Raw genomic sequence first — 72,089 nt, 5'->3', positions numbered from 1 at the left:
TTCATCTTCTCAGTGTCCTAGAAAGCCTGTTTCCCTGTGATCTGTCCACAGTCTTCAGTAGAATACTCCTTTTGCTTCAGTGGTTCTGATCCTACATTTGGTAAAAAGATCATATAGCATTATATTTTAAAACAGTCCCCCAAATGTTGGACATCAGCGTTGATGGAATATGGCAATGTTGATGTCCAAAGTCTTGCTATAGAAGCCAGTTATGACGCTTGTGGCCATTAATATTATTTTTGACATCACACTTTCAAAAAACTTTTTAAATATTTATTTTGGGGAGAGAGAGAGATGGAGTGTAAGTGGGGGACGGGCAGAGAGAGAGGGAGACAGAATCCAAAGCAGGCTCCAGGCTCTGAGCTGTCAGCACCGAGCCCTACGTGGGGCTCGAACCCACAAACTGAGATTTCATGACGTGAGCCGAGGTGGGACGCTTAACCGACTGAGCCATCCAGGCGCCCCGTGACATCGTACTTTTTTAGTTCTAAATAGTTACTGACATACGTGTGTGATCCTCAACCTTGTAATTTTAAAGAAGAATTTTAATTTTACCTTACTTTGCATATGGTCTTTCTCCCAGTAAGACATTTTGGTGTTTTGTAATGGAGCGGAGTAGGACTCTGTTTAGTAGGGATCGGTTTAGTTGCAGAAGCTTCAAAGAGTGTTATAAGGTGCTCAAAACCTTCATACAGCCTTACGGTAGATGCTACAAGGACCATAATGTTCGGTGCAAGTTTATTTGCAGAGAACACTTTTCTTTTTTTTTTCAACGTTTATTTATTTTTGGGACAGAGAGAGACAGAGCATGAACGGGGGAGGGGCAGAGAGAGAGGGAGACACAGAATCGGAAACAGGCTCCAGGCTCTGAGCCATCAGCCCAGAGTCCGACGCGGGGCTCGAACTCACGGACGCGAGATCGTGACCTGGCTGAAGTCGGACGCTTAACCGACTGCACCACCCAGGCGCCCCCAGAGAACACTTTTCTAGATAATAGCAAACATAAGTGAGTTCAAAAAGGGCAGTAATTGGAAACAGAGTGAGCGTATGTCACCAAGGTATAAATAGCAAAATAACTCATTGTCATTCATAAGAGAAAAGAACATAATATCCTCCATTTTAAAAAAAAATTGCCACTCCAAATTGCTGTTTAAACAAAGACTTTTGCGGGTACAGAGACGATAAGCCTGGAAATTTTTACCCCAGCGGAACTCGGCGAGCTGTAGACATTATGAAAGCAGCCATTGAAAGGGATGTCACCCATAAGCCAAAGAAGGCTGGGCTCACGGGGCGCCTGGGTGGCTCCGTCGGTTAAGCATCCAACCTTGACCCAGGTCATGATCTCACAGTTCGTGAGTTCGAGCCCCGCGCTGGGCTCTGTGCTGACAGCTTGGAGCCCGGACCCCACTTCAGATTCTGTGTCTTCCTCTCTCTGCCCCTCCCCTGCTCACTCTCTGTCTCTCAAAAATAAACATCGAGAAAAAATTTTTTTTTTTTTTTTTTTTTTCAAAAAAGAAGGCTTGAGCTCACATGTCCCAAATTTTGTTCCTGGGTTTTTCTCGTTTGATTTCACCTCAGCTGCCAGGGGTTCTGTCTAAATCTGAGCTTTCACATCGAGGAATAAGTAAAGTTGATTTCCACTTTGTTCTTTCCTCCAGGATGGCTATTTTGAGCTGAGTACAATTCTTCAGCCACCAGAGTCCTAATGTCTTAGAACTCTGAATCAGAAACGTAAGAAAAGACCCTCAAATCCACCGTTTTCAGGCATATTAAAGAGGGCACAGACTCAAATTTCAAGATGATGTTTTTGAAAAAGCTGTAACAAAGGGCATTTTCTGCTGCTTTGCAGCGTAGGAGGGTTTGGGGGGGTAACCTCTTCTGTCAGTTAGGTGGCTTCCATGGCCTCTGGTAAAAGTCATCATTCCAGCTTACATCTGATCTCTTTGTGGAAATGTCTTTCTCTCCCTTTGCAGCGACTGGAATCTACACACGTGGTTCATCGGTATTCACATTTCAGTGAGTCCCGAGACTGAACACAGAATTGAAGGAAGTTTTTGACCTGTAATATACATCTCCCAGTTGACGATGTACATTTCCAAAGTTGTACATCACATTAAGGGAAACGTTTGAACGAAAGGGCGAATATGGAGTAAACTTCATAGCTGGGAGGAAATTAAAAAATTAGAAAATCAACTCTAGAGCATAAGTTCCTTTTTAACAATATTAGCTTTTCAAACTCTTTTAGATCAAAGGATGTCAGCAATAGATAGAGATCATCACCCTCACTTTACCAGATGAGGGTACTGAGACCCAGCTAGAAAGCCAAGATATGTCTCTGCTTTGGGCAAAATAACTTTAAAGAATCTTCATCATCAGCGTATATGTATCAAACTGATATATATATTTCCAATTCGGAATATTTTGTTAGCACATAATAAATGCGATGACAAGAAAAAAATATTATGTTTATATTTACAATATCTATTTATATACATTTCAGACATATATCACAAGAGGCTAATTTGACTGAATTTTGAACATTCCTAGCCTGCATTCTTCTTTTTTTTTAAACATTTATTTATTCTTGAGAGAGACAGAGACCGAGTGCGAGCTGGGGAGGGGCAGAGAGAGAGGGAGCCACAGAATCCAAAACAGGCTCCAGGCTCTGAGCCGTCAGCACAGAGCCTATGTGGGGCTCGAACCCACGAACTGTGAGATCATGACCCGAGCCAAAGTGGGACCCTTAACCGACTGAGCCACCCAGGCGCCCCATCTTAATCTGCATTCTTACGAACGACACCAAAAAATGGATACGAGGCTTGAACACTATGCAAATTTTGTAAAGAACTGGCTTTGAGAATTCAATTCTGCAGACATTTATTTTATTTTTCTTTAATTGAGGATAGTTTATTTTTACTTTTATTTATTTTTTTAATTTATTGTCAATCTAGCTAACATACAGTGTAGTCTTGGCCTCAGGAGTAGATTCCCGTGATTCACCAATTACATATAACACCCAATGCTCATCCCAACACGTGCCCTCCTCGATACCCATCACCCATTTTCCCCACCCCCTAACTTCCCACCCCCATCAGCCTTCAGTTTGTTCTCTGTATTTAAAAGTCTGTTGGGGTGCCTGGGTGGCTCAGTCGTGAGTTCGAGCCCCGCGTCGGGCTCTGTGCTGACGGCTCGGGGCCTGGAGCCTGCTTCGGATTCTGTGTCTCCCTCTCTCTCTGCCCCTCTTCCACTTTCCCTCTGTCTCTGTCTCTGTCTCTGTCTGCCAAAAATACATAAACATTGACTTTTTTTTTGTTTTTAAAAAAAGAGTCTCTTATGGTTTGCCTCCCTCTCAGTAACTTATTTTTCCTTCCCTTCCCCCACGGTCTTCTGTTAAGTTTCTCAAATTCCACATAGGCGTGAAATCATATGACATCTGTCTTTCTCTGGCTGACTTATTTCACTTAGCGGAAGACCCTCCGGTTCTGGATCTCAGACATTTATTGATGCCTTCGTTGTGCAAAGCACCTGTGCCAGATTCTAAGAAGGTATTGAATTTCTTTTAACAAACAATCCTCCAATGTCAGCAACTGAACACTTGAGTCAAAGACTAATGGAGCCAGAAAGTGGCCTCAGGATGGTAGGGTGCCCCAGGCTTTATGCAGTCTGTGGCTCCATGTGACAGACTGACTGGATTCTTACCAAACCCAGCCTGCATTCAAGACGGCAGAGGACGCGAGTCAGGGTAGTTTGTGCACAGCCGTGTTCGGGACTTAGCTCGTGCAAGCTCACAGGAACCAATGGTTAGCATCTCGTCCCCATTCTGCATTCAGCGACGTCACTTTGGTGGCTTGACATCAGCCATGGGGGGGGAATTTGACACCATGGAAATCAGCAAATTACAAATCGGGGTTTGGTTTTGTTTCATCTGGAGATCCAGTCGCTAAGCGTTGACCGGCACGCAACTGGTTATATGAACTACTGTTCAAGACCATCTCAGTATCTCAGTTGACTTGATGTAATGGATTTTTCTTACTCACATCCCGTGTAATACCAGCTGACGGGGGGCTCTGCTCCACGTAATAATTCAAGACTTCAACTCCTTTCACTGTGGGGCTCCGCTATCTATATACGGCTTCATAGTTATCCTGGGACATTTGCTTACAGGCAGAGGGTGGGTAGTGAGAACACAGAGAAGGTCCCCCGCCTCTTAATGCCTCAACCCGAAAGTGACGCCTCACTTGCGTGCACTTCCAGTAATGAGAACTAGTCACAAAGGCCACACCTAGATGCAAGGGAGACGGCAAATTCTTGACAGTCGAGGGTAGCAAAGGAAGTGACACCTTAAAACATTTGGAGTCTGAGCTAATTACTTTTTTTTTGGAGGGGCGGGGGGAGGTGGGAGATTCAGGAAGACCTGAAGTACTCGTCATCTTAAACAAGTCCTGCTCATGTGATGTAAATTTGAGAGAAGTGTCAGCTCTTAAAAGGAAAGGGGACCAAGTCACATCGCAAAGGGGTGTGGACACATGTAGGCGCGGTTTTTAACAACTTGCCACAACACCCTGCCAGCAGGATCCCAGCCTGCTCTCTGTTCCAGAAGCCATTTTGTGACTTTGGCTCTCTGCGATGGTGGCCTTAGGGCTCACTTTAAACTAATTTGCCTGGTGCCTGTATAACACGGGGAGAACCCCCAGTCCTTCCCCAGCTTAAATCTGCCAACCCAGCCTTAGGTCTCTACTTTAACTCTGTTTTGTGTTCCAGCCATTTGCCTACTGGTCATTTCGTCTTTAATAGGCTACTTACTGACCTCCTGAAAGCAGGGCCTGGGGCTTACCCTCTGGGATATCTCCGATGGCACCAAGCACAACTTTGTACCCACCAGACTTCAGTAAGTGTTGATTCAAATCGCCCATCCCAATTTTGGTCAACCTTTTCTGCATGATCTGCCCTGATAATTATTTCTGATGGTCATTCTGATCATGTTTCCAGAAAAGAAAGCAAATGAAGCAATTCTGAGGTCTCAGGGAGAATTTCTGAAACTTTGGTTTCCCGCCACCCTGTTTCTCACAGGCAAATGCCATCCTTCTTCTGCTATCTGTGCCTGTGATCGGGCTTCCAGGAGCATCCCACGGGAGGCCAAATACTAGGACCACAGAGAAAATGAGAATCAAAATTTGCCACAACTGGTCTTCGAAAAAGACACAACGAATGGAACCTCCATATTGTAAAGGGCTGTGAGGCCTGTGTGGGAAAGCGCCATACGAAACAACGAAAGGAAAAATAAGTTGCCTAGCATTGCCCAACCCCACACATACCTCTGTCCCCCTACTCCAGCCCGAAGTGATCGGAGATTATGGGGAAGCCACTGGGAAAATTATAGTAATTCCAATTACACTCTGCTTGATTCCAGTGTTCCTTCACGCCCCTGCCGGCCTAAAAATGGGAGTGAATAGATTCGCTGTTAATTCTGCCGCCATCTTGGTCCTTGAAACGTGTTCATAGATCCTCCCTCCATTCTGGTGAGCACCTGTAAAAAACACAGATTTTTTTTTTTTCCAGTGATTACCCAGCTTGAGTCAGATTTTGGGCTTGCCCGTTCCCGCCAGCTGAGTGATGAGATGTTCCTGGAGGGGCTGCTCCCTCTACCCCAAGGTTCTCTCTGGGACAGAAGTGGCTCACTTTCCATCCTCCTCCCAGCGTATATTGTCTCGCTGACCTATGTTTTACTTTGTTATGTAATTTTTGTTTTTCTTTTTTTAAAAATATTTTTAAGTTTATTAATTTATTTATTTTTAAATTTTTAAAAATGTTTTTATTCATTTTTGAGAGAGAGAGAGAGAGAGACAGAGTCCGAAGCAGGCTCCAGGCTCTAAGCTATCAGCACAGAGCCCAATGCAGGGCTTGCTTGAACCCACGAACCGTGAGATCATGACCTGAGCCGAACGCAGACGACTGACTGACTGAGTCCTCCACGTGCCCCAGATTGCTGTATTTTTAATAGCTCTATTCTATTGAGTTATAATTCATATTAAATACGCTGCACGTATTTAAAGTACACATTTTGATAAGTTTTCGCGTATGTATAAACGTGTGAAGCCATCTTCACAGTCAAGATAACCAACATGTCCATCACCTCCAAAAATTTCCTCATGACCTTTTATAATCTCTCCCTCCCGTTCCTTATAGCTCTGCCTCCCCACACCCACTCCCAGACTGGGGAGACCAGGCACTATTCACTATTCCTGGCTCTGTAGGGACACTGGACACTGTTCTTTTCTGTATCTCTTGGGTGATTCTTTCCCCAGCTTCGTCTAGGTTCCTCATATGCTCATGTGGATTAGTAGTACTCTGTTCAGTACTCAAGGGGGACCTTCTGCCGCTCTACTGAGTTTTTTCTCTGTACGCTCTCTTCTCTATACACTGTCACCTCTAGTTGCCTTGATCTCCCCAGATTCTCAACTCTTTTACTTCAGCTCAAAGGGTCTTCTGCTCTCCTCTTTGGACTCCCCCTTCTTGCACTGTGACCGAGACACCTTCTCCAGGCAGTAAGCAGAAGCAATCACGGGACTCACCTCTCTCATTTCTTATCTTTTAGGGGTCACTGTCTTTGCTATCCAACGCCTAGATAACCGTTTTGTAGATTTTGTCCAATTCCTTCTTTGTCCAATTCCAATTCCTTGTCCAACTGTTTTGTAGATTTTGTCCAATTCCTTCTTTGTTTAAGAGGAGAGGATACATCTTCTACCTGTTATTCCATCTTGACCAGAGGAGGAAGTTGCTCAGAGTGCTGTCAGCACAGAGCCCGAGGTGGGGCTCGAACTCGCGAGGTCATGACCTGAGCCGAAGTCAGAGCTTAACTGACGGAGCCACCCAGGGGCCCCTGTAGAAAAATGGTTTTCATGGATTTAGTAAGCAGAGTTAGAAACCACACTTAATCTCCCAGCTTCTTAGATTGTATTTAAGGGCAGGGGACATTAAGAAGATCAATATTCATTTTAACTGTGTTTGAAGGACAAAGATGAGTTGGCTAAAAGATTAGAAGTGAATGAATGAATGAGGAGGCGTGATTTCTGGTTTCCTTTCCTTTTTCTCCATTTTCTTACTGTACCTTCCCTCCAATGTCAGCCCAGGCTCCTACTACTCAACCCATCCATCTACCCACTAACTCATTTATCAGATGCTATTGAGTAGTACCAAGGATAAAATGAATTACAAGACAAGGACCCTTTTGCAAAGCAGTAAGTGAATTGCAAGCACCTCCCTTCTACAGGCACCCTTTTACAAAGCACTCACGTAGAGCGGGTGAGAATTTCATTATTGCAGAGTGAACAAAATCCTGAGGCAACGTGAAGAGTAGAGTCATGACCTTCGGGTGGATCTGGGGAACCGGTCAAGGACGGCCCTCTCCTGGGAGGACACATTTGAAATGGGTATTGAAGAATGAGTAGCATTTGGCTAGGCCAAGATGGGACGGGGGGGGGGGGGGCATTCGAGAGAGAGAGGGGGGTGACCGAACCAGAGAAAGCGTGGAAAACGGGTTCGTTTTATTTTTAGGGCGGTGAAAAGCTGGCTACAGTCTGTGAGTACCGAGCCGAGGAGCCTGAGTTTTGATCTTCCAACAGCCTGAAGTTTCAGTTTCAGAGCAAGGAAGGTAGCATCCAAAAAAGGATAGGAGTCCCCGAACGCAGGCCGAGGGGATGCAGACTAGTCCGGGAGACATTCCTGCAAGAGACTCTGTAGTATATTGCACGCTAAGCATGAATAAGAGGGAGACATCGGGAACAAATAAATACACGCCTCTCCAATTTAGGAGAATTGACCATTATCGTGTCACTAGCTAAGACGGAGACAGAAGGCAGGCGAGGCTTGAATTCTCGTTCAGCCTCGCGGAGTGCGGGGTGGCTAAGAACCATTCCGTGTGAAAAGTTACAGCAGCCAGTTGGACCTTAGGAGAGGTCTGAGGGGCAATGGCATTATATCATAGTCAGAATGATCAAAATGGCTTTGACCATCATACATCAACGGACAAGAAAATAATCTGGCATTCTGGTTATCTGAAGAGTTTTGTACTTCAGATATCTATCAATCAAAAACATACATGCAGGTCCATTTCGGAGGGTCTCGGTGCAGGGGATAAAATTCAGCGCAACCACCGGAACCAAAATTAACATACAGAAACCAGTTGCATCTCTATATGCTAATAACAAGCTTTCAGAAGGAGGAATTAAGAAAACGATCCCATTTACAATTACACCGGAAAGAAAAAAATGCCTGGCGGTACTTACTTTAATCGAGGAAGTGAAGGGCCTGTAGTCTGAAAATGATAAGACCTTGATAAAATAAACTGGAGGCAATGCCAGATGGGACCATGAGCTCCTGGATTGGAAGAATTAATAGTTTTAAAGTCTTCGTAGTGGCCAAAGCGATCTACAGATTCACTGCAATCCCCATCAAAATACCAACAGCACTGTCCGCAGAACTAGAACAAAGAATCCTAAAATCTGTATGGAACCACAAAAGACCCTGAGTAGCCAACGCAGTCCTGAAACAGAAGAACGGGGCTGGCTTCAAACTCTACTACAAAGCTATAGTAATCAAAACAATATGCACAGATCAAGAGAACAGGATAGCGAGCCCAGAAATAACCTCACACATATATGGCCGATTGATCAATGACACAGGAGGCAATGGAGAACAGACAATCTCTTCAATAAATGGTTAGGAAAACTGGACAGCTATGTGCAAAAGAATGAAACCGGACCTCTATCTTATACCCCATGCAAAACTTAATTCAAAATGGGCTGAAGACTTGAATGTAAGACACAAAGCTATGATAGTCCTAGGGGAAAACAAAACAAAACAAAAACACAGGCAGTAAGCTCTTTGACATTGGTCCTAGAAAAAAAAATTTGGACCAGTCTCCTCAGGCAAGGATAACAAAAGCTAAAATAAATAAATGGGATTACATCGGACTAAAAATCTTTGGCACGGTAAAGGAAACCATTAACCAAATGAAAAGGCAACCTACTGAATGATCACACGTCTGAAAAAGGGTTAATATCCAAAATATATAAAGAGCTTACACAACTTACTATAAAAAAAACCCCAAACAACCTGATTCAAAACCGGGCAGAGGACTTGAGCATACATTTTTCCAAAGAAGAAACAGAGTTGGCTAATAGGTACATGAAAAGATGCTCACCATCACTAATCATCTGGGAAGTGCAAATCAAAGCCACAGTGAAATACCATCTCTCTCTCTCTCTCTCTCTCTCTCTCTCTCTCTTTCTCTCCTCTCTCCTCTCTCCTTCTGACCCTCTCCCCCACTTGCATGTGTACCCTTTCTTTCTCAAGAAACAAAGACAGGTGTTGGCGAGGGTGTGGAGAAAAGGGAATCCTTGTACACTGTTGGAAGGAACATAAATTGGTGCAGCCGCTACCGAAAACAGTATGGAGGTCCCTCAAAAAACTAAAAATAGAGCTACCCTAGGATCCGGCACTTCTGGGTATCTATCTGAAGAAAACATCAGCACCAATTCAAAGAGATATATGCCACCACTGTGCTCGTTGCAGCATTATTTACAATAGTCAAGGCATGGAAACAACCAGGGCGCCTGGGTGGCTCAGTCCATTGAGCGTCTGACTCTTGGTTTCAGCTCCGGTCATGATCACAGGGTTTGTGAACTCGAGCCCCACGTGAGGCTGACGGTGCGGAGCCTGCTTGGGGGTCTCGTTCTCCCTCTCTCTGCCCCTTCCCTGCTTGTGCTGTCTCTCTCAAAATAAATAAACACACATTAAAAAAAAAAAAGACATGGAAACAACCTAAGTGTCCATCAATAGATGAATGGATAAAGGAGATGTGGCATATATATACACAATGGAATATTTCTGAGCCATAAGAGAATGAAATCTTGCCATTTGCAACAACATGGATGGACCTAGAGGGTATTATGCTAAGTGGAATAAATCAGAGAAAGAAAAGTACTTATATGTGGAATATATAAAAATTCACTTCTACGTGGAACCTGAAAAAGAAAACAAATGAACAAACAGAAGAGAAACAGACTCGTAGATACAGGAAAGAAACTGTTCATTACCAGAGGAGGGAGGAGTTGGGGATGAGCAAAGCAGGTGAAGGGAATTAAGAGGTACAAACCTCCGCTAATAAACTAAATAAGTCACAGGGATGTAATGTACAGCATAAGGAATATATCGCAATCTTGCAATAACTTTTATGGTGGCAGATGATAACTAGACTTATTGAGGAGATAATTTTGTAATTTATGAGACTATCAAATCACCATGATGTACACCTGAAACTTATAGGACATTGTATATCAATTATCCCTCAATAAAGTAGTTTCTTTCTTTCCTTTTTTTAAAAAAGTAAGCTCTACACCCAACATGGGGCTTGAATTCACTACCTCAAGGTCAAGAGTCATGTGCTCTACTGACTGAGCCAGCCAGGTGCCCCTGAATAAAATAATTTTTAATATTTTATTATTTTTATTTTTTTAATGTTTATGTTTGAGACAGACAGAGTGTGAGTTGGGGAGGGGCAGAGAGGGAGAGGGAGGCACAGAACCTGAAGCAGGCTCCAGGCTCTGAGCTGTCAGCACAGAGCCCGACGTGGGGCTCGAACCCACGAACGGTGAGATGATGACCTGAGCCGAAGTTGGACGCTCAACCGAGCCACCCAGGCGCCCCCTGAATAAAATAATTTTTAAAAACTGAATCCCTTCAACCAAGAAAAAAAAAATCTTCCATTAACATTCTCTCAGTGAGCAAAAGGACTTAAGGTATTCTCATTAGCCCTCATGAATTTTAGCATTTGATGTAGCATTATAATGTTCATCAACGAAAATGAAAAGATCAGCCACAAGGGATATATCATCACGGACTTTCTAAGCAGCGATCGTGGGAATAGAAAAGTCAGAAGGGAGGCTACAGGAGGCCCTCAGGAGTCAGCACTGAGCCCTTTTTCAAAAAAGTTGCTATTTTAAGGTCAGCTCGGATTTAGATATTTCTGCTACTGAATAAACAGGGGAACTCGGGTAGGCCTGAGCCAGCTTCACACCCTCCACTGACTTCATCCACCGAGACACGTTCTAACCCGGCCATTTTATGAGACTGTGAAAGTGAGATCTATTTGAGGAAGAAGTGATTTGGTGTGACCTTCAAGCAGTGGAAAAGAAAACACTTGTCGCTTCAGGAGGACTTCCTCAGAGGAGGCTCTGCCTCAGACAGCAGAAAGCCACTGGAATTTCCCAGCCTCCTGAAATGTCAGAAATATTGGCTGTAAGGTTCGCATTCAGTTAGTCTGAAGCCTTACCAAGCTCTTTCTGCCCTTAACTCTCACGGTCCAAAACGAGCATGTCGTGAGGAGGTTCCTGGACACTCCCGTCTCCAAAGCTCCAAGAGGTGGGCAAAGAGAATGAAGAACCCAGGTTTCCTCAAGCTTAGGCTAGTCCCCCGGATGTGGCATGGCCCTATTACCCTATTCCAAAATCAGATATCCCACAGCAAAGTCACTCAGTCTTCAAACTGAGGCAAGATTTGGTGGTTTTGTGTCTTTCGGGGAAGTAGAACATCAAGAAACTTCTTGCTAGTCTAGTTCCACCTGGTATGAGTGATTCTTAGCCACGTCATAGATTCAAAATGGGCAAGATTCGGAAACAGGTACTTTTAAATACGTTCTCTTCTTCCTGTTACTGAAAGTAGCGTCAGCAGATATCAAATATGCGACAGTAAAGGCTCTTTGGGAACCTCTAGACTTGCGCACACGATCCCGAAAAGAGATCGTGCTGTCACCCATTCCAGAATAAGTGGAAGGTGTTTGATAAGGTAGAAGTTGATCTGCTAAGAGCTTAAAAACCTTTGGTAAGTGGAACCTGGCCTCGAATCCATGGCTTTCTGGCTTCAGGGAAAAGAATGCTTTAAAAAGATGGCGGGTGGGTAGCGATAGGACGTGAAAGATGCGCGGCTTATCGCTACCCATCCGCCATCTTTTACAATGACCTCTGACTGAAATGCACACAGTGCTCAATGGAGTAAAAGCCTTGAGTCATTTGTATCCAAATACACGCTGAGTGATGACGACTCACCTCAAGGGTATGGTGCAAAAGGTTAGGGACCAAGAGTTTACACTCAAAAGTTCATCACCCTTGTCCCCAGCTGCTACTGATCCTTAATCTTCTACCACCAGTCACTCCCCAGCTTCCCTCCTCTTGGGGTCTATGGAAGAAAAACAAGTGCCTGCCACCAGGAAGTGAATTAATTAACGGAACCGGTTCCCTAGTTAATGTCAGGACCGTTGGTCTCCTCTATGGCAAGTAAGCAAAACCTCTATGGTTTTGCCTACTTCTTATGTGGCTATCTTTGGGGGATCCCTGATGAGCGATTGCCTTAGAAGTGGGTGTACCCCGTAATACACTACTTTTCGTGGGCACTTGCTTAGGCGTCGACTATGTGCCAGGTTTTGTGCTAAGCATTTAACGAACGTTATTCTTATAAAAAATCTCGAGAAGTAGGTACGCCTATTTTACAGATAAGAAAACAGAGTCCCTGAGGTTAAGCGACGAAACCAAGGTCCCCGAGACTCAAACCTAGGCCTGTGTGACTCCTCTGCCCTGTTCTTCCTGGACTTTGTTACATCTCCAAGCAGCCCTAATGATGTTTTTCTCCATATTTAAAGGGTAAAACTATGACCCCTCCTCAAATAGCGTTTAAATGGTTTTCCACTCCTCCATTATCAGTGCTTGACTCAGTTTCTGTCGAGGCCAACTCGTGCCCTTGTTCACCCGGACCTGCCTTTTGCTCAAGCCAAGTTAAAACATTTCATATCCTCACATACCCCCCCCCCCCCCCACGCTTTCCAGTGTGTATTCTTTTGTAAGCGCAGAAAGAAGGGGATGGTGGGTATAAGGAGCTGCACGGTGTCCATCGTCTGCTCGGGGTCGGGACAGGTAGAAGCTGAAGGTTTCGAGGATCCTGTGTCAGCCATGAGGCATGTCTGTGTATGACCCTAGAATTAATACATCTTCAATGCCAAGAGTCAGAAGTGACTGTGATGCCTTCGCGGCACATACCCCATGCTCACAGAGGGGGCGGTGGCCCTCCACAGTGGGCACGACTGGGGGGCTTCCCCTTTTAGAGCACTGGCTAAAGGACAGAATGGAAGAATAAGAGAGGACAGTGCACGAGCACATGTAAAACACCCCTTAAGGTCCGAGAGGTGACCGAAAGGACTAAGAGGGGAGACGGTTCTGGGGCTGAGGCCCAACGTCGTCTAGAGTCCTAAAAAATACATATAGGTGACCACCATTTTGTGATCTCGCCCCGATTTGTACCGTCCAGGTGGCGGGGCTTGGACAAGGCTGAGGTATCGTTCACTCATTTGGGAAACACGTATCAAATGCCTAATACGTGCCAGACATTGTGCAAAGGTCTGAGGGTCCAAAACAAAGAAGACCAGGTCCCCGCTCTCTGAGGACTTACGTCACGATGGCAAGTCTACTCCACAAGAGGTTTTGTGCTGCGTTTCTCTTAGACTTTTGCCCTAGGGTTGCCACCATGGCCACGCAGATTGTGTTCTGCAGAGAGAATGTGACAGGAATTGTAACCCCTTGAATTGTGTATCACACGACCTCACGTGGCAGCCCGGTTGGCCCACGTAATCCCCAGCTAACATTTCTTCCCCTGCAACTTTGCCCTCCCACTCCTTCCAGACGCATCTCGGATCTGAATTCTCCTCTCCATCCTTGAATCCTCTCTTGACCACGACCCCCAAGGTGCTCCCCTCTCCTCAGGCCCCTTTTGGCGTGTTCTTTCTGTGATGGAACCTGAAAAGGAAACAGGGCGTCCATGGGCACTTTCTCAGCCGTAAGGGTAGAAAATTTATCATATCCTTCTTCGTCCCTCCCTACAGGACTTGCACAGAATTGGAATTCGGTAGGACAAAAGAAGAAAGTGTTATGTAAAACGAGAGACCTTTTAAAGAGTGAAAGATGCCCGCTGAAATAGAGTGTCTGTGACAAAAATCTTCGGTCAATACGTTTTTCAAATTCCTTCAGTTGTTGACTCTGAAATATTTATGCTAATGACAACCAGGAAAAGCACAGATTTTGGAAATGGACCCAACCCAGGGCTAATTCTAGCCAACTAATTCCTCTCACCAAACTTTCTGCAAGAACATCTAACAAGAAGAGGCTCAGACAGCACGGACCCCCTGCAAGTGTCCCCTGGGGGAGTCAAGTTTGATTTTTCTCAGGTTCGGACCATTAGTGGGAGGTCCAAAGTACGGTGATCTGAGGGTACAGGAGAAAGAGAGGAAGAAAAAAAAAACCCACAAAGGACCTGAAAATTAAAACATATACTTGATTGTGGATGCAGAGCTTGGATTTAGAAATTTAGAAAAGATCAGTTAGAAGAGACCTTTCGAAAAGATCATTTAGAAATAAGGTTATTTCCCATTCATTACTCAAGTAATTTTATTCTTATAAAGAACAGCTGCTTTATCTACAGAAGACAGGAAGAAAGGAAGGGAGGGAGGGAAAAGAGAGAGAGAAAGAGAGGGAGAACGGAAGCAAGGGAGCAAGAGAACGAGAGAGAGAGAGAGAGAGAGAGAGAGAGAGAGCAAAGCAGTAGGGAAAAAGGAGGACTGAATCTCCAAACAGACCATGTTTGCCTTTTGGTATTTTATTCGAGCTCTGTGTGCTTTACTTGACATAAGAATCTGGAAGGTGCTGAAACTCTGACTAAGGGGATGGCCTTCCTGGGTCATTTAAACTTCCTTTCTCATTCATAACCTCAACCACAAGGTTCAACTGGCACCCTGTTCCTTTTTAATTTCATGACTAAAAAATGCACCGAAAACCATTACTCTAGCCAAGATGAGTGATATTTCCTCCAGATCGACTTTCTGACGAATAGCACATCCTAGACCAGGTAGCTGACTAAGTCCTTAGTCACAGAAACAGAAGTTTTTCATCTGAAGTCAGTATTTTTGTTCTCTGAGTTGGCCAGTCTGCCCCACCTGCTCTGGGATGCTGGAACCCCGTGAGTAAATTAGAAACCTAACTTGAGGGGAGTGGGATACTCAGAGAAAAACCCCAGCATCCTGTACACTCTGAACGTAGCCCCACACAAGGACATTTAAGAAAGAAAATGCAAATAGGTTTGACGTAAACTAAGAATCAGTAGCCTCTGTGGTCTGACGCTAGGGAGCCTGGGAAGACCCTAATGTCACCTCCCCCCCCCCCCCACAGGGCTGTGGCCTTCTGAGGTTAAGGCTCTATCTGATCCCTCCTCAAAGGTCAAGTGATAAAGGCCCCTACAATGTTGTTAGTCACATCTGCGTGTGAATGTATAGCCTCAAAGAAGGTTTGGAGAGAAAGAGAAGGAGAGAACGAGAAGAAGAGTGTTGGTCAGTGGGTACACGGAAGGTTCTAGAGCAGAATCTTGGAGGGCTGGGTGCCTTTGGCAAAGTTATTTTACTTCTTCTCTGAGCACCGTATGTATGCACACGGCAGCGATCCGATTCAGTGATTTTAACCCCCCTCTGCCCTTCCTTCCTTCCTTCCTTCCTTCCTTCCTTCCTTCCTTTCTTCCGTTCTCCCTTTCCTTCCCTTCTCTTCTGCAAGTATCCGTTGAGCCCCCACTATGGCTTTGTTGTAGGCATCGGGAATAAAACTGTCAACAAAATAGGCTAAGTCACCATTCCTGTGTTGCTCACATTCTAGCGGGGGGAAACAGAACCAGCAAATGGTCCTCCCTTTGCCTCGTTCTAACATGCATGAGTTTCAGTCACCGTGGTTTGGTTAATAACACTCCGCCAACAACCCAATTCAAATTTCGGTCACCGCCATGTATTAATTATGAGTTATTGCACAAGGTACAAATTTCACGGCCAGCTCTCCAGTCCACAAATTGCGACGATCCACAAACGACAGGTGCGTGTTATGGTCGGTGACCGGTCACGTCTCTCCTCTTCAGAAGCAACCGGTGACCGGTCACCGCTCATCTATTGTTCGGGTCACACAAAGGCAGTAAAGCGTGTAGCTCTAATGCCTTCTCATCTCCCAGTGGTGGAAAGGTACTACAGGCAAAAGAACTTAACTTTTATTCTTTTTTTTTTTTTTTGAGATAGAGAACACGAGTGGGGGGGAGGGGCAGAAGGGGAGACAGAGAAAATCCCAAGCAGGCTCCATGCTGAGTGTGGAGCCCAACATGGGGCTTGATCCCACAACCCTGGGATCAGGACTCGAGCCGAAATCAAGACTCGGATGCTCAACTGACAGATCCGCCCAGGCGCCCCCCCCCCCCCCACCAAGAATTTAACTTTTAAAGGACTTCTGCTGTTGGATAATGCTTTAGGTCACCCTGATTCTCTTGAATGAAAGTGTGAAAATTTGCCTTTTCTCACCCAACACAACTTCATCAGCCCATTCAACGGACCATGGAGTTATTTCAACTCTTAAACCCTATTGGATGGTCTTTCAGACAGGTTATCGATACTACAGCTTGGTGGCAACAGGCGGGGCAGGGGGGGAGGAAGAGAGAGGACAGGGAGGGAAGGAGGGCGAATTTCACGCAATTCCTTTAGCTGAGTTTTGAAAGAAATATGACATAAGGAATGCAATTGAAAGTATTCAAGAATACGGCAAGGAGCACGCACGCAGCATGTCAGGAGCCTTTACTGTGTTGTGTAAGTATATTTACAGGTTTCTAGTCAGAGGTAAATGGAGTTATAGACTTGCAGCCAGAGGAACTTAGCAAAGGCAAATACATGGGCACGCATGAAGAAAGGGCTGTGACGTGCGATGAGAACGATGACGATGTCCCGGAGGAAGGCACACCAGTGAAAAAATTCACATTTAGCAAATGCTTGGTGATTTTTCATGACATTGAAACTGCAAAGGGCAAACGGTTGGAAGCGGATCCAAACTTAGAAGGCACACCAAGGGATATAATTAATGTTGTCTCCATGTTAGGACAAAAACTTAGGAGTTTTACCATGAGAAGAAGGAGGCAAGCCCTGCTCAAACTACTCTTTATAAGTTTTTAAAGTGTAAAATGCGCATACCATAAAATTTATCATTGTAATTATAAAAAAATTTTTTTAAAGTGTATTTATTTATTTTGAGAGAGAGAGAGAGACTGAGAGCGTGAGCGGGGGAAAGGGCAGAGAGAGAAGGAGAGAGAGAATCCCAAGCAGGCTCCAAGCTGTCAAGGCAGAGCCTGACAATGGGGCTCGAACCCACGGACCGTGAGATCATGACCTGAGCCAAAACCAAGAGTCGGACGCTTAACTGACTGAGCCACCCAGGCGCCCCTTCTTTTTAAAGGCTGAATAATATTCCACTGTATGTGCAGACCACAGTTTGTTTATCCACCTTGGGTCATTTCCACCTTTTGGTTATTATGAATAATGCTACTATGAATATTGCTGTGGAAATATCTGCTTCTAATTCTCCTTGGTGTGCACCCTGGATGTGGAAGTGGAATTGGGCTGTAGGAAAATTCTATGCTTACTTTTTTGAGGAACTGCTATGCTGTCTCCCTCGTGGCTCTCCCATTTTACACTCCTACCAACAATGCGCAAAAGTTCCGATTTCTCCACGTCCTCTCCAACACTTGTTATTTTCTATTTGTTTGGGTTTTTTTTTTTTTTTTTGACAATAGCCCTCCTGACGGATTTGACACGGTATCTCATTGTGTGTTGATTTGTATTTCCACAATGGTTAGTGAAGTTGGGCATCTTTTCGTGCACCTTTTGGCAATCTGTACATCTTCTTATGAGAAATACCCATTCAGCTGATAAGTTTTCTACCAAATAATAGAACATTTTATTTTTAACATCTTTTTATTTATTTATTTATTTTATTAAAAAAATTTTTTTCAACGTTTATTCATTTTTGAGAGACAGAGAGACAGAGCGCAAGCGGGGGAGGGGCAGAGAGAGAGAGGGAGACACAAGAGCCGAAGCAGGCTCCAGGCTCTGAGCTGTCAACACAGAGCCCGACATGGGCTTCGAACTCACGAACCGTGAGATCATGACTTGAGCCGAAGTTGGTGCTCAACCGACTGAGCCAGCCAGGCGCCCCTTAACATCTTTTTAAAATAAGCTCTACGCCGAACCTGGGGCTTGAACTCACGACCCCGAGGTCCAATCCCATGCTCTACCAACTGAGCCAGCCAGGTGCCCCAAGAATAAAACTCTGTTGTGCAAAGGGAAAAATTCTCAATATTATTAATGTGCAAAATGCTCAATATTATTCATGTGCAAAGGGTTTTAATTCTCAATATTATTGTTTTCAATCAACGTTCGTTTTGCAAGTTTTTTTTTTTTATTTTTAATTTTCCTATATGCGGATAACCAACAAGAGAAGAGCTTCTAATGGTTTGACCAAACCTTTTTAATGGCCATTCGTGGAGCAGTCATAATTTTCCTCATTTATTATTAAGGATGCTTTGCATGGTTTCAGCTCGCATGGCGGCTTTTATGGTCCCCCGCTATCATGCAAAATGCGGATTTCCTCTGGAGTGTTAGATTAGTGATAAGAAATAGGAGAATGAAGCAGGGTGAGGGGCCAGAGAGAGGTGGCGTGTGATGGGAGAGTGGGCTATTTGTGCCAGTTGCCAGGAAATGCCGCTCCGGGAAAGTGAAATCTGAGCAAAAACAGACAGCGTTTTGATGAAGGATTAACGTACATTTTCTTCGAGTTGACCTTTCCAAAAAGATCTACGGAAATTTTTGTGAGACTTAGAAATTGTACACGCGCAGAGCTTTCTTGCACGCCTAGGAAAGCTCCGCATTGACACCAGTGTTTTAGTTTCACTTTCCTCTTTCTCATTTGTTTCAAAGAAAAGAGAAGTTTAAATGAGATTTGGTCATTCGAGGTTACGGTAGGAGAGAAGGGAACACGGTACCAGCCGTTCGGTGTTGTCCTTTTAAGAGATTTTTGTGTAACTGATAAAGGCAATTGAGTCCATCGTTTCACTTGAAAACACAAAGTTTCGTATCTTAAAAAGAAACCCCCATGATTGTTACTCTACTAAACTCGAAACGCCTGAAGAAGAACTTTTTTTTTCTTTTTTTTACGGTACCTTAAACCAGTCTGTTACTCAGTGTTTGGTTAGAAGGAAATCTGCAGTGTATGTTTCTTCTAGAATCTTCGTTTGATGTAGATAATTACTCTCAAATTAAGTGGTCTCTTCTACAAATATCAGCATCGCGTCTGTTTGGTTGGCTTCTATAGCAATCAATGATGGCAAAGCTCAAGCTAATGATAAATAAAACACATGTCCAGCCTCAGAAGTTGGGCAGCCCAGCTTCTCTTACAGGAATGGACCAAGAGGCCTACTTCTCACTTCTTCAGAGTAGCGCCAGGAAGGGACCTTGCTGTGTTTATTTTAGGGACACGTGAGAATCTACAGGGACCCGGAGAGGATCCGCTGTAATTTATCCAAGGACTCATGCCCACTTACATCCCGTTTCTGAGACGTTTGTTCAAGTGACAGGTTGAATTAAGTGATCTTTAAGATCCCTCTTAAACCGAAGAGGCCACAACTCCACCTTTGAAACCCTCGCAGCTCTCGTATTTAGTCGATGAATGAGTGCTGTGAGATGTTTTGTGCTTTCACAGAATTCCACTCACCGGGTAAAGGGAAAGGTGGTCATCTGTGCCACACCCTTCACAGAAGAGACATGGTGCTAGCATATGGCACCTTTCTTTCTTTCTTTCTTTCTTTCTTTCTTTCATATAATTTATTGTCAAGTTAGCTAACATACAGTGTATACAGTGTGCTCTAAGTTTTGGGGGGTAGATTCCAGTGAATCATCGCTTACAGACAACACCCAGTTACAGCACATTTCTTTTTTTGTATTTTAATTTTTTTTTTCAACATTTATTTATTTTTGGGACAGAGAGAGACAGAGCATGAACGGGGGAGGGGCAGAGAGAGAGGGAGACACAGCATCGGAAACAGGCTCCAGGCTCCGAGCCATCAGCCCAGAGCCTGACGCGGGGCTCGGACTCCCGGACCGCCAGATCGTGACCTGGCTGAAGTCGGACGCTTAACCGACTGCGCCACCCAGGCACCCCTACAGCACATTTCTTTAGAAGAGAACTCCGGGGCGCCTGGGTGGCGCAGTCGGTTGGGCGCCGGACTTCGGCTCAGGTCACGATCTCACGGTCTGTGGGTTCGAGCCCCACGTCGGACTCTGTGCTGACAGCTCGGAGCCTGGAGCCTGCTTCCGATCCTGTGTCTCCCTCTCTCTGTCTGCCCCTCCTCGACTCTCACTTTGTCTCACTCTGTCTCTCAAAAAATAAATAAATGTAAAAACATTAAAAATAAACAAATAAATAAATAAAAGAACTCAGATACCTTTGCGTACAGCTAGAGTTAGTTTTTGATTTTGTCCTTTTTTTCCCCTTTGCACAACAGAGTCCTAGGACATTGGAAGTGACAACTACCAACCTGATGTCATAGAAGAAGTCAAACTAGGAGGAACGAGTGTGTAGGAGAAAAAGATTCTCTACAACATCTGAATGAATCAGTGCGCAACCTTGCTCACCAATTGAAGGAACCAAGTCATGAGGCCAACGGTCAGGCCAACCGTACGAGTTTCCTATTGCCACAAATTACCGCCAACTTAGTGGCCCCAAGCAATACTAATGTCCCGTCTTATAGTTTGGGTGGTCAAAAGCCCCAAATCGGTCAAAACTGGACTAAAGTTGAGGCGTCAGCAGGGATGGTTGCCTTTGGGGGCTCAGAAGGCAGAATCTACCCCCTTGCCTCTTTGGGGGGATTCTAGAGCTGCCTGCATTCCTTGGCTCATGGCCCCTTCCTCCATCTTCAAAGCCAGCAATGGTGGGATAAGTCCTATTCATATGAATTCGCTCGGGCACTAACTCTCCTGCCTGTCTTATAAGGATGCTTGTGACTACATCGGACCCACCTGGATAATCCAGCACGATGTCCCTAACTCAAGATATTAAATTGAATCACATCTGCAGAACCCCTTTTGCCATGTAAGATACCATATTCATAGGTTCCCAGGATCGGGAGGGATGTGGGCATCCCTGGGGGCTATCACACTACCCACCAAACTAGACACACTACAAATTTCAGTGGGCTCTAGAGGATGGCAGTTTAGCAAGTAAACATTCTGATTTCCTTTAAAGCATCAAGTTTAGGGGCACCATGGCTGGCTTGGTCAGGGGAACATGCAACTCTTGATCTCAGCATCATGAGTTTGAGCCCCACCTTGGGTGTAGACATTACTTAAAAATAAAATCTTTAACAAAAGGAAGTACCAAAATGGGGCACCTTCTGGGGACTGCTGAGTTACCTTGGCTTCCTGTTATGCGTCCCCATGTAGGGCCAATCTTGTTTTACATATGAGGAAACAGAAGCCCGAAAAGCAAAACGATGATCTCCAACAGCCCTCTGGTGGGAGCAAGGCAGGAGTAAATCTGGAACATGGGCTCTTGATGCCCGGCTGGCAAATTTCTCACCGGTCTCCAGTGCCGGTGAAGTATGTCCTAAAGAAATGTCGGAGTGAGTCTGGCACCATGTTGGGTAGCATCGGGCAGGGTGGGGGTTGAGGTAGGTAAAGGAAGGGAAATGGCGTTCTACCCACTGGAAGCGGACAAAGCCGCCATGCAGCAACTGTATTCCCAGGCACTGCTCTCCACTCTTACTTAGACTTTTAAAGAGTGTCCCTTTCATCGTACCTTCTAGACTTCAAGTTGGATGACGATACTAGGCGTGCTTCATTTTACGTGTGTACAACAAGGTATTTGAAGCCACCTGGTTCCTTGGTATATGGCAGTGGAGTACAACATTTGAGATTTGGAACTAGTTCTGGGGTCAGACCCGGGGAGGCTCATGCCCCAGCTCTGGCATGAAGCAGTGGCTATGCGCCCACTGGAAATAGCACCAACCTCCTGAAACTAGATGTGATAAGAAGCTAACCCACAGAAAGTGGTTAGCGTGGTGCAAGGGTATAATGATGCTTACTGAGCTATTATTACTATTATTGCATCAGCTGGCCCCTGCCACCTCCCCAGCCTCGTCTCCCACCATTCTCTCCCCTCGTCCACAGTGTTCCAATCACACCGGCCTTCTTTCTGACCCTCAAGCAGGCTGTGAGAGTCTTTGCATTTGCTGCTCTTCTAACGTGGAACTCTTCCCCCGGATATTTACAAAGCTACCTGCATCTCATTGTTCAGGCCTTAGCTCAGATATTACATCCTAGAAAGTTCTTCTCTGACCACCCCAACTATAGTAGCTGTTTCCATCCTTCCCAGTCATACCCTGTACTACTGTTTTCTTTTATTCCGTTAGGTTTCGACCATGATTAAACTCTGAAATTGCCTTCCTTCCCCCTCTCTGCCGTTCTCTTTCTCCATAGGCTTGATCATCATGAACATCATGTTCATCGATTTATATCCAGCACCTAGAACAGTGCCTGGAACATGACAGGGGTTTTAGTTGGCCAGCTGACCAACTGATAATAGACTACCATCAGAATACACATCTTAGTTTCGCAGATGAATTTGAAATTTTTTTTTTCTAGAAGAATTTACCTCTTGGGATCCATGCCCCTCCCCCTGCCCCCACCTTGTTAATTTCACACCCCCCCCCCTGATGTTTCTTCATCCCTTCCCAGCTCTTCCTCCTCTTCACCTCATTCCATCAGGGCCATAACGTGAGCTTGTCCTTCCTTCCAAGTACTTTAAAAAATTACGATACAGCACTCTTAAAGTCCGAGAAACTTACAAGACAAAAAAATGAATCATTACAAGGGAAACCTCACAGGCCATTGTCGGTTGATAAGGAGCCATTTTTGATCCCTTTACCTCTTTGATCTACAACACAAGTGCACAGTTGCTCATGGGCTCATGTAGGTCAAGGTCTTGCCCAAGTCTGTCTTGTTCCCAGTGTTTGACATGGTGACTTAAGCATACAACAAGCACTCAAAAATGCATGTGACATGAACGGGGTCTTCACCTACCTATTCACAAAATCATTTGAAAGAAATGCAAATCAGTAACAATCAGGGAAGAATGCAAGAAACCTACTTTGGGTCCTGGCAGACCTCTTCACCCTTCTCAGAATGAGGCTGGGGCCAGCTGATCTACCAGTGGAGAGAGGGTCCAGTGAGTGGGGTGGATGAGTGCCCTGTTCCCAGACTCCATCTCCTACGACTTGGGGCTTGGCAGAGCAACTGGGGTCCCCAGGTCACAGTCAAGAATTGTCAATAAGAACAGGCAATAATACATCTTGGTGTCTCTTTGAAAAGAGGCAGAGAAGCTCCATGGCGGTAGTCAAAAAACTTGGGGCCATAGAATTTCAAACTTGGAAGTGTCTTCAGAAGTCATCTGATCCATTTTCCCATATTCAATTAAATCACTAGCTTACAACAACCCAGTAGTGGAGCTGGGAATATAACTCAGGACTGACGCCCATTGCCTTATTGCGAGGAATGAAAAAAGAGACGGAACACGTAGGGCAATCGTCTCGTTCTCCATCATGATGTATGAAAACTCTCAGAGAACAAATATAAGGCTATGTAAATAGATAGGCACACCATTCTTTATTTCATACTATATACATATATATGTGTGTGTGTATATATATGTATATACATATATATACACATATATACATAGCATTCATAAAAATTTCACCTTAACGTAGCTGGAAAACAGAAAAATATGTTTAAGTTTCTAATCTCAAAATTCTTACCCCTCAAAATAAATCCTTATTTACCATATGGCAAATGTTTACAGCGAATTAATATTCTGGGGGCTTTTTCACTCCAGTAAACAGTATTTTTTTTAATGAGTGCTGGGGCTATACATTGTAATATACAAATTGGTACACGTTCATACTTGGGGCTGCTATGGGGCAGCCTAGAGCACCTTTCGGAAAGACAAAATATTACTGGCAATTATACCCTTTCTTCTCTTCATTCTTCCCTCTCCTCTCTTCTCTTCTGCTCCAAATTCGTCCTTTCCACAAACATCTCTTTAGAGACACAGGGAATGTTGTCACCCTGGGCAACGTATCAGCACTGATTTTTAGCTACCTACAAAAAGTAAACTTTTTAAGACCACCTTGAGTAATGAGGGGTGCCTGAGTGGCTCACTCGGCTGAGCATCCGACTTCGGCTCAGGTCATGATCTCACGGTTTGTGAGTTCGAGCCCCGCGTCGGGCTCTGTGCTGACGGCTCAGAGCCTGAAGCCTGTTTTGGATTCTGTGTCTCCCTCTCTCTCTGCCTCTCCCCTGCTGACACTCTGTCTCTCCCTCTCTCTCAAAAATAAATAAACATAAAAATTTTTTTTAAAAAAACCACCTTGAGTAATAAAACATTAGCTTTGCAAAGTTGCTGCACATTTCTTTCCTTCAAAATCTGAACATTTTAAGAAAAACTTTGAGACAAAAATGCTTTAAAAAATCAATCCCCTCTTCATAAATCATGTATTTATTTTCCAGAGCTGTGGAGGGTGGGGGTGATGGCATTGTTTCTCTGGGTATTAATTTTCAGAATTTTCAGTGTGTCATTGTGTGTGTGTGTGTGTGTGTGTGTGTGTGTGTGTGTTTCTCCCGTTGGAAAAACAAAAGACGGGTTTCCTTGCCCACCATGGAAAAAAAGATGACATATAACTAAATCCCTTCCTGGGAGCACAGACAACCAAAAGCAGGCAGCTTAGATCAGGGTGGTGAGGAAGTGTCGTCATTTCCAGAAGGAAGCATGAGTCATAGTGTGCGACATTTTGGGAGGCCTGAATCAGAGCTGTCGAGGAAGTCAGGTCTCAGACAGTTGAACTTAGAACCACAGTGTAATTCAATTTAACATCTTCAGTAGCTTGTCTTTCTCCAAGATGGCTGTTGACATAGATGTCCTGATGATTTCCCTTCCGGAGCGAGAATAATGTAACAGATGAAGAATTCCACTAATCTACTTCTGAGGCAAACAGGTCTGGAAAATATAATTAATCCATAACATTTAGAAAGGAAGAAAGAGAGCAGGTAAGAGAGGGAGAGCGGACACTGCTCTAAAATCTATTAATAAACGAAGAAGGGCCAAGTTTATATTGTTAGAAAAAAATTAATTATTATAGGTAAGCAAGCATTTTAACAAGCATCCTCTTCCTCTTTGAGCCAGAATGTACTCGAGAAAAAAAATCTTTCCACATATTCACATTTCATACTCTATAAGAATCTGATCTTTTTGCAAAGACTTAATACCCAGAAAGGTTCCAGAATGCTAAAGAACACCCCATATAAGCATTCCAAAGATGATCGTGGGTGGGGTTTAGGATGAGAAGAAATGTTGCTCTTTGGGGCGGGGAGAGGAGTGGTCCTGGGTTGGGGTGAGAGCAAGCAAGCGGAGAAGTATAGAGACAGCAAGATGGGCTGCCTTTCTAAGATTGGTTTGGAACCATCACTAAGAGGTTTGGGGTACAATAAACAAGCGTTTTTTTTTTTTTTAATTTTTTTCTCAACGTTTATTTGTTTTTGGGACAGAGAGAGACAGAGCATGAACAGGGGAGGGGCAGAGAGAGAGGGAGACACAGAATCGGAAACAGGCTCCAGGCTCTGAGCCATCGGCCCAGAGCCCGACGCGGGGCTCGAACTCCCGGACGGCGAGATCGTGACCTGGCTGAAGTCGGACGCTTAACCGACTGCGCCACCCAGGCGCCCCTAAACAGGCGTTTTTAAATTAGAGGTGAAGAGCACAGAGTAATCTTGCTATGTTATGGTGTCAGGGTCCTGATGATTCAGAGGCCCAATAATATTAATTATAACATGCTTATAATCGAATAGATTCGGAGTGAATTCAGATAGACGATTTGGAGTTCTGCCCTGCTCCCAATCTCCGCCATTATCTCCTTGAGGCCTGAGAGCCGAGAAGGGCGTAACTTTAGTATGATAACTTCCTGTGGTTGGTTTCACTCTCAGCTAACCACTTAGCGGTCGCCAGTTGCTGTTAGGCCTGGGAAAATTTGTTTGGGGGCAATTACAGCTTCTAGCAACCCAATGAACATGAGCATAGATGGGAAAAGAAGAAAGAGAACATATGTTACACAATCTAGTAATTAGGACACACACACACACACACACACACACACACACACACACAAAGGCATGTGGCCCTGAGATCCATTTGGGATATCAAATGATGGCAAGAACACTAAACTTGATAGTGGCAGAAAACCTGTCCTCCTGATCTTCTCTATATATAGGTTGAAAAGAGACATTATTAATATCAGAACCTAAAAGACCTTTATAAAAGTTTCCCTCTGAGTCAGGCTTAAACTGGGCTGGTGTAATTAAATATTCTAGTGTGTGGATAGATAGATAGATAGATAGATAGATACACATCAGTAGATAGATCTTCTTTATCCATTCATCCATCAATGGATACAATTTGACTTCTTCCTTTCTGATTTGGATGCCATTTATTTCTTTTTCTAGCTTATTTGCTCTATGATTTCCAGTACTGTGTTGAATAGCAACACAGTGGGCATCCTTGTCTTGTTCCTGATCTTACAGGAAAAGCTTTCAGTTTCCCACTAGTGAGTATGATGTTAACCGTGGTCTTGTCTTATATGGCCTTTACTATGTTGAGGTACATCATTCCTTCTGTACCTAGTTTGCTGAGAGCTTTTATTATGAAAGGACATTGCATTTTATCAAACACTTTTTCTGCATCTATTGAAATAATCATATGATTTTTATCCTTCATTCTGTGAATGCGGTATGTCATATTGAATGATTTATGGATGTTGAGACATTTTTGCATCCCAGGGATAAATTTCACTCGATCGTGGTGTATAATTCTTTTAATGTGCTGTTGAATTCACTTTGCTAATATATTTGTTGAGGACTTTTGCACCTATACTCATGAAAGATGCTGCTGGCCTGTAATTTGCCTTTCTTGTAGTGTTCTTTTCTTGTTTGGCTATCAGGGTAATGCTGGCTTTAGAGTGTTTCTTACTTTTCAATTTTTTAGGAAGAGTTTGAGAAGGATTCATATTAATCCTTCTTTAAATGGTTGGTAGAATTTACCAGCAAAGCCACTTGGTGTGAGTTTTACTTTATTGGGAGGTTTTTGATTACTGATTCAATCTCCTTAGTCATTATTGGTCTATTTCTTCATGATTCAGTCTTGGTAAATTGTATGTTTCTAGGAATTTATCTATGTCTTCTAGGTTATCCGATTAGTTGACATGTAATTATTCATGGTAGTCTCTTCTGATCCTTTGTATTTCTGTGGTGTCGGTTGTAATGTCACCTTTTTCATTTCTGATTTAAAATTTTTTTTTCAACGTTTATTTATTTTTGGGACAGAGAGAGAGACAGAGCATGAACGGGGGAGGGGCAGAGAGAGAGGGAGACACAGCATCGGAAACAGGCTCCAGGCTCCGAGCCATCAGCCCAGAGCCCGACGCGGGGCTTGAACTCACGGACCACGAGATCGTGACCTGGCTGAAGTCGGACGCTTAACCGACTGCGCCACCCAGGCGCCCCCTGATTTTAATATGTGTAACTCTTTTTTCTGAAGTCCAGCTGTGAGCCAGAGCTAGTAACTTTGCTGACATCTTCAATGACAATCTTTATCAGGCAAACTGGCCAAGATCAGGACTAGCAGCTGACCCAAAAGGCTCTGAGAGTGTGCTCTCTCAGTGAACCAAGGACTTATGAGCACACTTTACCTCCACTATCTTCCTCCAGTAGCACTCTTAGACATAGGTAACTTCCACCCTGCTCCATAGAAAGACCTGCTTTGGCCCTTCTCTAGACCAGCCTCTGTCTATGTGATGACAAGTCCATGAATCCAAGGAGATGTGCCCATTCAGAGGCTTGATCCTCCTTTTAGATGAGGCTCTGGGTAGCTAGGACCCTGAGATTCCTTGCCCAGATGACCCCAAGCTGGCTTCTAGAACCCATGTAGTCCTCTTCCCTGGCTCTTTCTTCCTGAAGACAGATAAACCACAGGGGTGCTTCTCCTGAGAGTAGTGCTATAGATAGAGGTAGGACATGGAATCTGGAATGTCTTGTGTCTACATAGGTGTGTGCATGGTCCCTCACAGTGTATAGTTGTATTAGAGATGAGAAGAGAAGGACTGGCTACAGGCCTAAGACCTCACTGGTCCTTTTGTCCCAAATCCCACAAATGTTAAGGATGGATCCACTTTTTTCCATCCAAGGCTGAAAGCTAGGTTCATTGGAATCTCGCTCCATTCATAAGAATCTGATCTAAACCTCTGGTTTTGCTTCTCTCTGATCATAAGTTAATAGGTCGGGTCATAAGGTTGGTCACTGTCCATGGCTGGGCGAAGATAGTATCAAGGGTGCACGAGCTCCTGGTCAAAATGGATTTGGCTCTATCAAGAGACCTCGGCAAGGCCAAATGCAGCCTTGAGCTGCATTGACTGAAAAGAGCCATAGCGAAGCTTCTGCCTTGGTGGAAATTGCTTTCATGAGGATCCTTACACTAGGCCCCCAAACACCTTTCTTTTAACTCTTCAAGGGCAAGGGCTGTGTCTTAGCCTATGTGGCGTCCCTTTCCCTTAGCATCACACCTAGGTCTCAGCAAATACACAACAAATGCATATTGAATCCTAGCAACTCTGCCTAGAAACTACCAAGTGGGACATTATCATGCTCACGTTAGCAGCAAAGAACAGGCTTCCCAGCTCTCAGGTAAAATGAAACAGAAGCTGTGGCCCCATTAACAGAGATACCATTCCTGGAGCACCTGTCAACCGTAACAGGCATTTGACAGAATATATGGAAGGAAAACCAATTCCAACATTAACATATCTTTGTGATGGCTAGAGCTACAGCAATGCATTCAAGGAGGTCTCCATAGCACTTGTCATTAAGCCATGGTTCTCAAATTTTAGGGTTCATCAAAATTACCTGGAGGGTTTAAAAATTTTTTTTCAACGTGTATTCATTTTTTCGAGAGACAGAGACAGAGCACGAGCGGAGGAGGGGTGGAGAGAGAGGGAGACACAGAATCTGAAGCAGGCTCCAGGCTCTGAGCTGTCAGCCCAGAGCCCAATGCAGGGCTCCAACCCACCAACGGTGGGATCATGACCTGAGCCGAAGTTGGGAGCTTAACTGACTGAGCCACCCAGGCGCCCCTGAAGGTTTTTTTTTTCTTTTTTGAAAAAAAAAAAAAAAAAACACCAAGTATTCCTTGGCTGCTCTCCCAGAATATGTAATTCGGTAGCCTCTGGTGGGATCTGAAAATCTGCATTTCTAACAAGTTCCCGGGTGATGTTGATGGTGCTGGTCTGGACACCACACTTCAGAACCACTGTTTTAAACAAAAGAAGAAAGGTGCTTAAATTAGCAAATAAAGAGCTTAACACAAACCAGTGTGAGCTACAGAACAGTTTGGTAGATGACCCAAACCAGGATCGTGAAAGTAAAGGAGAATCCAGGTTGAACAAATGAGAGCCGTTACACAAGGCTTAGGAACCAACTTCAAAGAGGCTCCTGCTGGCCAAAGGCTGGACAATTCGAGCTTCAAAACGGATAATAATTGCAATTGCAATCCATTAAGCACATCGAAATCCATTTGTTCTTAACATTTAAAAAAATTAATTGGTCACCACCAGGGGATAATAAAGAGAAAATAATCAGGCACTTATCCTGCTTTTCCTACGTGAACTCTCTCACTGAGTCACAGGTATAAATGAGAAGTAATGTCTCTTATCAAAGTATTTTAGCAAAAATAGGAAGCAATAGAATTAGAAAATCACCATTTTACAGCCTCCAGTGAATTAGTGGATCCAGGCATTAAACGTCGACACTTGATAATATCACAATGGGAGAGACCATCAGATGTTATGAAATCTTACGAATGAAAGAACAGAGCACCCCCTTGCCAAAATGATTGACTATAATTCTGATTGAGCCTGTGGATCCAGCTGCCAATTCGCCTGAAGTACAAGGGACAGAGGACTATGCTGTACGTCATTACCACTTTACCACTGCACATGCAATTAACAAAATTCCAACCGGGACAGGAGCCTGGGTGGCTTAATCGGTTGAGCGACCGACTTCGGCTCAGGTCACGATCTCACGGTTGGTGGGTTCGAGACCTGTGTGGGGTTCTGGCCTGACAGCTCAGAGCCTGGAGCCTGCTTGAGATTCTGTGCCTCACTCTCTCTCTGCCCCATAAATAAACATTAAAAAAATTCAAACTGTGGGAAATTCTGTAGGTCAAATGGTCCCAGTTCTTCAACAGGTAAATAAAAAAAAGAAAGAGATGGAAAAGGAAATTGTTAATTAAGACTGCATTTTTTAATGGGTAAGATTAACCCAAAATACGTAGAAATGCACCGTTGGGTGAGAAGACTGTAAAGAGAGGCAAATCAGGATAGTGGTTGTTTTGTGGTGAAGGAAGGGGTTGGGATTGAAGGCAGAGAACTGAGAAGTTTCTAGAATGGCTAGCAAAGTTTTCTTTCTTGACCTGGGTGATGATTTCAAAGACCTAACTCCATTGTGTGGCGGGATTTTTTTTTGTATCCCTGTTTTATTTCACAATAAAAAAGTTTTTAAAAAGTCAATTACTATTGGAGACAAAGCAAAAGAGTGAGTACTGTTTGGGGATATGTCCCATGTGAAAATATTTACTTTATAGAGACCAAGATGCTTAAATATATTTTTTTACAGACCTAAGTCCACCTTGTCTTATGAGGTAGGTGGTGGAGAAGGATGAATCATAACCATTCAGGCCAAGCAGAGGGTTTCTTTCCGTTTTGTGCACTGTAGAAACTACTGGCAACATTAGAGCAAAATATCCTGACTTAATCTTTTATACTTGCAAGTAAATGATAAATAAATACGACTTCAGAAGACCAGGTATAGAGAGCTATAAAAACAAAACAAACTCTCGAGGTTGTGTTTCCAATTTGAGAAGGAAAATGTTGAATACTGGTTCGAGTTGCCATATTGTCAGCGAAGGGTAAGTATTCTTTGTTGAGCCCCACTCGATACACACTTTGGGACCGCTGATTTGCCTCTGTGCTCTTGATGCTCTGGGAGTTTATCTGACTTTTTGTGCTGCCCAACAAGTTTAAGACAAGTGGATCAGCCCCTTGGTCTGATGGGCTCTAAATTTGGAGAGACCCTCCCACCTTGCTGTACCATCAGTCTTAGTATGGTCCACACACATCACAGAAGCTAAGAGTCTGTCAGTCGAAAATGAATGCCCTTCACGCTGGTCTCGTTTCTACTGTTCTATAGAAGTTGACTCTCTTGGAAATATTGTCAAGACCATGCTTACAGAATTGTACCACATGATTCATGTCCTAAAATCATCTTGGTTTGTAGCGAAAGGGTAAAAACTCAGTATTTAACAACAGAAATAAAAGAAAAACTGAAGTCCCCAACATAAAACATGATGCACGCTCTGGGGCACCTGGGTGGCTCAGTCGGTTAAGTGTTCGACTTCAGCTTGGGTCATGATCTCACAGTCCGTGAGTTCGAGCCCTGCGTCGGGCTCTGTGCTGATGGCTCAGAGCCGGGAGCCTGCTTCGGATTCTGTGTCTCCCTCTCTCTCTGCCCCTCCCCTACTCATACTTTGTCTCTCTCTCTCTCTCTCTCTCTCTCTCTCTCTCAAAAATAAGCAAACATTTAAAAAATGGAAAAAATCTATGATGCACTCTCCTATGTGTTCTTTTCTGGAAGCATGGGCATAAATGCCTTGATGATTATAGCTAATGCTTATTGAAAGGCAAATATGTGGCCAGGTAATTCCAGGACGTTGTACATATATTAACCTATTTCACCTTCATCACAGCCCTATGAGGAAGCGACTGTTCATCACCACGTTTCGCCGGTGAAGAAACTGAGACCCACAGAGGATGCATAAGCTGTCCAAGGTCACACATCCTCCCTGGCCCCTCTTCAGGCTCTTCATCAGGTGGCAGCCAGAGTGATTTTTCTAACGACAGAACACAAGCTATCAACGACTTCTGGCTGCTTTTAAGGGCAAAGTCCAAACCAAAGCCCTAAAATGGCTGCTGGTGCCCCTTATCTCTCAGCAGTATCTTTCAGCCACCCCTGCCTCCTCACTCTCTGTCCTTGAACAACTTCATTCACGTCCTTTAACATGTCCATCCCTCTTGCACCCCCACCCTTTCTCACCGGAACCCCTTTTCTCCATCTCCTTGGGTATCTAATGCCTGCTTTTTGTGGATATTCTCTCTACCTCGCCGCAAATACAAACCAGGTTAGGACCCTGTAGTGCGAACTCCCCTTACATATCTGATGCCCCTCGGTTCGTGTGACTGCTTGTTTCCTTATATGGGTTTCCTGCTAGATTGTAAGTTATGTGAGGTCGGGGACCTTGATTATCTTTTATCGCTGTCCCTCCAAAATGGAGCCCCGTTTTCTGGTAAGTAGGAGGCACTGTATAAATATCTATTGGACTCTGCTTATGGTCAATGGGTTTTCGAGACTTGGGCCAGAAATGTTAAATTTGTGATGCAATCTTAGAAACAAGAGCTTACTCGTGTCAACAAGCTACACTACAACTTTGCTTCTGTCCAGATTCTACATGCAGGGCCAACATAGACCAGCCTGGGTTGTATGAGCTGGGCTAGGGATTCGAAGAAGAAAGTCCAGGATAAGGCAGAATAAAATGATCACTAGAATTTTCGTTTGTGTGTGTATCGGAGGGATGGACAAGAGTTGGAAATCATGTACATCAGAATACTGACAGAGAAACGAATTCAATTGCTTTGCTGGTTCTGGGTCTGTTCAAGTTTTCTATTTATTCCTGCTTCAGTGTTGGTAATTTATCTGCTTCTAGGAACTTATTCATTTCTTCTAGGTCATCCAATTGGTTGGCATATAGTTTTTCACAATATTCTCTTATAACTGTTTGTAAAATACTGACATAAAAACTAACCACTATATATACATATATATATATATATACACACACACACAATGGAGTATATATATATATATATACACAATGGAGTGTATATATATATGTATATATATATACACACACAATGGAGTATTACTCGGCAATCAAAAAGAATGAAATCTTGCCATTTGCAACTACGTGGATGGAACTGGAGGGTGTGATGCTAAGTGAAATTAGTCAGAGAAAGACAAAAATCATATGACTTCACTCATATGAGGACTCTAATAGACAAAACAGATGAACATAAGGGAAGGGACACAAAAATAATATGAAAACAGGGAGGGGGACAAAACAGAAGAGACTCATAAATATGGAGAACAAACTGAGGGTTACAGGAGGGGTTGTGGGAGGGGGGACGGGCTAAATGGGTAAGGGGCACTAAGGAATCTACTCCTGAAATCATTGTTTCACTATATCCTAAGTAATTTGAATGTAAATTTTAAAAAATTAAAGAAATAAAAACTAACCACAGAAGAACGGGGGAAGGATCTTGATAAGAAAGAAGATGATGGGCATAGGGAGAAGGAATGGCATAAACTAAGGTTTGGGGACAAGAAAAGGTGTAACTTGTCCAGGGATGCAGGAAAGCTTCATAAACTGTAACGCAACTGAATTCTGAATGCTATAGCATTTTACTTAGCATCTCAGCACAAGACGGTGATCCAAGATGCAGACTAATTGTGGATTAACACACAGAGGTACTCATGGTAGACACCAACTCTGGATGACGAGCATCGAGTGGGTTCTGGTGTTCTCAAAATCAGTCCTGGTTTTACCGGGGAAAAGCTTGCATCAGCATTTATAGCGTCCTTGTCCATAAGAGAGACAACCTGATTAAAGACAGTTGAGCAATTTCTTTGGTGGAGAAGGTGTCTTTAGTCTGAGGGATGCGTGAATTTCAGACAAACTTGGCCCAATACCATGCAACCCCGGACTCATCAACGCCCTTTGTCTGGAGTCTATATTTTGCTTTGGCTATGGTCTGGCCTCCCATGGAGGGCTGCCTACAGGAAGAGAATACGCTGGTCAGAGAGGCCGAATAATCCCCATTCCTATGATTCTGATATCCAAAAGCACATTAATAAATCCCCTTCTTGCATACCCTGGGTTGATGAGAAGCTGCCTCGGAGAGACAAACCCACTTTGAGGAGGTTGTTGAGTCCGATTTCTGAGCTGCCAGTGATGAAGTTCAGTCCTCCCACCGCACCGGTGATCCAAGGCACTGAATAAAGGCCCGCTGTTGTCGTGGCTAGGCGTGCTGACCCTCGAGCTGATGGCCCAGTTCTGCCATCGTGGTAGCAACTTCCCCCAGGTCTCAGCTTTCTCGTCTGTGAAATGGGGATAATGACAGAACCTCCCACACAGGATCGTCGCGAGGATTGGTAAGTTAATGACAATGAAACCCTGGCGTCCAAGGGTGTAAGCTATTTGGATTGTTCAGCCAGATCATTGAAAACGGCAGCGTGCCCCCATCTATATATTATTAGCAGGTGTGGGGATAAATATTTTCAGCAGTCATGCTCTGGCTTTCTTGGAGGTAATAAGGTAAAATAGGATGCCTACGCCTAAGCATAATTTTTGGAGCCGAGAAAGATGGGGGGGGGGCAGGGAAAGAGACATAAGCACTGGGCAGAAATAAGAGTCCTCTCGCTCAAAACAACATGTGTAGAGCTGATCCCATATTCTTGCTCTGAGCGATGCCATCTGCTTTGGGCGCAAGGATGGGGAGGTGCGTAAGACGGGAACAACGGCGTAATGGCAACAGGAAGCCCGGCCACCCCCAGCATCTCATTTGTGTTCTACACATCCTTTTTTTTCACAGTGGTCTTCCTTTTTCCTCCAGGACAGCCGGCGTCCTCAAGCCTTCTCGCCCCTGCGCAGTTTATCAGAACTCCTTCTCAGCTGCGGAACTTACAGCCTCACCCACACTGGGGAATATATGGCGAATAAGCCGCCCGTGGTGGCTTTGCCAAAAAGCGTGCCTTAAAAAAAGTGATGATTGGCTTTTGTGTTTCTTTTATTTTTTTTTAATTTTTTTTTTCAACGTTTATTTATTTTTGGGACAGAGAGAGACAGAGCATGAGCGGGGGAGGGGGAGAGAGAGAGGGAGACACAGAATCGGAAACAGGCTCCAGGCTCTGAGCCATCAGCCCAGAGCCCGACGCGGGGCTCGAACTCCGGGACCGCGAGATCGTGACCTGGCTGAAGTCGGACGCTTAACCGACTGCGCCACCTAGGCGCCCCTGCTTTTGTGTTTCGATATGTTGATAATTTCAGATGTACAGAAAAGTTGCAACAATACAGCCTATGCTTGGAGTCCCCGATTATTTACGTTCTGCCTCATTTGCTTTCTTCTTCTCCTTCTCCCCTCCTCCTCCTCCCCCTCCTCTTTCTCCCCCTCCTCCTCCCCCTCCTCTTCCTTCTCTTCCTTCTACTCCTTCTCCCCCTCCTCCTCTTCCTTCTCCCCCTCATCTTCCTCCTTCTCTCCCTCCTCCTCCTCCTCTCTCTCTCTCTCTCTCTCTAGCTTATTTGTTAATTTTGGGGGGAAACATTTGAGAGTAAGTTGGTGACATCAACCCCTTTTCCAAATACTTCAGCGTGCATTTCCTAAGAACACAGACACGTTCTTACTATCCACGGCACAGCGATCAGAATCAGGAAATTTAACACCGATACAGTGCTATTGTCTAATCCCTGCTCCGCATTCAGATTTCACCATTGTCCCGATGTGCTTTAGAGCTATTTTGTCTCTGCTGACCCAGAATTCGATTCAGGATCATGCATTGCCTTTGGTTGTCATGTAACCCCAACCTCCCTTAAACTGGAACAATCTGTCAGCATTTCCTTGTCTCTTTTGGCCTTAGCATTTTTGCAGAGTACAAACTATTTTGTAGAATGTCCTTCGGCTTGGCTCCGGCTGGTGTTGCCACGTGATCAGATCCTCTGAAAGGACCACCACAGAAGTGAGGTTGCACTTTCCCAGTGCATCATAGCAGGAGGCACATAGCGTTATTCTGTCATAATATCGGTGATGTTAAATTTGATCCCTTTGTTTAAAAGGGTGTCTGCTGGGCTTCTCCATCATATAATTATTATTTTCCCATGGTAATTAATAAGTGCTGTGGGGAGATTCTGTGAAACAATGTAAATATGTTCTTCATCCAATTTCTACTCATGAGATTTAGCATCTGTTGATGATTTTCTAACTCCATTATGCCTTCCACATTTATTGGTTGACATTCTACTCTCAGGGAAAGCTTTCCCCTTTCCCCCTGTTTATTGATAACAGTATACATTCCTAAGACTTTATTATATTCGTTGGATGAGAATCTATTACTATAGTTATTTATTTTAATCTCAAATTATCCAAGATTTTACCAGTGGGAGCTCCTCCAAGCTGGGTTCTGTGAAGTCCCCTCTATTCTTCGAGCACTTCCTTATTTTCCAGCATAACAAGATATTTCAGGATCATCTTCTGCTTTCTATGCCGCAGCCCTGGAATCACACATTTCTCCAAGGAACCCAGGTTCCGTCGAATGGAGAATGGTATTTAGAAAACAAGATATGGCACTAGACATATTCGTTGTTCCTGATGTGTCCGTGTTTCTAGAGCCTCTCAGAGAATAGAGCTAAGACATATAGGCATGTACGTGGACATCCAGGCACACGCACGGACACACACATATGTACACAGAAGATTGCGATTTGGGCTTAAGCCAAAAGGATGAAGCATTAGTTCAAATTTTGTTCTGTACCACGGTGAATGGAAGACGGCATTTTAAGGAGCAGGACAAGCCTTTTGCACCTGGGAAGGAGTTGGAGGCAAGCGTGACAAATGGGGGCTTTGTCTTTGGAAGTAGGAAGAAGGGAAGGAAGGGCAGGCGCCTGTAAAACTCACGGAGCCTAAAGTTAGAAATCTGATCTCAAAGGACGAAGAAAAACGTGGAGGGATGGTATGGAAATATTTTAGAAACAAGACTGTGCCGACATCGGAGCGAAGCTGCTGATGAGTTGAAGAAGCCACCTGTGTAGAAGTGAGGTCACATTTCTCCTGAGATAGGAGATCACGTATCTTCGTGTGTGTTTATTATTTTCTTTGATTACCTGAGGACAAGTGGTCACCGTGTGTTGCTCAACCCTGTACCCCTGAAGCACTTACTACGTTATGGTTGTTCAAGAAATGTCTGCTAAAAGTTTCTTACTTTGATTTCCATGGAATGTCTAAAGTGTCCTTAATTGGCATGCGTCACTTTTTTCTTTAATGTTTATTTTTGATAGACAGATGGACGGAGACAGAGCATGAATGGGGAAGGAGCAGAGAGAGAGGGAGACACAGAATCCAAAACAGGCTCCAGGCTCTGAGCTTTCAGCACAGAGCCCGATGCGGGTTTGGAACTCACGAACTGCGAGATCATGACTTGAGCCAAAGTTGGCGCTTAACAGACTGAGCCACCCAGGCGCCCCCGGCCCGTATAACTTTTGAAGCGACAATTGTAATTTAATTTTATTAGAAACCTTTAGTTTTGTTAATGACAATATATCTAGGAAAAAGAATGATTATAATATCTTAGACCCATGGGCTGCCTTTGGAAAAAGAAACGCACTGAGTGAGATAAATATTAAGTTCTACACCCAAAACACCTTCCCACTGGGGCACCTGGGTGGCTCAGTAAGTTGAGCATCCGACTTTTAATTTCAGCTCAGTTGATGATCCCAGGGTTGTAGGGTGAAGCCCTGCACTGGGCTCTGGGCTGAGTATGGAGCCTGCTTAAGATTCCCTCTCTCCCTCTGCCCCTCAACTCCACTGGTGTGCTCTCTCTCTCTCTAAAACAAAAACAAAAACAAACACAAACAACAACAACAAACCCATTTTCCCACTTAAAAATAGTCCAGTTGCAGAGGGAGGCTGCCATGCGATCATCGTGCAAGCTGCACAATGGAAGTCAATGTCATCTGCCCAGTAGCTCATAACTGCACGATCTTGGATAGATTCCATGACCTCTGGAACTCAACTTCCTTTTCGGTAAAATGGAAGCAACAATACCTGACTACTATAGCCTGAATGTGGCTCCCCAAAATTCATACATTGAAATCCTGCTGCCCACGTTGATGGTATTAGGAGGCGGGGTCTTTGGGAGGTGCATAGTTCATGAGAGTGGAGCCCTCATGAAGGAGAGTAGTGCTTTAGAAAGATTTTATTTTTAAGTAATCTCTGCACCCGATGCGGGGCTCAAACTTACAACCCTGAGATCAGGAGCTGCATGTTCTACTGACTGAGTCAGTCTGGTGCCCCAAGAGTAGTGCCTTATAGAAGAGACCCAAAAGAGATCCCTAGCCCCTTCCCTGTGAAGACACAGGAAAAAGGAGTTTGCTATGAAATAGAAAGAAAGGTCTCATCAGAATGTGACCATGCTGGAGCCTTGATCTTGGACTTCCCAGTCTCAGAATGGTGAGGTATAAATCTCTGTTGTTTATTTTTTATTTTTTTAAAAATCTTTTAAGCTTATTTTTTGAGAGACAGAGAGAGACAGAACATGAGCAGGGGAGGGGCAGAGAGAGAGAGAGAGAGAGAGAGAATCACAGAGTCCGAAGCAGGCTCCAGGTTCTGAGCTGGCAGCACAGAGCCTGATGTGGGGCTTGAACTTGTGAACTGCGAGATCATGACCTGAGCCAAAGTCAGACGCTTAACCAACCAAGCCACCCAGGCACCCCTAAATCTCTGTTGTTTAAAAGCTACCCGGCCAGTGCAGTGTTTTGTCATAGCAACTTGGCAGATTGAGACATACTGATTTATAGGGTAGTTATGGGAATTAAGTGAGCTAATGTGTGCTGGAGATATTGCATGTCTCTTAACGTCCTCCAGGTTCAGTTGGAAGGGGTGCTGAAGGCGATGGGAGGAAAAGGTAGGGGGTAGATTCTTGGGATGGGCTTGGCCATTGCAAAGGAAACTTGCCCGACTATACAGATGCCCCTAGACATGTTGGAGTCTGTATTTTTCATGTTAGAGGGAATTAGTTTTCTAGGGCTGCCATTGTAAAGTGTCACAAACTAGGTTGTTCCGAATAAAAGAAATGTATTGGCTCACAGTTCTGGAATCCAGAAGTCTGAAATCAAGGTATTGGCAGTGCAATGATCCCTTTGAAGGCTCTAGGAAAAGATCTGTCCCAAGTTTTTCTCCTAGCTTCTGGTCACCGCAGACATTCCTTGGTTTGTAGAGTGGGTATCTTCTCCCTTTGTCTCTTTACATTGGGCATGTCTGCCTCTGTGTCCAAATTTCCCATTTATGAAGACACTAGTAACATTGGATTAGGACCCACACTCAACATCTCTAAAGACCTAATTTTAAATAAAGTTACATTCTGAGGCATTAAGAGTTAACACTTTAACATCTATTTGTTGGAGGACACAATTCAACCCATAACAGAGGGGAAATGGAAAGTCAAGTCTCATCCAGGTGGCTGGATATTTAAGGCATTTGGAGGTGTGTTCTACATGAGAGAAAGGGTGAATGAAAGGAGGCATGCAAAGAAATAGGAAGCTTTCCATAGGGAAGATTCTTGCTGTCAATCCAACGTGCTGGATGAAAAATGGCCACAAATTCTCTGGCAGTTCTTTCATGGAGAAGTGAGGTCTGCTGAATCTTGGCTGAACTGTGATTGCTTTGACTAATAGAATATGGCAGAAGTGATGCTCTGTCACTTCCAGATGTAGCCTTTAAGAGGACTGACATTTTTTTTTTGCTTCCTTCCTTTTGAAGCCCCGAGACATCAGTTAAGAAATCTGACTACCCTGAGGCTACCATGCTGTGAGGAAGCCCAAGCTAGCTTGTGGAGCGTTCATGTGAGAGGAGAGACATAGAGAACAGAAAGATAGCGACTCAGCTGGTCTCCCACCATTGTATCCACTAGATGTACAAATTGAGGGTCCAGACTTTATAGAGCCATAATAAGCTTCCTCTCTGTGTCCTGTCTGGATTCTTGACCCAGTATGAGCTATAACAATAAGTTGTTGTTTAAAGCCACATAAGTTGTGTTTAAAACAACATAAGTTGTTGTTTAAAGTCTGGAATAGTTTGCTGAGTAGGAATAGATAACTGGAGCAGCCAGTCACGGGATCTGAGAAATGGAGATATTCAGGGGCGCCTGGGTAGCTCAGTTAAGCGTCCAACTCGGTGTCGGCTCTCACGGGTTCACGAGTTCAAGTCCCGCAATGGGCTGTCAGCACAGAGCCTGTTTGGAATTCTCTCTCTCTCTCCCTCTCTCTCTGTCCCTCCCCTACTCACACTTTCTCTGTCTCTCTCATATAATAAGTAAATAAACTTAAAAAAAAGTGTTTTAAAAGAGAAATGGAGATATTCAGTGGATGTGAAAGTAAAGATGGGGGGTCTGGACGTTGTTTTTTGAAGAAAGGGTCCTGACAGTGTGAGTTTCTCTTTGGCCTATGGACTGGGAGGCAAGTCCTCGCTGCTCAAAGCTGGGAGGGTGTGGGTGGAGGGATGGAGTGATGTCTACTGGGCTGGGAAATGGAAGGCTGGGGCGTTTCCTGGGACAGGAGGGGGCTGCAGACCTTACTCTTGCACTTCAGGGAAAATAGAAGGAAGGAGATCTAATGGTGCCCCAGAAACACATGTCGTTCAAGTTGTCTTTAACCTGGCACCCACCTGCCTTTTCTACATTGCTCTCCAGGGTTGTCTTCATGCCAGCCGTGTTTTCTGTATATGACACCCACTTCCTTACTTTGATGCCTTCTCTCAAAATGGAATTTCCCCCCCCCCCCCAGCATCACACGTCTGAACCTTGGATTCCTACAAGAGGCCCTTGGAATGCCACATGAAGATCGTCTCTGATCCCTCAGCGTGGAGGTAACCATATGCTTTCTGAACTTCTAGGATGCGTTGTCTATACACTGTATGGATAAGAAAGTCTTGCCTTGTCCTTCCTTAGAGCCCAGAGCCTTGGAAACAGACCTCATATCGCTTCTGAGACTGCTCAAATGCTATGACCCTCACATCAATCCAAGGTCAAATAAACCCTCAGAACATTTTATCGAGTTGGTGGTGGGAAGTAAATGTCCCGACATTTAAAAGGCCCTGATATTTTAAAAAATGGAAATATTTTAGAACTCAAACAACTCTCCCATGTCCATACAGCTAGGGAGGATAGTTATAGGATGCAAACCCCAGGGTGTGGGGCTCCAGAGCCAATGCTCTGAAACTCTGTCCTGTCTATCTGGAAAATATCTTATTTTGACCGCGGATGATTAAATTAGCTGACAGTTAAAAGCGATCACGCCCATTATAAGTTCTATCTGGTTAACCTTGACTTTCATTCATTTGCAAACTATGTGCAAGATGAGTGGGATGGCTCTGCCCTCAAAGATATTATACTCGAATGTGCCTGCAGAGGCCCATGCTGAATCATAGTTCTAATTTCTGGTGTGGGAAAAAAAACCCTCATCTGATTCAACCTGCTTTACTGCAGCTGTTAACAGCTTGCCTGTCTCTGAAAATTGGCTGTGTCCATTTTTCCTCTTTGGAGACCCTCTAGACTACCCGGTTTGAGATGCCTGGACCCTATCTCAAGTCTCTCTGCATCACTGTTATTATTGAGGGGTATGGCTGGAAGCAAAAGAGAGACCAGGTAGAGGCTTTAATCTTTCCACAAAACCCATCTGGGGTAGGAGCTCCGCGTCCAGGGGGGAAAGGGAAGATGGAGGTAGACAAGAGCAAGTACAGGTGAGAAGATCAAAGAAAGAGCAGCAAAAACAAATGATTGAAGAAGGGAGCCCAATGAAAGAAAGATTAGAGATGGAGAAAAAATGGAAACAAAACAAAGTAGAGGGTAAGGGAGAAAGCGCTTTGGAAATCAAATGAGAAGACTGAAAGGTAAGCCGACAGGCAACAACAACATTGAGAGTCAAGTGTGGTTTATTCATAACAGTGTTGCCCAAATGTAACTGTCCATTTATTCACTATCTTGACTTCGTGAGATAATGTGCTTGCATCACCCCCAAAATGTTTGCACTTAGATGAATGGATCCTCCCTACAAAATGTTTCCACGTCTCTGGATTTGACTATTCTAGGCACCTCATATAGGTGGAATCATACAGTACTTGTCTTTTTGTGTCCAGGTTATTCACTTCGGATGATATCTTCAAGGTTCATACACATTTTCACATGTAGCACAATTTTATTCCTTTTTTTAAAGTTTTTTTAATGTTTATGTATTTCTGAGACAGAGAGAGACAGAGCATGCGTGGGGGAGAGGCACAGAGAGAGGGAGACACAGAATCCGAAGCAGGCTCCGGGCTCCGGGCCATCAGCACAGAGTCCGACGCGGGGCTTGAACTCACGGACCGTGAGATCATGACCTGAGCTGAAGTTGGTCGCTCAACCGACTGAGCCACCCAGGCGTCCCACAATTTTATTCCTTTTTAAGGCTTCACGATATTTCATGTATGTATAGACCACATGTTGTGTATCTATTCATCCAGTCACGTACACTTGAGTTGTTTCCACTTTTTGGCTGTTGTCAGTAATGCTGCTGTGAACGTTGCTCTACAGGATGGCTTTCTGCCCTAGTGAAGTGGTAACTTTTAAACTTAGGAAAGAGATGCAAAGTGGGCTTTTAGGAAGCTTTGGTTCTAGAACATTGAAGTTAACTTGGCTTGGGTAAATGAGCCATCTGTGGAATCCAGCCTATTATCAGAGCTTCCTTCACATTTGGGTTTGGAAGCAAAATGCTAGTTCATAATCAAGTTTTACTGAGTCTCACTTTGCAAGTGTTTTTGTTTCTATCTTCTGAGGTCCTTGCAAGGATGAAAGACAGATGGGTTGAAACAATGTCCTTGGATCTCTAGCCCAACACCATCGTATCATGCCTTTGTCGTATTCCATCGTAGCCCCAACTGCAGGGTCTTTCTGGAGCCAATAACTGCCCTTCTAGAAAGAAAAAGATGATTTTGACATCTACTCTAATATGTATTTTTTTCGTAGAAAACAATGGATTGGACCCCGGCCCACCAAATTGGAATTGTGCGTCTACCAGATTTGGCCATTGTTGTGGGGAAAGGTTCTTTATTGGTGTGTGGGGTTTTCTTGTTGTTGTTGTTGTTCCCAGCATTTCCCAGGATTTGGGTAGTTTATTCAAAAGTAAGGTGGGCCACTCATAATCTAGAGAGCTCCTGTTGAAGTGAATTTTCAAATTTCATCCATCCATAACAACCTAGGAGTGATTCTCTCTTAGGTTGAATTGGGTCTCCCTTCCCGGTACCGCTGCAAATTCTTATGTTGAGGTCTTAACCCCCAGGGGACATCTGACTTTCACCTGGCCAGAGCTATCAGGAGCACCCAGCGCTTGAGGATTCTCAAACATGAGCTTGTATCTCTATGTTTATTGGAAAACGCCTAGCCTGTGCCTTCTCTTAAAAATTTTAATATTCTGTGTGACACAGTAAGAAATACGCACAAAGCACTTCTGTCCACTAACATGTGATAGTTGTCTGAAGAACAAGTAGTTGTACAATTGAGTCGTGAGCTGAACTAGCTGCCTTTTTCATGGAGGACCATTTTCACTTGAACAAATAACTGAGAGAGAAATCACGGTTATTCGGACTTGGGTATTTGGCAGATACATTTTTTTTTTTTTTTTTTTTGACAATGAACAAAGTGAGTCTGTTATTTCAAGGAAAACAACTGACGGTGTTTGTTGCCAAAGATAAAATTCCAACTTTCAAGAGAAAATTAAAATTTTGGAAAGCTTACATCCATCACCATGTGCCTGGCAGCTTCCCAAACTTTAAAGACGTTTGCTGTTGAGATTAGTGTTGATATTAACAAATACGATTTAAAAGTTTTTGTGTCATGAAATGTGTCAGCATTTGGAATATCTGCATAACTTGGTGAACCAATATCTTCTAAATGATCAGTTCATAGTTTTCTAAAAGTATGCACGGGGGAAAAAAATGTATTCCACGCGCGAGACGTCCCGACGAATTTTAATGTGCTAGAGAATGAAAAGCTCACTGACGGTGGTCTCGGATTCCATGTTGCAACGAACCTTTACAGGACGCTACACTTTGTTGCATTTTGGTGTAGTATCTAAAACAGCTATGAAAATACTCCCTCCCTTTTCCAACTACATGTCTGCGTGAGCTGGATTTTGTTCATATGTATGCTTCTATCAAAACAACATATTGCAACAGCTAGAATGCAGAAGCAAATATGAGAACCCATCTGTCTTCTATTAAGCCAGATGATAAAGAGATTTGAAAACAAAATAATGCCACTCTTCTCACTGATCTTCTTGGTTTGGGAAGAGAAAAAAAAGTTATTTTTCACGAAAATATTTTACTCGTGTTAAATTGTAAAACGGGTATTGTTGTTATTTCAAAGATGATTTCTAAATAGATATTTACAATATTTCTTGGCTCTAATTTTTAATATGGTAAGAGTCAACAGATATAACCCACATAAGCCAAGGCTCATTGGGGTCCTAAATAATTTTTCGACCCTGTCAGGGGATTCTGGGCTCCAAAAATTTAAGAGGTGTTGGCCTAGGTGACCCAGGACAATGGTTCCCAAAGTAAGGTCAGGGAACTCTTTGTATCAGAGCCATCTGGGTAGCTTGTTGTAAAATGCAGATTCCTGGGTCTTGTCCCAGATTGAATTGGGCTTCTTAAAGGGCCAACCTGTATTTGTTTTCACATATTGACCTTTCCAAACAAAACGAAACTTGGGTTGAATCAAGTTAGTGTGGCCAGTTTTTCCAAGATCCTATACAACCAAACTGAACACAGTACTTGTTCGACCGGAATTCCAAACCTCAGGACTTAACGGCCACCCTTGTGCAAAGGCAGTGATGGGAATTCATTAGAATAATATTTTCTGCAGAGATGGCTTAGATATGGAGAGAGAGTGACATATGGCAGTGGCATGCATTTGACACATTTTCTCCAGCTTGTTGTGGAGCCAAATATGTATTCCTTTTCCTTCTTTCTGTTCCAGTATTGAAGCCAACCACTGTGGTGGCCATTTGAGATGAGACGGGGCGGGGTCGGGGGGATGTGCAAGGAGGCCAAGTTAAGCCCAGAAGAGTGGATCTTGGCAACTAAGACACACAGAAGCCAAGCTAAGGAATGTGTTTTTCTGAAAAGCCACATCTGGACCCCTGGTTAACATCCTGACTAATCTTTTGCCTCAGACAACAGGCCAACCACAGAAAAACCCAGAATATGGAGATTGGTCCACTCCTTTGATTTGTCACATAGAGCAAGTAACATGAATCCAAAGCACTTTGGCCATAGTCATGAAGAAGCGTGTGCATGTGTTGGAAGCTTCAATATTCAACTGCGAAACACGTTTTCTTGTAATCTGCTTCCTGGATCAAACCCAATCGCTTCCTTTATGAACTCTCAAAACAGACAACGCGGCAGGCTCTTGTCATTGGAATCGCCAAGCAACGGTACCGGCTAGAAGCTAGGGCCTGAAGGTCTGTTGTTGGTCCGCGGTACAGGATTTCTCTTGCTTTTTTCAATGACCGTTTTTGTTGTTGCACTGGAGCATGTTTACAGGGCGAAGCTTCTGATATGTGATTCTATCACACTCGATTCACTTGTCCTTTTCCTTTGTCTTACTCATGGATGTTTATCTCCCAGTCCTTCCTCGACCCTACACTCCTGTCCCTGCGTAGACCTCTAAAGTTGGTTTCATTCTGATCAAGGTTTCTCCTCTCAAAGTTCGCCTGCGTCCTGCACAGCACAAAGCGTAAGAGGTTCGGTTGGCTTTATTTTTTCCATAAAGCAAAAAATGTGGCTGGCTAGTCACTTACGTGTTACAGACGCAAGGGACGCGGGCAGGGAACATTGATTGGAGCGAAGAAATCCAGAAAATGGAGTCCATAGCGGCCAAACGTGTTGGAAAGATGAATTAGACTCGTGCAAGTTTAGGATGCGGGTCAGTATAACAGGCTGCGTTTGTGGGTTATTATCATAGTGCTTGCTTCTCCTTTAATACAGTATCCCCTCTGTACTGGCGGGGCTGCTGGCCAGAGAATGATACCTCTGGCTGCTCATGGCTTCCTCCTGCCTTCCCACCCTTGTTACCCCTCCTCTGAGAGGTGCTGTGTGGCCATCCCCCATGCCTCACCACTGCAGAACTGCCTCTGAGCTCCAGAACAGCTTTCCTTCTTCCCTCCAGGTTAAACTTTTACTTAAGGACAATCTCTTCTGGGCCGGACGTTTGGTATGTGTTACTTGACTTGATTCTCACCGCAATCCCATTAGTGGCCCCTTTCTACAAGTAAGGAAAAGTGAGGTTACGACACCTAGTGAATATCAAAGAATTCTGGGTGTTCATTCCACTGGACGACCCTATCCACACCCACCTGGACACCTTCCCCTTTTCTCATCCCCGAAGTGGATGCAATGAGCTAGCGTGATCTAAGCAGCTAGTGAGTGATGAGTTCTCAATGTGCTCCCCACAAGGGTGACTTTGCATTTTTTTAAAATTTAAATTTAAGTTAGTTAGCATACAGCCTAGTATGTTCTGTGGCTTCAGAAGTCAAACCCAGTGATTCTTCTCGTACATACGACACCCAGTGCTCATCCCCCAGAGTGCCCTCCTTAATGCCCATGATCCATTTAACCCATCTCCCCGCCCACCTCCCCTCCATCCAGCCTCAGTTTGTTCTCTGTATTTAAGAGTCTCTTATTAATGAAGCAGCAAAAAGAGATATCAAGGAATCGATCCCATTTACAACTGCACCAAAAACCATAAGGTACCGAGCAATAAATCTAACCAAAGAGGTAGAAGGTCTCCACACGGAAAGCGACAGAAAGCTTATTAAAGAAATAGAAGAAGACATGAAACAATGGAAAAACATTCCATGCTCCTGGATAGGAAGAACACATATTGTTAAAATGTCAGGGCGCCTGGGTGGCGCAGTCGGTTAAGCGTCCGACTTCGGCCAGGTCACGATCTCGCGGTCCGTGTGTTTGAGCCCCGCGTCAGGCTCTGGGCTGATGGCTCAGAACCTGGAGTCTGCTTCCGATTCTGTGTCTCCCTCTCTCTCTGCGCCTCCCCCGTTCATGCTCTGTCTCTCTCTGTCCCAAAAATAAATAAACGTTGAAAAAAATTTTAAAAAAAATGTCGATGCTACCCAAAGCAATGTACACATTCAGTGCAATCCCTATCAAAGTAACACCAGCATTCTTCCCAGAGCTAGAACAAACGATCCTAAAATTTGTATGGAACCAGAAAAGACCCGGAACAAGCAAAGTAATGTTTAAAAAGAAAACCAAAGCTGGAGACATCATAATTCCGGACTTCAAGCTGTATTACAAAGCTGTAATCATCAAGACAGTATGGTACTGGCACAAAAACAGACACATAGATCAATGGGATGGAATAGAGGCCCCAGAATTGGACCCACAAACGTAAGGCCAACTAATCTTTGACAAAGCCAGGAAGAGCATCCAATGGAAAACAGACAGTCTCTTCAGCAAATGGCGCTGGGAACACCGGACAGCGACATGCAGAAGAATGAACTTGGACCACTTTCTTAGACCGTACGCAAGAATAAACTCAAGATGGATGAAAGACCTCAATGTGAGACAGGAAACCATCCAAACGGAGAAAACAGGCAGAAGCATCGTTGACCTCAGCCGCAGCAACTTCGTACTTGACACGACTCCAGAGACAAGAGAAATAAAAGCAAAAACGAACCCTCGGGACCTCATAAAGACAACAAGCTTCTGCACAATGACGGAAACAATCAGCAAAACTAAAAGACGTCAGACGGAATGGGTGGCTTTGCACCTTGAAAGAAAGGTCGTAGAGCTGGGAAAGACTGCTGCAGACTTATGGTAGGGCACACGTTTGGGGTCCGAAGAAACCTCTCCGGGAAACTGAAGTTGTACCATATAGCGGACGGTCCCAATCCTTGGTCCGTGGCTGGCAAACATTTTATTTGACCCACACGGTGTTTTTAAAAAACTTGAATATCTGCCAACATTTCAAAACTAGGCGATTCAACCTAGAAAGCTAGCTTTGTACTTTCTCCTGAAAAATCGGAGGACCTAACATCACCGTATCCATATTCTTCGGTGACAGCAACCTCCCGGAGCTGCCTTCTGGTGAGATCCAAGCTCTCCTGTCATCCCAAGCCCTACAGGTTTTCTGGTCTATTTTGCTCATGTCTGGGCTGCTGTAGGCATCTTCTGCCCATGGGAGGGGCACCATCCTTGAAGGTTAAGTCTGTGAAGAGACCCGGAGGCCAAAATACTGTTTGCTTTCTCTTCCATTTTCCTTCCAGAGAGCAGAGAATAAGTGCATCAGCCCTCATATTCCAAGGCTGGGAAATCTCTGACAAAATAAGGGCCCCGTGAAATAAAAAGCGCCCCAGACTTGTGGGCAGGGCTCTGCAGTCTGATGAGGTTGTGTTCTCATTAAGAGTCAGACCTTTGTCTCAATCATAATTAAGGTGCTGAGGCCACGGAGAGCTGGCAGCTAGCTACATTCACCACTACAATTTAGCTGAGAGAATTGAAAAGTATCCAGGCCCACGAAAATGGCAATAGGCCCATAAAACTCACAGGACCTTACCCACTTTTGTAGGCATTCTTTCTCCCCTAACTTGGTCGTCGCGATGTCCACTCATGGGGAAACCTACTCCCTCTGTTGATCCTTAACTAATCATGATGCATTTCCAATCGAGGGGGTCACCTAGGAAAAGTCATCAAAATTCATGCGATATTGTAATAATCACAACTGCAATTGTAGCTCAAATTCATCCAACTTCTAGTTTATATCCAGGCGCTGTGCTGAGCTCTTCTAATGCCATATCTCATTTGATCCTTGCAACAGGTCTCAGAACTAATCACCATTACTACTCCCTGTCTACGGATAAACAAACTGAGACCAAAGGGGTCGAGCCATTTGCCAAAGGTCGCGCAGTTAAAAAGTCTTGGAGTCAGAATTCAGGACCAATTACCAGGGATGGGTACCCTTCCCATGGGCAAAGACGGTCTCCATCTACACTGTTACGTTTGGAAATCTTTCATTAAAAACCCACACTAACTAGAGAAGACATGAGACCAGGCTAATTCTGTCGGCTTCCTTTCGGCAGCCAGTGCCTGATGCTTCTATCCTACTTTGTATTCTTCTTTGCACATGGCTGGTCATCGAGCCGCCAGAGTCCTAATCATATCTTGGAAACAGTTCCTTTGCTCATTACCACCTGTGCTCAATTTGGCTCTGTGCTCAATCCCAGCGATCAAAGACCTCACCTCACTGCAAGTACACTTCGTTTTATATGCACCGCATTAGGACGCCTTTTCAGTCAGAGTCCGATATGTGCCGAGAATTTAGGAGTGAGTGGGAGAACTTGAGCAGATCTGTTGAAGTCGAGACAGTACCGATGATTTCCCCTTTAACGGGAAATACATCCATGGACTATGGTGCTCGCGTGTGCCTGGATAATTTTATGTCTCGGAGCGACGTAAACATGGCCGTTATTCTACCAGCCACCATTCTTCTGTTTTATGTGGGACTTCATAGAATGGAGCAGTCCCATTGTCCTATTCTCAGAAGGTTGTTATTTTTTTCTCTCCCGCCCAGAAGAAAAATATGGAGTGTGCTGAGTTATGTTTAGGCGGTAGCAAAGAACAAAGGTGCAAATGACAGTTTGAAAAATTTTGGTGTTGAGTGGGCAGCTCTAAAATGCCGTAGAAATAAACTCAGTTAGATCTTTGGCTGGAAACCATCAAAATGGATTATCACTGCCCAGGCTGGCTTCTTATAGCCGGAAACAACGTGGCACAGAAAGGGTATTCAAAGGCATTGGTTGTAGGAAAATTGCTACCCCAAGCTTGGGGCTTGGGCAGGGTGAGTTTTGGGGATGCAGGAAAAAGAAACCTCTTTGTATATGGGCCAGGAGTTAAAAAAGGAGACGGTGATGAAACCGAGACGGCACTTTTCTGTATCGAAGCACAGACTTCACCTCTGAATTAGCAAGCAGGTGCCCTGAGCAGGTGGCCTGTGCGTCCACCATCAAGCTCTATTGAGCTCTGCAAAGCGTGCACAAAGAACACAAAAAGGGCTCATTTAGTCATACACAAAAGAAATGCAAGGAAGGGAGCTGTTCACCAAACGGGAGCAGGTCATGGGATAAAAGCAAAATGCCTCAACTTTTTTTTTTTTTTTTTTTTTTTTGCCTTCACAATTGAGAAAAAGGATCTTCAACCTCCCCAAATATATAGTCAACAATACATGGAGGGACAAAAGCGCCGGAGAATTAGAGAGCTATAAAGAGCTCTTACCCAATACAATGGATTTGAATTATACCCTGGACGCTGAAAGAGGGTGTGAGAGGCTCCCGAAGAATGGGGATGGTCCTATGAGTCTAGTTCCCTGGGAAACAGACTCTGAGTCAGAGACTCACATTAGGGTGTGCCTTCAGGACCAACGCTGGTGAAGAAAGAGGGGAAGCAGAACAGGAAAGAGAGAGAGAAACTGAATGGAAATTCAGTGACAACAGAGACCTGGGTTGATCCCACGGTGGGCTCTGAGGCAAGAGAACCAGGTCTTTATAAACTCACTTCCACCAGTTGACAAATATGAAGATTAACCACCCCCTCCCCCCACCCAGGAGCGGGAGGTGGCCTTAGGAGAGGTGGCTTCTCTTTAGCAGGGGGCAGTGCCCAGAGAAGGATGCAGCTATAAGCTGTCAATAACCTAACTCCCAGAAGTTGGAGAAATGAGTTCCTTGGTCTTAATGGGGTATCCAGCCGTGCACCGTCAGAGTATCCCGATTTACGAAAGGAAGAGAAATTTAGATTCCAGAAAGTATATACTGGTAGTCTTGATATTGTACCTCAACCAAATTGTAGAAGGATTATCAGATAGATGGTCTTGGGGCCTTTACAAAAGGAAGTGGGGACCACTAAGAACCTAGGTGGGATTGGGGTGCCTGGGTGGCTCAGTCGGTTGAGTGACTGACTCTTGATTTTGGCTCGGGTCATGATCTCATGGTTCATGAGATCAAGCCCCGCATCGGGCTCCGTGCTGAGAGTGTGGTACGTGCTTGGGATTCTCTCTTTCTCATCCTATGCCCCTATCCCTCATGTTCTCTCTCTCTCTCTCTCTCTCTCACTCAAAATAAATAAACTAAAAAAAAAAAGAAAGAACCTAGGTAGGATCATTGGGAACAGTGTTACATGCATGAATTTATTATTGTCCATCATGGTGACACCCTCCAGACTCCACTTAGCTTTGCCATTTTCAGCATTTTAAGTCAAATGCCTGGCGGAATACATATAAGACACATTTGTCAAATCTGCAGATGACCTAGAGTTTGAAGGCTAGCCAAACCCAAAACACATATAACGTATTTTTTTTAAACCGTGTCCAAAACATCAACAGAATGAAATTTAGGAAGAATGAATGTAAAGTAATTCCCTGAGGTCCAAAAGTGCAAGAAGGAACAGATTTGACATAACAGTAGCTCATAATGAAAGGTGACGTTGGCTTTCATATAATTTCAATCAGCGGCGTGACGTGATTGCCAAGAAGGTTAATGCGGTATTGGGATTCACCAAGAGAGATATGATGTCCAAAGCAATTGAAGTAAATCCCAATTTATCAGCAGCTCTACTAGAGAGAGTGCTCTATGAGAGATTAAGTATGTGATGTTTTTCATGTCTTTAGAGAGAGACCTTCTAAGATCATCACCATGGAGGCAGAAGCAAGGAACCTGCCTCAGAAGGAGTGGTGGCCTTGGAATCCCTGAAAGCAAACTTTCTTATCATGGTGGGACTGAGAACCTTAGAAAAAGGGTACCAGATAGGCTTTAAGGCGGTGCCTATGATCCCAACCTTCTAGGATTCACACCTTTCTATGATCCCCTCCCCTTGAATGTAGGCAGGACCTGAGACTTCCCTCTAACTAATAGAACCCTAGCAAAGGTGATGGAATGCAATTCCTGTGGTTATATTTGGTTATATACCATTCCGTCTTGCTAGCGGACTCACTCCCTTCCTCCCTTTCTGACTCTGGAGAAGCAAACCGCCATGTTGTTGGGGTGCCTAGGGAGAGAGCCACGCGGCCTTCAGGAACGGTGGGAAGTCTCTGGGAGTCCAGGGCTGCCTCCAGCTGGCAGCCAGCAAGAACCAAAGCCTGGAATGGATTCGGACAACTTGAGGGAGCCTCTCAATAATAACTGAGCCTTGACCAGCACCTTGATCCGAGCCTGACGGAGGATTCAGCTAAGTCAGGCTCAGACTCCTGACTGACCTCCATAAACTGATACCTTAAGCTGCTACACTTGTGGCAAATTTGCTTCGCTCAGCAATCAGTCAATAATACGGAAGGGAAGGCAGGGTGGAGGAAAGAAAGAGAGGTTGGGTTGGGGAGGCTGTGTTTGTGAGGTAACAGATGCCCGATCACGTGCCCATACTTGATCCAATCAGTGTGGCCACAGAAGGTGACACTCAGATTGATCAGGCCTGTGTCCTGTAACTACCCTGAACACAGAGTCTCGGAGGGCAGGTAGCGGACCCTGTTAATGCCTTTTCCCTCAGCCCATCTTTAGTCCACTGGTAGCTGAAGTTTTTCAACCTCAAATTCCTGAGCCTTTCTGCTTCCAGTAGGGCAAGCCAGAACTATTAGCCATGTCACACACACACACACACACACACACACACACACACACACACCCCGGGGCCACCTCCATCTGCTGAGGGATGGGAGTCAACAGATAAATGCTGTGGCCTCCCTCGCCCTTGATGGAACAATTGTGAGGCATGTTTGACACAATTCCTGGGAGGGTCACAGTGGGATTGAGCAAACTACCCATTAACACACCCTTTATTGACTTTCCTCTCTTCCTGTCTCACGTGTGCTTCTGGGACCATCTCCCAAATCAACTACCTACACCCAAGTCCTTGTTTCACAGCCTGCATTTGGAGAAGCCCGAAGTAGGACAGAGGATCAAACCCACTGGCGTCACTGAAATTGACGGGAGGTGGTGTTGAAGAAAAGCAGAGAAAACGCATTCAGAGCAAACCTGAATACCAGATTTCATGGCAGGATTGATTTCAGGCATTTTGTTGACTTCTCTGTTCCTATTCCATAGGGAATGCCAGCATCAGTTTCTTGTACTTCTAACCCTGGCCATTCCCTTTACTGGAGAAGGCCACTGGCGACTAGAGAGGCCAAGTTAGAGTGCGGCATGGGTTGGAGAAAGCCCATTCTTTCACCTCAAAATACAAAAAGTCAAAATACAGGTTTAGTAGACAGTAGCTCAATGGTATCATCTTTTTATCCTTAAAGGTGAAATTTACAGTCAGTTTTCTGAGGTTGAGGCAAATTTTAACAAAGTGTGAAGATAATGTTATCTTGCGTACATATACATACAATCTTATTTTTAATGCTTATTTATTTGTTTTTGAGAGAGAGAGAGAGAGAGCACACACAAGCAGGGGAGGGGCAGAGAGAGAGAGGATTGAGAGAGGGAGACACAGAATTCACAGCAGGCTCCCGGCTCCGAGCTGTCAGCACAGATCCCGCCCGATGAACTCACAAGCTGTGAGATCATGACCTGAACCGAAGTCGGATGCTCAACTGACTGAGCCACCCAGGTGCCCCCAGAATATCTTATTTTGATGCCAATAACAAAATTTAGACAACATGTTCATGTTCCCTTGCTTTTATAAAATAATCCAGTGGGATTTAGAATTCAATACTCAGAAGACTGTACTGTTGATTACTAGGCATATTATAGGAGAGATAATATCCATTCTTGCCTTCCTTTACCTACTGGAACCCTGTATTAATGGAAGCAACTATGGCCCTGGCTAAATGCTACCACCTGTTACAGATAGGGGCAGCCGATAAGAGGTGCTGATATAATTGGGAAATGTACCTTTCCCCCTCTTCCCCTTTCCTTCCTTTCTGATGCAAGATTGTTGGAGCTCTAGAACCATCTCTAATGATGAGAGCGTCTTAAAGGGAGCCGTGTGTTAGGATGAGTTAGAGCCATGTGTTAGAGTCAAGGGACTAAAGGGGCGTCAGTCTCTGACATCTGTAGACCCGTTATACCAGTTCTAGAGAGCTTATCATCACACTATAATGTGGGCAAGAAATCGGTGTTGCGTCTAAAACATTGTTAGTTGGCTTCCGTGGTACCTTCAACCAACCTTGATCCTAGCTGCTACATATACCCGCACATAAAGTCAGAAGACAACAGTTGAAAGGCTAGTTTAAAATTATCAAGAGGGAAGATGGTTCATTAATATCAGCGATGGGTATGCTTGCACAATGCAAGAATAGTTCCACTGCAAACCGAATTATGATGTGCACGAACATATCCCCAAACATAGGCACAGTTGGATAACCCCGTTGTTTGGGAGTATGGTCGAATTCAACAGCAGGATGTTGAGAAAGGGGACCTGTTCCGGACAAAATATCTGTGTCCCCTCCAAATTCATATGTTGAAGCCCTGGCCCTCAGTGTGATGGCATTCAAAGGTGGGGTCTTTGGCGGGTCATTAGGGTTGGTTGAGGTCATGAGGGTGGGCCCCTCGTGATGGGATTCATGCCTTTGGAAGAGACCAGAGTCAGTTCTTTCTCCTTCTGCCATGAAAGGACACAGCAAGAAGGCAGCTTTCAGTAAGCCAGGAAGGGACTTTCATAGGAACTGATCTGCCAGCACCTCGACCTTGGACTTCCCATCCTCTGAAACTGTGAGAAAGTAAATGTCTGTTAGTTAAGCCGCCCAGTCTGTGGTCGGGTATAGCAGCCTGAGTTACACCACAAGAACGTGTGTGTTTTCAATTTTTCCCTTCCCCTTGATTATCCGAGACTCAGAGATCTTATATAGCGTCATGTAAACTCAAATATCTCTTTTAACCCCGTCCCTTTCAAAACGAGAGAGCCAAAGTAGCCCCCTCCAGTCCCTCTGTTACCAAGTTGCGCAAGCCTTTCTTTGAAACACGGCAGATTTATCTTCTCTTTCTTGTGTCTTCTCCTCACATATCAAACCAGCTCTCACCGCTTCACTTGGGAGAGTCCACTACCCCCTCACTGAACCTCCCTGTCTACGGTCTCCCCTTCCTTCAGTTAATTCTATGCCTTTCTCCTGTGCCAACGATCCTCACAAAACCCTACTTTTGCCCAGCGACTTCCCTTTCAGAGCACCTCCGATGGTCTTCAGTGGGCTAATCAACCCACCACCGTGGGTCCTGCTTTTCCCCAGCTTTAAATTTTATTCTTTCGCGTTCGACTGTGCCCAGAGAAAGCGTTTACATCAATCTTTACTGTTTCAATGGGCTCATTCATCAGTCTCAATAACGGATCCATCAGATTTCGCTGCCCCGCTGCACACTCAGGCATTGGTTTGACTTGCAAACAGGCAGAGGCAGGTTGAGACAGAAAGCAAGGACAAGGAACGGATGCAGTGTGTGCAAGGACTGCCGCGTCCACAGGGAAATGGGATTCGCCACCTTGCCTTTGATCGTGCTTTGCCGACCCAGTGCTCCTTTCTTCTCTCTGACCATTCAAATTCTGTGACATCCACCCAGAGGAGTCAAGTCCCCCTCCTCTCTCTATCACTGTTGGAGGCATTTGGCTGGGGATTTTGTTTTATTTTCCAGCTTATTATATAGCCTGGTTTGGCAGTAGCATTGTCTGAGATATGCAAGGCCCATCTCTCCCAAATAATGTTTCCAAATAATGAGAACTAGTGGTATGTTGTCGTAGATAGATAGTAGATGATAGATAGATGATAGATAGATAGATAGAGAGAGAGATGATAGATAGATGATAGATGATAGATAGATGATAGATTGATAGATAGATGATAGATTGATAGATAGATGATAGATAGATAGATGATTGATAGATGATAGATAGATAGATAGATAGATAGATAGATGATAGATAGATGATAGATTGATAGATATATGATAGATGATAGATACATAGATGATAGATATAGATATAGATATATAGATATAGATATAGATATACATATACATATACATATACATATATTATCACAACAGGGCTTGGCATATAGAAAGTACCAAAGAGATTGACTGAGATTATCTGAATGTAGACAAGATATATTTAACATATATAAATATGTACAGTTGAGAAAATTTTCTTCAATATAACAAATATTCTCTTCAATATAATACAAGTAAATTTGATTTGTATAATATTTTACTAACAAAATTGAACATTCTGTAGTCATTAAAGCTCATTAAAGTCATTAAAGCTATACACACCCCGGAGGCACCTGAGTGGCTCAGTTGGTTGAGTGTCCGACGTCGGCTCGGGTCATGATCTTACAGTTCGTGAGTTCGAGCCCCACGTCGGACTCTGTGGTGACAGCTCGGAGCCTGGAGCCTGCTTCGGATTCTGTGTCTCCCTCTCTCTCTCTGTTCCTCCCCCACTCACGCTCTCTCTCTCTCTCTCTCTCAAAAATAAATGAAGATTAAAAACTAAAAAAAAATATGTAGACACCCCAATTCTTTAAATTGGCAGAAATTACATTCAACATGTTTCTCACCGTTAGATTGACAGGGACTTAGGGACTTTGATCACACAGATTTCTTTTTCATGAAAATTTACTATATATACACCAGCAGAGCAATTTCAACCAGGATGGTTAATCAGATCATGAAAATAGGCTCGTTATGTAGTTATGTCAGTCCAGTGGTACTCATTAAGATCAGATTCCGCCTATAATATTACATTTTATAACATCAACAATAGAACATTTTCTCTGCACAACAGAGAAATACAACGTCTGTGAAAGCATATTCCATGGACTGATGATGTTAATGGGTCTTACGTTTAAAAAAGAGGTTCCTTAGTCCAACAAGCTCGGGAAAGCTAAACTGACATCTCGGTGCCTTTTAGATAGTAATGTGCTTTTTGAGTCTCCAAAAAGAAATACGTAGCTACGCCAGCTATCCAAGAACAGGCATCAGACGTGTGGATAATGAAGTCATCTGAGACGCCCCAGCTCTAGCAAACGTCATGTGGAGAAGAATCCAGGAACTCGACCAACAGGTAGAGCCGTGACAGCTTTCTCCAGCCATTCAATCTACTCTAGCTAAGACCTTAGTTATTGTGGAGCAGAGGCGAGACCGCCCCACCGTGCCCTGTCTGAATTCCTGGCCCCAAAGGCTGTGAGATGAATACAGTTGCTGTTTTGTGACACTAAGGTGTAGGCTAATTTGGTAGGCAGCAGCAGATTCCTGGGCAGTTTTGGTGACATGAGTACAAATGTGAGGTTTACCTTGATATTTGGCATAAAATGGATGTTCACTAACATGAGTTTCTTTCCTTTTTTTCCTCCAGAAGCCTTCCATCATGTGGCCCACATGCCCATGGTTGAGTCTATTCTTATGTAGGTCGTGATGCTGAAAGAGAATAAAGGTGATGACAGGACAAAAGTCAAGATTCCAGATACCGAAAACACTGAAAATGTGGATATCTGTGGGGGTGAATATCTGGGCGAAAGAAGGTCTGTCTTAAGATTGACCGGCGCTCAGTCATTCTCCACAAGGAATGTAAATTGTCCTCCTCTACTTTCTGGTGTATTTGCAGTGATTTTTAAATATGTCTGCAAATTTTTTTGACTCTCACCACATTGAGAGGTTGGATCTAGATCCCCACCCATTGAAAATGGGTGGGATTTTGTGACTGGGTTGACCAAACAGACTATGACAGAATTAATGTTATGTGACTCTCAAGGCTAGTCATAAAGACGATTCAGTTTCTACCTTGTGAGCTGGAATATTTGCTCTTTTTTTAATGTTTGTTATTTTTGAGAGAGAGAGAGAGAGAGAGGGAGAGAGAGAGAGAACGTGAGCAGGGGAGGGGCAGAGAGAGAAGGAGACACAGAATCCGGATCAGGCTCCAAGCTCCGAGCTGTCAGCACAGAGCACAATGCGGGACTCAAACCCATGAACCGTGAGATCATGACCCGAACGGAAGTTGGGCGCTTAACCAACTGAGCCACCCAGGAGCCCCTGGAGTATTTGCTGCTGAAGCTTTCGGCAACCATCAAGCAGTCTGATAGTTACAACGAAATCCGAAGTAGCCCATGTAGAGAGACCACATGGAGAGTCCCAGAGACTCCTGGAAGAGAGATACCTGAACAGCCCCCGCTGTTTCCAATCCAGTCATTGCCCGGCTGCAACCACATGAGAAAACCAGAGCCAGAACCATTCTGATGAGCTCTTTCCCAACTCTCCTCTAAATTCCTGTCATACAGAAACCATTAGCAATAATAAAATAATTGTTCCCTTAGGCGGCTAACTTTTGTGGTGGCATGGGCTAATAGCCAATTGGAACTGTATCCTTTCGGGGCGCCTGGGTGGCTCCGTCGGTTGGGCGTCCGACTTCGGCTCAGGTCACGATCTCAGGGTCTGTGGGTTCGAGCCCCGCGTCGGGCTCTGTGCTGACAGCTCAGAGCCTGGAGCCTGTTTTGGATTCTGCGTCTCCCTCTTTCTCTGACCCTCCCCTGTTCATGCTGTCTCTCTGTCTCAAAAATAAATAAATGTTAAAAAAAAAAAGAAACTGTATCCTTTCAAATACATTAGTAAAGTGTTAGACTCTTGTTAAATTATGATCACCAGGTGGTGCCCATTTTCCTTTGTGTGTGTGTGATTCTATTAAATTTGGTACTTTTTTTTTTTTTTCTAACCACTCAACTATCTGTGGGCAAATGATATATTTACCCGAGGGCGGAAAGCCTCCATTCGTTAAGCTAACTCAAACTGCAAAAAACAGTTCTGACCTATGAAATAAAAAGTTACGGTGCAGGGGTGCCTGGGTGGCTTGGTCGGTTAAGCATCTGACTCCTTTTTTTGCGTTTGTTTTTTTTTTTTTTAATTTTTGAGAGAGAGAGAGAGAGAGAGTGAGAGCGTGCATGTGAGAGATGGGTAGGGGCAGAGAGAGCAGAGGGCAGTGGGTCTGAGGCGCCCCTGATTCTTGGTTTCAGCTGAGGTCCTGATCTCACGTGGGATCGAGGGATCAAGCCCCCACTCTGGGCTCAGTGCCGACAGTACGGAGCCTGCTTGGGGTTCTCTCTCTCTCTCTCTCTCTCTCTCTCTCTCTCTCTGCGCCTTTCTTGCTCACCAACACGCGTGCGCTTTCCCTTCCTCTCTCTCTCTCTCTCACACACAATAAATAAATCAGCCTGAAAAAAGTTCAAGCGCGTAACTGCTTTTTACATTTTCAAACACTCCAATCATTCTGTCTTCCAGGGGGCGCATACTTCCCCTGGGTATTAAGATTTCTGGCAGACCAGAGTTCTTTGATTCCTATTCAGGAGGACATGAATAAAAGGACTATTTTTACTCCTCTCTGGGCCATCTCTTATCAGTCTACTCTGTATGGCGAGTGAGACGTGAATATTTTAGAGGGGAAGAAATTTCAAGGAAGGATGCACAAACTCTTAAGGGCTCAGCTAACACACATCTCCCCTCTTACTATCACATTGAAAACTGCATAGCTTCTCCATAACACTAATCACTGTTTGGCTCATTTGGCAGGGACCCCAAGTCCGCAGCCTTGGCAAAACTCAGATTTTTAATTGCTCCTGAGCTGTACTTCCCAATGTGCCTCTCCGCTTTCCACATGATTGAAAGTGAAAAGACCGGCTGGCTTCTTTACCTGTTTTCACAGAAAATCACCTCCCAACTACGATGACCAAGAGTTCAGCAACTTTGCTGTAGATCTGAAAGGCCGTGGAGGGTTGTGAAGTCACAGAGGACAAGGTGTTCTTTCTCTTCACTGGCTCTCACCCTCTTTCTCCTTATGTCGCTAGATCATCTTCTCTCCTTTTCACATGTACTGGTTTCTTCTCACCCAAAAGCCCTCTTGGATTTTAATTTTTGAAAGTATGCCTTAAAAACTATAAATCGAGGGGCGCCTGGGTGGCTCAGTCGGTTAGGCGTCCGACTTCGGCTCAGGTCATGAGCTCACGGTCCGTGGGTTCGAGCCCCGCGTCGGGCTCTGTGCTGACAACTCGGAGCCTGGAGCCCGCTTCGGATTCTGTGTCTCCCTCTCTCTCTGCCCCTTCCCCACTCGGGTTCTGTTTTTCTCTCTGTCTCTCAAAACTAAATAAACATTTTTAAAAAATTTAAAACTATAAATCCAACTACAAACTAAAACTTTTGGCGTCTGGAGAGAAATATATAGCCTTAAATGCTTAAGCTGAAAAAGAAGAAAAGAAAAATAATTAACGGGATGAGCATCCGACTTAATAGAGGGTTTATAAAACCAATAGTGAATTCTTTGAACAGACTCATATATGTGCAAACTTGTGGTAAGATTGATCAAGAAAAAAAGCAAAAATACAAAAATACTAAGAATGACAAAGGATACAGGGGTGCCTGGGTGACTCAGTCGATTAAGCACCTGACTCTTGATTTCAGCTCAGATCATGATCTTACGATTTCTGAGGTCGAGCCCCACATCAGGCTCTGCACTGACAGTGTGGAGCCTGCTTGGGATTCTCTCTCTCCCTCCCTCTCTGCCCCTTTCTCTCTCTCTGTCTTTCTCTCAAATTAAATAAATTAAATAAAAACTTTGAAAAAAAGAATGAGAAAGGATACAGGCATTAAAAAGAACTTTGTCCAGGAACCCATGGGGGAGGGGAAGGAAAAAAAAGAAAAGAGAGAGGTTAGAGTGGGAGGGAGCCAAAGCATAAGAGACTCTTAAAAACTGAGAACAAACTGAGGGCTGATGGGGGGTGGGAGGGAGGGGAGGGTGGGTGATGGGTATTGAGGAGGGCACCTTTTGGGATGAGCACTGGGTGTTGTATGGCAACCAATTTGACAATAAATTTCATATATTTAGAACAAAACAAAGCAAAACAAAATCAGGAAATTATTCTGAATAAAGTATGCATTTTAATTAATAAAAAAAAAAGAACTTTGTCCATACGCTAAAAATTTCAGGCAAAAAATTAAAAATATGACCCAGCAATAGCACTGCTAAGAATTTACCCAAGGGATACAGGAGTGCTGATGCATAGGGGCACTTGGACCCCAATGTTTATAGCAGCACTCTCAACAATAGCCAAATTATGGAAAGAGCCTAAATGTCCATCAACTGATGACTGGATAAAGAAATTGTGGTTTATATACACAATGGAATACTACGTGGCAATGAGAAAGAATGAACTATGGCCTTTTGTAGCAACGTGGATGGAACTGGAGAGTGTGATGCTAAGTGAAATAAGTTATTCAGAGAATACCATACCATATGTTTTTACTCTTATGTGAATCCTGACAAACTTAACAGAAGACCATGGGGGAGGGAGGGGAAGGAAAAAAAAAGAGAGGGAGGGGGCCAAATCATAAGAGACTCTTAAAAACTGGGAACAAACTGAGGGTTGATGGGGGGGAGGGAGGGGAGGGTGGGTGATGGGCATTGAGGAGGGCACCTTTTGGGATGAGCACTGGGTGTTGTATGGAAACCAATAGGACAATAAATTTCGTATATTGAAAAAATAAATAAAAATATGTACAAGGAAATTTCAGGAAAATGCTCAAATCCCTAGAAAAATATAAAATTAACTCAAGATGAAATAAAGTGTCTAAAATACTACTTTAAAAACTCCTTTCACAAGGAGGACACGTACAAAGAACATACACATTTCTATAAGTGATTCCAGAGGGGAATTGCCCAACTCTTTTTATGAGACCAGCATAAGCTGGATGAGAAAGGAGAATCATAGGCTATCTGAATGATTGGTGTAATGCAAAATACTAAATCAAATACTACCCAATATGACAGTGTAATGTAAAATAAAAGTAATACATCATGACAATATTGGGTTTATCCCGGCAATGGAAGCTTGGATGAAATAGAAAATCATCTGAATACACGCAAATGCGTTTAATGAACTATTAAACAATTCTGAGCAAGATTCATACTTAATGTAAGAACGGTAAAAGCGTTTCCTTAAAGAGCAGGAACAAAAGACAATGGACTGTGTTATCAGAAGTTCTAGATCTACAATTGTCATAATGAGCACAGTAAGGAGAGAAATCAAAGATGTGAGGGCTTGGGGTGCCTGGGTGGCTCGGTCGGTTGAGCGTCCGACTTCAGCCAGGTCACGATCTCGCGGTCCGTGAGTTCGAGCCCCGCGTCGCGCTCTGGGCTGACGGCTCAGAGCCTGGAGCCTGTTTCCGATTCTGTGTCTCCCTCTCTCTCTGCCCCTCCCCTGTTCATGCTCTGTCTCTCTCGGTCTCAAAAATAAATAAACGTTAAAAAAAAAAAATTAAAAAAAAAAAAGATGCGAGGGCTCAAAAACAAGAAACAGTAAACTGCTGTTTTTCAAGAGTGAGATTACTGTCTCTATCGAAAACCCAATTTATTAGAATTTGTAAAAAGTTGAGCCCGATGCGGGGGAGGGGGGAGTCGTATTCAAGAATGGATTGCCCTCGACAATAGTTTGTTAATGGATAAACAATATAAAAAGATGCGAATGGTGACATCCAAAGCATAAAAAGGTGGAGACTCAAAGGGTAGAGTGATCCAAGTTAACTTGCTATCAGCTTAAAATAAGCCATTATGTCTATAAACAGTGTTATGTAAGCTGCACGGGAAGCAAAAAGAGAAAGCCTACAGTAGATACACAGAAGATAAAGAGAAGGGAACTAAAGCATAAAGTTAAAGCATAAAAGTTAAAGCATAAAAATCAATTCACAGGAGCGCCTGGGTGGCTCAGTCGGTTGAGCGGTGACTTCGGCTCCCGTCGGGACCTCACGGGTTCGTGAGTTCGAGCCCCATGTCCGTCCGGCTCTGTGCTGACAGCTCGGAGCCTGGAGCCTGCTTCGGATTCCCTGTCTCTCTCTCTCTCTGCTCCTCCCCCACTTGCGCTCTGTCTCTCTCTCTCAAAAATAAAAGAAACATTACAAGATTTTTAAAAAATCAAGTCACAAAAGAAGACATGAAGAGAGGAAGAAAAGAAAAAGCAGGCAGGGAATAATGAATAAGTGGCATTAATAAGTCCTTACCTATCAATAATTACTTTAAATGCACATAAATGGCTTCAGTTCTCCAAACAAAAGACAAAACTCAGCTATATACTGCCTACAAGAGACTCGCTTCTGTTCTAAGGACACATTTGTTAACATATCTGAAGGGAGAAATCAGCAGTGGTACAACAGTGTAGGACTTCAGTACCTCACTTTCAACAACGAATGAATCTTCCAGAGAGAAAAGCAATGCAAAGATGTTGGACGTGAACTGTACGTCAAACCGGAAGGACCTAACACATACACAGAACATTCCATCCAACGGCAACAGATACACGCTCTTCTCAGAAGCACACATGAGGTATTCGCCAGGATAGGTCATGTTACATCACAAAACAAGCCTTAGCAAATTTGAGAAGATTAAAATCACGCCAAGTATCTTGTCTGACCACAATAATATAAAGCTAGACATAAGTAGCAGGAGGAAGATAAGACAATTGATAAAGATGTGGAAATTAAACACCACGCTCCTAAACAGTCAATGGACCAGGGAAGAAATCAAAAAGAGAATAAAAAAACATCTTGAAAGAAGTGATCACGGAAACAGAGCATACCAATACTTACGGGATGTAGCAAAAGCAGTTCTAAGAAGGAGAGTTATAGTGATAAACACCTACATTAGGAAAAAAGAAAGATCTCAAATCAATAACCTAACGTTACACCTCAAGGAACTAGAAAAAGAGCAAACTAAGCCCAAAGTTAGCAGAAGGTAGGAAATAACAAAGATCAGAGCAGAAATAAATGAAATGGAGACCAGAGGACAATAAAAAAAAAAAAAAAAAAAAAAGATTAACAACATGAAGGGCTTTTTTAAAAAAAAACAAAAAAACCACAAACCAAATTGACAATGCTCCAGCTAGACTAATTAAAAAAGGGAGAGGACTCCAACATATAAAATCATAAACGAAAGAGGAGAGATTACAACTAAAATAAATGTGTGTGTCTATAATTAACCAAATCGAGGGTTTCCGGGCCATTGCTTTGTTGTTATAAATTTGTACTAGATTAAGAATCATTTTAGAAACGAGCAGAGCCAATGTAGCAAGAAGTCAGCACCTGTGAAGGCAGTTGGGATCACTGGATGGGCTGAGGGCCAAGAAAAGGACAATCCTCCCTGTGAAAAGAAACCTTAACCTCTCATTCCTTAACGACCCCCTAGGCCCCCCCCAGGCCAGTCCCTGAAACAGCTACTCCCCAAAAAAACCCCAGGCCTGATCCCCATCTGTCTTGTCAACAGACCTTAGACCAACCCCTAGCAAAACCCGCAACTGCAAATCCCATTGGAGGGCAACGCATTCCGATGCACCTGCAACTTTTTACTCCTTGGAATTCTTGCCACTGACCCCTCTCTTGATCGATACTACTATTTTTATCCCCACTGGCCACTCTCTTGATCAATAGTACTATTTTTATCCCCAGCAGCAGGCCAAAGTTCCCTAAAGGTTCTACCTTATAGATTCCCTTATGCGGGCACTTCCTTGAATTCTGACACTATTAAATTTTCGCTAATTCTTCAAACTCTTTCTTCCTGACATCACATACCCATGATTTTTCTCCTACTTCTATGTAGGAGGGGCATCCTCCTCTGGAGGCCCATCGATAGACTTTCTCAAGACTCTGTTTGTTTGAGGCCCCTTTTCCCTCTCTCTCTCTCTCTCTCTCTCTCTCTCTCTCTCTCTCTCTGTAACTCTTCCTATGAGGCAAAGTCATCCACATCCAAGGATGATTGTTATTTTTTTAAACATTTGTTTTTATTTTGGAGAGAGAGAGAGCACAAGTGGGGAAGGGGCAGAGGGAGATTGAGAGAGAGAGAGAATCTCAAGCAGTCTCCACTCTCAGCACGGAGCCCGATGCAGGGCTCGATCCCATGACCCTGGGATCACGACCTGTGCCGAAATCAAGAGTTGGACCCTCAAGCTCCTGAGCCACCCAGGTGCCCCCACAGGTGATTATTAAAAACGGTATAACCCCATCCCAAATCTCCCCTCTGAGATTCAGACCAGTGCATCCAACGTCAGACACCCCAATTCAACAGGTCCACGTTGGACTTTATGCTTTCTCTCCAATGTCTGATGCTCTCTTAGTGCCCCTTACAGTTTTGATTGTTTCCAGTAGGCTCCATGCTGGGTGTGTCAAAGCTCAGGTCAAACTTCATTTCCTGAAGGAAGCCAGGTAGAAATGCTTTTCTACCCGCACCAGAGTACAGGCCAAAGGAGGCCTCCAGGGCAGGAAAGGAAGGCATTTGTAGAACCTTGTTTTCTCATTCTTCCCTACATCTGTTTTATATATTGGTAACTTGGGAGCTCTATTTTCCAAAACTCCCTGCATCTCCTCATATCGCCGCAAGGTCACAGCCGTGTTTCCCTGGGAAACACGGGTCCACAGTTTTGCATCATGGCCAACTTGGCAGTTGACAACTGACTCAACTTTGAGATATAAAGGACAAAAAAATCCATCCTTCCCTTGTCCCCATTGATCTTGAGATCAAGGAGCTGTTATTCTTATTAGGCACTAAGGAGCAGAAACCAAGAACTTCCCTTTTTCAGCCCGGACGGACACAGATTTCCAACAGTTCAAGATTGGGTCTAAATTTAGAATGGCTAACGTTGGAGTGTTTGCTTAGTCCGACAAGTACGCTATTCTCCTGAGTCTAATATTTAAAGCCTACCTATTTGTTTTTCCCATTCACGAATCGCTACAGACTGTGACTGCTAGTCAGCTGGGAGTTCTAATCGTAACCCTTAAAAATGCTCAAGTCATTCTGACTTGGACCCTCTTCACCCAAAGACATAACCAACGTATTTTACTTTAGCAAAACGTACTTACTGTTTTCCCCATGCGAGTCTGTCTTACATGTCTCCTGGTTTCTCCCCAGAATTTAGTAGTGAAACTGCCATTTATGGGAACACATTTTGCTAGTTGTCCCAATTTGGAAGAGTCACAGGAGCCACATTGCTAAGTTGTGATGACACATTGGGCTGTGGCTGAACTGCCCCAAACAGGAAAATATAAACTGTAACAATCTACTCCAGAAATGGGAGAATGGGCCACCTCCTTAGATTTGATTAGATATTAATCATGTCAATCATTTAGGGGCCCCCGCCCATTTTTCAATCATTTAGGCCCCCCCCCCCCCCGTTTTCTCCAGCTTTCTGGAGATGTAATTGACATATGACGTTGTGTGAGTTTAAGGTGTACAATGTCGTGATTTTATATATGTATATATTGCAAAATGATTACCACGATAAGGTGAATTACCTCACCTCCATCACCTCACATAGTTCTAATTTGTGTGTGTGTGTGGTGGGAACTTTTACATTCTGCTTCATTAGCGACTTCCAAATACACAATACGGTATTGTTGTCATGCTGTCCATTACATCCCCTGAACTTAATCACCTTATAACTAGACGTTTGTACCATTTGACTACTTTCATCCATTTCCCCCACTCTACACTCCTTGCCTCTGGCAACCGCCAATCTGTCCTCTGTTTCTAGGAGTTCAAGTGTTTTAGGTTCCACGTATATGTAAGATCATACAGTATTGGTCTGTCTCTGTCTGATTTATTTCCGATTTAGTTCTCTGATTTCTTTAGCATGACACCCTCAAGTTTCATCCACGCTTTTGCAAATGGCAAGATTTCATGAGTTTTTTTTATGGCTGAATATAAATACGAAGAGTATATCCAGGGGCGCCTGGGTGGCTCAGTCAGTTGAGCGTCCGACTTCGGCCCAGGTCATGATCTTGCAGTTCGTGAGTTCAAGCCCCGCGTTGGGCTCTGTGCTGATGGCTCGGAGCCTGGAGCCTGCTTCGGAGTCTGCGTTTCCCTCTCTCTGTGCCCTTCCCCCGCTCACACTCTGTCTCTCAAAAATAAATGTTTAAAAAAAATTTAAAAATGAATATATATATATATACATATATATATAGTCTTTATCCATTCATCCAGTGATTGATGGACACTCAGTTTGTTTTCATGTCTTGGCTTTTGTAAATAATGCTGCTATGAATATGAGTTTGCAGATATCTCTTTGATACGATGATTTCATTTCCTTTGCATATACACCCAGAAGAGGAATTGCTGGGTCGTAGTGTAGTTCTATTTTTAACTTTTTGAGGACCCTCCGTACTGTTTTCCGCAGTGGCTGCATCAGTTGGCATGCCCACCAGCGCTGCACCAGGGTTCCTTCTCTGTACACCCTCCCGAGCACTTGTTACGTCTTTTTGATAATAGCCGTTCTAACAGGTGTGAGGTGACGTCTCGTTGTGGTTTTGATTTGTATTTCCCTGCCGATGGGTGATGTTGAGCGCATTTTCGTGTCCTTGCTGTCCATTTGAGTAACTTCTTGGTTGTGACAGTTTCTATCGAATTTCTCAGTGAACTCGTTGCATTTCTCAGCTCTTGGATTTCGGTTTGGTTTTTTTTATGGTTTCTATTCCTTTGCTGAGCTTCTCATTATGTCCCTGCATCGTTTTCCTAATTTTGGTGTCTGCCTGTGTGTCCTTGTCGTTCGCTGAACGTCTTTATGAGGGTTATTCTGAATTCCTTATCAGAATTCCTTGGCGGTTGATAGATCTCTCTTTCCTCACCGTCAGTTATCGGAGCTTCCTTAGTGTCTTTGGCGATGTCACGTTTACCTGATTTTTTTTCCATGATCTTCGATCCCTTGCATTGGTCTCTATTCATCTGAATAAGGGGTCTCCTCCTGTAGACATTACAGATTCACCTGGGCGGGGATAGTTCTGCACCACTCGGCTCAGCCTGGCGCCCAGGATGGGTCAGTCGGTGCCATCCTTGGGAAGGCGGAGCTTCCTTTTGGGGGTCTCTATTTGGGCAACACGCCGCAGCCTTGGGTGTGGGGTCTCACACGCTGTGATCCCCAACGGTGCTCTGCGATGAGGCAAGGATTCGCGCCGTGCCCCGGAGTCGGGCTGGGCTGTAGGCTGGGCTTCGTGATCAGGTAGGCCCCTGGTTGTGCTCGGTTGCTGGTCGGGCTCACTGGCCAGATCCTTCGGTCAGGAGGAGCGTCCAGTTGTGTCTTGCAGTTGGGCGGGGCCAAAGACTTGGCTCTACAGTTGGGTGGGGTCACTTTTCCCGGGCTTTTTGTGGTCGTTGTTGTGGGGAGGGGCCGCAGGGAATGCGTCATGACTGGACTGCATCACTGGCTGGGCTCTGGGGCTGGCGGGGGGGGGGGGGGGGGGTGGACTAGCTTCTGAGGCTGTCCAGTGTCACTGTTAAGGCTTTCCGGTTATTCAGAGCCAGAGGCTCTATTCTTCACTGTTGGGCTGCACCGCCGGCTTCATTTCCTGCCCAAGCATGGCTACCGGATGGGCTCTGTAGCTGCCCAGATTCTCTTGACAGGTGACACTCCAGGTGGCAGCTGGGGCTTCACATTGGCTTTCCTGCCCGTGTGGCTCTGAACCAGGCAGAACTGCCCACTATGCTCCCTGGTCATACGGGGGCCACTAGCTCAGCTCTGGGGCAGAGTTGCTGGCCGGAAGCCCTTCTGGAGCACAGCCGGGGCCTTATTGCCATGATGGTGCACGTATCATCCGTCCTGTGCCGGAAGGCTTCGACTTGCTCGTCCATAGATGCTAATGTACTCAGGCCAGATGTACTCACAAAGCCACACAGGCATTCCCGCAACACCACACTGCCAAACACACCAACTTGCTCGTGGTGGGGCATTATCCGCGTCTTTCGGTTGACTGCAGTTATTTTAGGGAAGGCCCACCGACAACTTTGCGGCTTGCTACAGTGTAGGGCCTGAATCCGTAGGTCATACTCACACGCAGCCTGAAAGGGCACGACTGGATTGGAGAAAAGAACCTGTCCCGATCAAACAGTTAAAGTCCCAAGAGCTTGGCAGAAGAGAGGAAGGAATCATGGGTGGCGTCTTCTCAAGACTGGGTTTTCCGCTTGCCGGGTAATCATACACAGGTGAGGGCAACACAAATACATTTTTTCCTGAAAGGTAAGCTACGGTTACCAACGCCAAGGTAGAAAACAAGATGGGAATTGTTGTGACAAACAAAGAGCCATAAGCAATCGCAGCACCGCTAAACCCAGAGATCGCACCAAGCTTCAGGTTATAGGGATGACTCCCTAAGGCCGGAAAGGGTGTGTTATTACTTTAGGTTCAAGTTCTGAGCGCAGTTTTTTCAAAACCAGAAATAACATCCTTTGCAGAATTCAATTTCAACTTGGCAGTGGAGTCACTTTGTTTTCGTGCTGATTCACCCAGAACATGCCGAAGAAAGTACCGGCAACGATGTTCATGAAGTTCTTGATAAAGCAGGAGACGGAGCGAGTGGTCTTTGAGGCTTTTCTGAATGGTTTCTCTAAATTCTTCTTGAATTTGAAAGACGAATCTGCACTCCTTCAGGCTCTGAAGGTCAGGCTAGACCAGTTACGACTTTTCCAGGAAATGAGTCATAGTAGGACCAGGGGACTCATTTCTAGAAGCCGGGAGGGACGTTTCATCCAGAGCCTGTAGGTGGGGTTTTCCCTCACAAAAGACTTCAGGGAGTTCCAGAGGCGTGTGCAAACTTGAGATGGGAATAGTCAACCTGACACAAGCTCGCCCTGGGGATTCTGCCAACTCTCTTAACTCTTGCCTTGGTTTTCCCCACCCGGCACGGCTGGTCCTTCCCATTCCTTCTCATTCTTCTCTCATTTTCAGCTCACTGTCCAACATTCCTCCCTACAAACTCCAAATCTTAAAACCTGAGAATTCTTAAATAAGCATCATTTAGAATTCTCTCTTCCTGGAAGACATGGGAGGAGGCTGTGACAGCCATGGAGAATTCCTAAGAATCATCGCTGGGTGGCGGGCGGGGGTAGGGGGCTGTGCATTCATAATTCTTTTGAAATTTGTCTTCTCTATAGAGTGAAATTTATAGTTTTTGTGTTAACATTCGGTTAAGTGGCTTCACCTCCTTCCTTCCTTCCTTCCTTCACCGAAAATGTATTATGAGCCTACTGTATGCCAGGTGGGGTGGCTGGGAGATCCCGCGATAGAAGACACAGTCGCTACCCGCGAAGATTTTTATGGCGTGGCGAAGAAGGTAAGAAACATGATAATGATAATTACCCAATTCCTGGAGCCCTGAAAGATGAGTAGTTAATGAGGAGGTGATGTGTATGCGTGTGTGCGCTCTCCTTTCAGTTGTTCAATGTCTCTCCTTCTCATTAGGTTGTGATACTCAACACTGACAACATGGTTTCCAAGCAAAGCCTTGGGCTCAGGAGTCTCCATACGAGGATAGAGTAAACCGATAAGTCATGCTCTCCCCAGAAAAGGGTGAGGAGACAGCGGAGAGATCACAGGGAGGGGAGCTACTGGGATTTTCAAACGTGAGGAACTTCTGGGGTTGCTCAGTTTTACAAAGGCTCAAGTTATCACCCAAAATCACTTTCTAAAGCTTATGACATGGCAGTAGGATTCTGTAGGCAGAAGAGTGAAGTGGACCAAGCTTTCCTCAGTCTACCTTTTCGTCTCTCTGGTACCCCCAAGTTTTCTTCTCCCTTCCCCTGCTTTCTTCCTAATGTTCAGGAAAGAAGCAGCAGGTTCAACTCTTCTTTGGGTTGTGTTTTATTGCTTTACCCCTCACAGGGACATATGCACCTCAGTAAATGGCAGTGTCTTCATTCAAAGTCGAAATCTGTAACGGAATGTATTTGGAAATCAGAGGTAGGTGGGAGGGAACCCTTCTGGTGTCTTAACCCTTGCCCTGGTAGGCAAACACCTCTTCTGCCCATCCTGCCCATTTCTTGAAGGAATGATCTTGGCACTTAATGGCACTGAGGAGCAAAAGGGAAACCTATCCTACACACCTTCAACTGTAGGTCAGGGTCCATGAAGGTGAATTCCAACGGCTGCCCAAATTCTGTAGCTCTATTGGAATATAGTTGCATCTAGTGTTAGGCAAACTGAGTAAACTTTGCACTAGTTTAGAAATAGCTGATATCGCGGGACGGATGATCTCTCCAGCTCCAAAGTGCCACAAATTCTATGAATTGTATCCCTATTAAGTTCTAGTTGTGACCTGGGGATAAGGCTAACAGAATAAAATTAAAAGCTTAAGTTTGTCTTTTTTCATCTAAGTTTGTATGATGAAGCCATGCACAATAATGTTAAAAAGTCCACCCTCTGATGAAGATACAAAACGTGAACTAAATCTCCCTGCCACTCCTGGTTTCTCTACCCAGAGTGAAACACTGTTAATATTCTCTTGTAGATCTGCTCAGATATTTTCTGCGCATGCACAAAAATCTTAGTCTTTTTAAGAGAAGAATTTTTCCATTATGCAGGACTGCTAGAAACAGACACAATGAATAATATATTTTCTATTTTAGTGTATTTAACTTATTATTCTTTCTACTGTTTCTCGTGTTAAAATTCTTGTTCTTAAAATGATTTTCTTAAAAAACGCATACATATAGGCAGCATAATATTCTCGGATCATTTACATAAACTGGAGAATTTGGGGAACATTCGATTTTTACTGGTAGTTGAGTTCTTTTTCAAAACACACTTACATAACCTCAGATATATTTACACTTAAGTTAAAAGTGAGCAAATTCATGTCAAGCATATATTTTTAATCTGTCTTCAGAAAGGATCACACATGGGGGCATCTGGGTGGCTTAGTCGGTTAAGCGTCCGACTTTGGCTCAGGTCATGATCTCACGGTTCATGGGTTCGAACCCCGCGACGGGCTCTGTGCTGACAGCTCGGAGCCTGGAGCCTGGAGCCTGCTTCAGATTCTGTGTCTCCCTCTCTCTCTCTCTGCCCCTTCCCCTGCTCGCACTCTGTCCCTCTCACGCTCTCAAAAATAAATGTTGAAAAAAAAATTAAAAAAGAAAGGACCACACACGTCAGGTGGTTTGTATTCAAATGCTGATGTCTCATGCATGGATCCATATTACTTTATAAAATATATAGTTTCAAAAATTCTGTCAGTGTGCCTTCTCGAAACTGTGACGGTTTGACACATTCGTAACTTCCTGGCATGAGGCTTTTTTGAAGGAACCACCCTAGCTCTATT

Source organism: Herpailurus yagouaroundi, unplaced genomic scaffold, assembly GCF_014898765.1.
Source record: "Herpailurus yagouaroundi ecotype Mexico unplaced genomic scaffold, PumYag 67793, whole genome shotgun sequence".
NCBI lineage: Eukaryota > Metazoa > Chordata > Mammalia > Carnivora > Felidae > Herpailurus > Herpailurus yagouaroundi.
The sequence above is the reverse complement of the archived record's forward strand: the minus strand, read 5'-3'. Positions refer to the sequence as shown.